This window comes from Oncorhynchus nerka, linkage group LG7 (assembly GCF_034236695.1).
Source record: "Oncorhynchus nerka isolate Pitt River linkage group LG7, Oner_Uvic_2.0, whole genome shotgun sequence".
Lineage (NCBI taxonomy): Eukaryota > Metazoa > Chordata > Actinopteri > Salmoniformes > Salmonidae > Oncorhynchus > Oncorhynchus nerka.
The window spans coordinates 82,976,684-83,048,772 of NC_088402.1; the positions used below are offsets into that span (position 1 = coordinate 82,976,684).

Consider the following 72,089-nt stretch of genomic DNA (forward strand, 5'->3'; position numbering starts at 1 on the left):
ACACAGCGGCTGGATTAACAAGAAGTTAAGCTTTATTTTGATGTATTACACATGTATGTTTTGTTTATTTTTATTATGAGTATTTCTGTTTTTGAATTTGGCGCTGCAATTTCACTGGATGTTGTCAAATCAAACCCGTTACCGGGATTCGAGCGGGAAGGAATCACTAAGTTAACAGTGGAACACTAGTCACTTTAATAATCTTTACATACTGCTTTACTCATCTCATATGTACAGTTGAAGTCGGAAGTTTACATACACTTAGGTTGGAGTAATTAAAACTTGTTTTTGAACCACTCCCCAAATTTCTTGTTAACATACTATAGTTTTGATAAGTCGAATAGGACATCTACTTTGTGCATGACACAAGTCATTTTTCCAACAATTATTAACAGACAGATTATTTCACTATAACTTATATAACTCACTGTATCACAATTCCAGTGGGTCAGAAGTTTACATACACACACACACAAGTTGACTGTGCTTTTAAACAGTTTGGAAAATTCCAGAAAAGGATTTAGAAGCTTCTGATACGCCAATTGACATCATTTGAGTCAATTTTAGGTGTACCTGTGGATGTATTTCAAGGCCTACCTTCAAACTCATTGCCTCTTTGCTTGGCATCATGGGAAAATCAAAAGAAATCGGCCAATATCTCAGAAAAAAAATGTAGAACACCACAAGTCTGGTTCATCCTTGGGAGCAATTTACAAACACTTGAAGGTACCACGTTCATATGAACAAACAATAGTATGCAAGTATAAACACCATGAGACCACGCAGGCGTCATACCGCTCAGGAAGGAGACGCGATCTGTCTCCTAGAGATGAACGTTTGATGCGAAAAGTCCAAATCAATCCCAGAACAACAGCAAAAGACCTTGTGAAGATGCTGGAGGAAACAGGTACAAAGGTATCTATATCCACAGTAAAACAAGTCCTATATCGACATAACCTGAAAGGCCACTCAGCAAGGAAGAAGCCACTGCTCTAAAATCACCATTAAAAAGCCAGACACGGTTTGCAACTGCACATGGGGACAAAGATGGTACTTTTTGGAGAAATGTCCTCTGGTCTGATGAAGCAAACACAGAACTGTTTGGCCATAATGACCATCGTTATGTTTGGAGGAAAAAGGGGAGGCTTGCAAGCCGAAGAACACCATCCCAACCGTGAAGCCCGGGGGTGGCAGCATCATGTTGTGGGGGTGCTTTACTGCAGGAGGGACTGGTGCACTTCACAAAATAGATGGCATCATGAGGCAGGAGAATTATGTGGATATATTGAAGCAACATCTCAAGACATCAGTCAGGAACTTAAAGCTTGGTCACAAATGGGTCTTCCAAATGGACAATGACCCCACGCATACTTCCAAAGTTGTGGCAAAATGGCTTAAGGACAACAAAGTCAAAGTATTGGAGTGGCCATCACAAAGCCCTGACCTCAATCCTATAGAAAATGTGTGGGCAGAACTTAAAAAGAGTGTGCGAGCAAGGAGGCCTACAAACCTGACTCAGTTACACCAGCTCTGTCAGGAGGAATGGGCCAAAATTCACCCAACTTATTGTGGGAAGCTTGTGGAAGGCTACCCAAAACGTTTGACCCAAGTTAAACAATTTAAAGGCAATGCTATCAAATACTAATTGAGTGTATGTAAACTTCTGACCCACTGGGAATGTGATGAAATAAATAAAAGCTGAAATAAATCATTTTCTCTACTATTATTCTGACATTTCACATTCTTAAAATAAGTGGTGATCCTAACTGACCTAAAACAGGGACTTTTAACTAGGATTAAATGTCAGGAATTGTGAAAAACTGAGTTAAATGTATTTGGCTAAGGTGTGTGTAAACCTCCGACTTCAACGGTATAAACTGTATTCTATTCTACTGTATTTAGTCAATTCCACTCCGACATTGCTCATCCTAATATTTGTATTTAATCTATTCTGATCCACTCTCTCTTCCCTCGCCAATCTAAATGGAGAAGGAAATGTTCAGCACTGACGCTCATTGAGTTGTCTGTCTGACAATGATGACCTCACTGCACGTTTAAACTGATGAGGTAAGACGCTGATTGGCCAGTCTACCGGAGTTAATGTGCCAGATCATCAATGAACAACTTTATATGGTGTGGCCTTTCTTTAATCTCTTGTTTATTAATAACTTTTCATGTTCAAAACTGTGCACTCTCCTCAAACAATAGGATTGTATTATTTCACTGTAATAGCTACTGTAAATTGGACAGTGCAGTTAGATTAACAAGAATGTTAGCTTTCTGCCCATATCAGATATGTCTATGTCCTGGGAAATGTTCTTGTTACTTACAACCTTATGCTAATCGCATTAGCCTACGTTAGCTCAACCGTCCCGCAGGGGACCCACCAAACCTGAAGAAGCGTAAAGGAAGTCAATGAGACGCACACACAGACATCTCACACACACACACACACACACACACACACACACACACACACACACACACACACACACACACACACACACACACACACACACACACACACACACACACACACACACACAGACATCAAAAACACACACAGACTAAGAGGACTGATAGGGTCTAGCTGTCAAGTCACTGACATTGTCACGGTCAATGATGTGTGATTGAGCATTGGGTGCAATCATTGTCTTTTGTGATGGTGTCAATAGCCTCTCAGACAGATACAATCACCCTGTGGCTTCCATCAGGCAGCACACAGACACACAGATGCACACACAGACACACACACACACACACAGACACACAGACACACAGACACACACACAGACACCACACAGACACACATACACACACACACAGACACATACACACACACACACACACACACACACACACACACACACACACACACACACACACACACACACACCACACACACACACACACACGCACAGACACACACACAGACACACAGACACACACACACACACACACACACACACACACACACACAGACACACACACACACACAGACACACAGACACACACACACACAGACACCACACAGACACACACACACACACACACACACACACACACACACACACACACACACACACACACACAGTGGTTAAGATAAGAGCCTGAGGTCTATAGTAAACATGACGCAAGCAACTGACAATGTCAGTAGTTCACTTGAATCCTAACGGTCACTCTGTAAATACTGTAAATATATCTTAATTGTAACTTAGCAATTACAGTAATTATATCCTGTCTCTATAAATAACTCCTAACTCTACAAATACTGTAATTCTACATAAAATACCTGTATACAATGTGGCATTACAGTTCAGGCTCCCGAGTGGCAAGAGACATCACTACAGTCCCTGGTTTGAATCCAGGCTGTATCACAACCGGCTGTGATTGGGAGTCCCATAAGGTGGCGTACAATTGGCCCAGCGTCGCCCGGGTTTGACTGGTGTAGTCCGTCATTGTAAATAATAATTTGTTCTTTAACTGACTTGCCTAGTTAAATAAAGGTGAAATAAAAAATAAATAAACAGCTTGAAGATATGTGTTATCAGTTCAATCATAAAAGCAACTAAAATGTATAACTTTGTAGTTAGGAAATAAGTACTGCAGCAACGCCTGGTACCAGTCACAAGCTTTATTAACAGAGCAAAATAAAGGACAGAAAGTCCAATGTCCAAAATAGAATTTAAACAAATATACATCTCAACCAAAAAAACTACAAAAATAGTAATAGCTATAATAACTATCAAATAAATATTCACATCAATAACAACATATTTGTCTTTCATCGTTTGAATCAAACATTTCCCTGCGACATTCTTTAATGTTTTTACACTTATTCTAAAATAAGATTTGTACAATCAAACTATAACAGCACATGCTAGGAGTAGGACTGCACCAATGTACCACACACTCGCTGCACTACACAATGACTGCCTGCATGTTAAAACTGATATGATCCATGAATTGTTTCTATATCCAAGACCTGAGCCCCTCTATGAGTTTGGAACTTGCAATTATAAGGAAACTCAAGAAAAAATATTCTGAATCCAAATTCCGATCAACCCTTGAGGTAGAAGCAGAATCTGCACTTCCATTGACTGTGGAAATGTCTCCTTGTACGTTACGCCCTCCTTTACTCCCTATCTGTGCAACGAACCAACCGATGAGCCATTCTGAGTCTGGATTGGTTTCCTGTGTTGAACTGTTGCTAGGCAATGCTGAGGATTTCCAGTGTGTGACCAAGGAACTAGAGCCTTTGTGCAAATCAAATCACAGACTGACTGACCACCATGGGGGTCGTCCACAGCTCACCACATAGGTTAACAAACACTGTCTCAGTCACACACACAAAATGATTCAATTCAAGCTTTAATACCAAAATAAAAACACACAAACCCCAAAATGAATCATGGAAAAAACACCTTCTTTCTTTGGCCAGCCTGCATGTTTTTATTTTATTACTAGTTCCTCTACCTCCCTAAATATTTCCAGATATTATATTTCCAGATATTATATTTCCAGATATTATATTTCCATATATCCTAGCCCCTTTTCACACATTGATTGTTAAAAGTGTTCAAAGTTAGGAGGCTTCCACATAACGTACCCCAATGGGAAAAGCTTCAATCGTGCCAACAGTGACTAGAGCCGAATGTTTAAAACCAGATTCTCTCAGTCTCGTTTCTTTAACTCACTCGTCTCCCAACGATACTTCACAACTGATAGCATAGACTCACTGACATCTTCAAATAGCATTATTCCTCTTCATACTCAAATTCCTAACTCTTTAGTGGCACAGTGAGAGATGTCATTGGTTACCTTACATACCAGTGGCTACTGACGAGACAGAAGAAGGGAAAGTGGAACCAGATCGGACGCCATCTTGATTCTACAGCAGAAAGGATGGTTCAGTTTGTTCTGCCATACTGTATGTATATCCATGGAGTAGCAGCAGGATATGTTGGCCACTCGATCAGCTGACTTTGCATCACAATCACTTAAATCATTATTGCTTGATAGTTAACGCCGAGATAGATCAATGCTGTACTGCACACACACAATTATAACCAAGAAGCAAACTATTAAAGCTGAAAAAGGCTCCTAGTTTAGTGACACATTGGACTGGACTGCCCTCCATGATGCTGGGACTTGAGGTGTGACAGAACAACGAGAGAAAGGGACGGAAGAGTAGAAACATTTAGGAAGAGAGGAGACTAAAGGAAGTGGACTGCTACATTGTTGAACATTAAATAAATCAACAGCCATATTTCCAGAAATCAGGATGAAACTTAGGGGTTATTATTTGAATGGTATAATGGAAACCGTATACTGTTTGATCATCGTTGATTATCAAAATACCAATACTGTGATGCTACACGCTCTTCTGTAGTAGGATTTTTGTGAACTGGACATCACATTTCCCCAGTGGATTCAGCCAAGTTTTTAAGCAGCATCTTCTAGTTTCAAACAGACAGTCCTATAAATAATCACCTCAAGGAATTGCAACACTGACCTGCCAACCATTACCAGATGTAACTTCACAGATCTCTTGACAGAGCTGCATTAAACTGTGTTGTGCCTATGGCCCCGATTAAAACAATACCCCACTCCCTGGAAGTGTTTTTTTCTTCATCAAAGCACTCCTCATCAGACAATTCTCAGCTACAATCACATTGTTTTCTATCTCTGGAAGCTCCAGTACATTCACATTGTTTTCTATCTCTGGAAGCACCAGTACATTCACGTTGTTTTCTATCTCTGGAAGCTCCAGTACATTCACATTGTTTTCTATATCTGGAAGCACCAGTACATTCACATTGTTTTCTATCTCTGGAAGCTCCAGTACATCCACATTGTTTTCTATCTCTGGAAGCACCAGTACATTCACATTGTTTTCTATCTCTGGAAGCACCAGTACATCCACATTGTTTTCTATCTCTGGAAGCACCAGTACATTCACATTGTTTTCTATCTCTGGAAGCTCCAGTACATTCACATTGTTTTCTATCTCTGGAAGCTCCAGTACATTCACATTGTTTTCTATCTCTGGAAGCACCAGTACATCCACATTGTTTTCTATCTCTGGAAGCACCAGTACATCCACATTGTTTTCTATCTCTGGAAGCACCAGTACATTCACATTGTTTTCTATCTCTGGAAGCACCAGTACATCCACATTGTTTTCTATCTCTGGAAGCTCCAGTACATTCACATTGTTTTCTATCTCTGGAAGCTCCAGTACATTCACGTTGTTTTCTATCTCTGGAAGCTCCAGTACATTCACGTTGTTTTCTATCTCTGGAAGCTCCAGTACATTCACATTGTTTTCTATCTCTGAAAGCACCAGTACATTCACATTGTTTTGTCACTTTCCTCTTTTCTTCTCCCAAAGCTCCAATATCCATCTGTTCTGTACTTTTCCTCTGTAACCTGGTACTCCACTGACTGAGAGCAGATGGCTCACACTGGTGTCTGTCTGTCTGTGTGTATATCTGTCTGTCTGTCTGCCTGCATGTTGGTCTGCCTGCTTGCCTGCCTGTCTGCTTGTCCGTTCGTCCGCCTGCCTGCTTGTCTGTCTGCCTGACACCTTCCTGTTCACGCAATCAGCCCTTATCCTTCAAGACCTCCTCTCCTCACGGCCGAGACAATGAGAAATGTAATGGCCCTCTGTTCACGCAATCAGCCCTTATCCTTCAAGACCTCCTCTCCTCATGGCCGAGACAATGAGAAATGTAATGGCCCTCTGTTCACGCAATCAGCCCTTATCCGTCAAGACCTCCTCTCCTCACGGCCGAGACAATGAGAAATGTAATGGCCCTCTGTTCACACAATCAGCCCTTATCCTTCAAGACCTCCTCTCCTCACGGCCGAGACAATGAGAAATGTAATGGCCCTCTGTTCACGCAATCAGCCCTTATCCTTCAAGACCTCCTCTCCTCACGGCCGAGACAATGAGAAATGTAATGGCCCTCTGTTCACGCAATCAGCCCTTATCCTTCAAGACCTCCTCTCCTCACGGCCGAGACAATGAGAAATGTAATGGCCCTCTGTTCACGCAATCAGCCCTTATCCGTCAAGACCTCCTCTCCTCACGGCCGAGACAATGAGAAATGTAATGGCCCTCTGTTCACGCAATCAGCCCTTATCCTTCAAGACCTCCTCTCCTCACGGCCGAGACAATGAGAAATGTAATGGCCCTCTGTTCACGCAATCAGCCCTTATCCGTCAAGACCTCCTCTCCTCACGGCCGAGACAATGAGAAATGTAATGGCCCTCTGTTCACGCAATCAGCCCTTATCCTTCAAGACCTCCTCTCCTCACGGCCGAGACAATGAGAAATGTAATGGCCCTCTGTTCATGCTATGATCCCATCAAACACTCCTCTCTCCACATCTCTCTCAATCAGTCAGCCCCCGTTGGGCCTTAATCAAAAAGATAACAAACACTGTTTGACCACAGATTTGCTCATGTTGCTACACCTTATAGTTGACACTCTGTAATACAGAGGGGATACAATTTTCAGTAATGTCTGAGATATTATCATGCTCAATTTTGTTTTTTAAAATAGGTATTTAATTGTCTTGAGAGGCATTTTTACATCCCAATATTAAAGCTTTGTCACACGTTGCACATTTCTCCAATTTGGACAAATCAACATGTTCCTAAATAGTAGTGATGTCACACCATCATGGTTGCATACCGTTACTGTAACAGGTGAGAAAAATGGTTCGCTGATGATCAAAAAGCCAAGTTACAGTAGTGAAAAAGATTAGATATGCACTGAAGAGTAGTTCAGGACAAGGTGTCCACCTGTTCTGAGTTTATTTGACTTTGGGGGCGGGGGGGTCAGCATGGAGGAAGAGCCTTCTCATGTTAAAGCTATCGTGATGAAACCAACCACACCTTCCCCGAACCAAACAGTCAAGGGGTTCTGGGGAATCGGAGCAGCGTGTTGGAAGGGAGCGAAAGCCCCCCCGCCCCGGGTCTCCACTCACATGATGGAGCAGCTCTTGGTCTTCTCCTTCTTGAAGGTGGAGGAGAGCAGCTCGGAGCGGCTGGGGAGATGGAGGAGCCTCTTGGATAAGCGTTGAGTGGGGCTGGTCTTGGGGAGGGGCTTGTTGATGCAAGCCAGTGAGGCCGTACGGAACACACTGTGGATACTCTTCTCTGAGGTGAACGCTGAACACTCCAGGTAGGCCTCAGTACCAAGCTGCTTGGCCATGGAGGAACCCTGGGGAGGAAGGGGCAGAGGAGAGAGGCTGAGAGCTTATTCTGTTCCACACAATAGATTTCACCATACATCTCTATCTGAACAGGCCTGTGTGTGTGTGTGTGTGTGTGTGTGTGTGTGTGTGTGTGTGTGTGTGTGTGTGTGTGTGTGTGTGTGTGTGTGTGTGTGTGTGTGTGTGTTTTTGTGTTTTTGTGTGTGTGTTTTTGTGTGTGTGTGTTTTTTGTGTGTGTGTGTTTTTTGTGTGTGTGTTTTTTGTGTGTGTGTGTGTGTGTGTGTGTGTGTGTGTGTGTGTGTGTGTGTGTGTGTGTGACCGCCAACATTTTAATTTACCAGACATAAGAAATGTACCGGACCCATGTGCATTGGGTGTGTAATCTGATTAGTGCGTCCACCCACGCTGCTCATTGGGTGTGTAATCTGATTAGTGCGTCCACCCACGCTGCTCATTGGGTGTGTAATCTGATTAGTGCGTCCACCCACGCTGCTCATTGGGTGTGTAATCTGATTAGTGCGTCCACCCACGGTGCTCATTGGGTGTGTAATCTGATTAGTGCGTCCACCCACGCTGCTCATTGGGTGTGTAACCTGATTAGTGCGTCCACCCACGCTGCTCATTGGGTGTGTAATCTGATTAGTGCGTCCACCCACGCTGCTCATTGGGTGTGTAATCTGATTAGTGCGTCCACCCACGCTGCTCATTGGGTGTGTAATCTGATTAGTGCGTCCACCCACGCTGCTCATTGGGTGTGTAACCTGATTAGGGCATCCACCCACGCTGCTCATTGGGTGTGTAATCTGATTAGTGCGTCCACCCACGCTGCTCATTGGGTGTGTAATCTGATTAGTGCGTCCACCCACGCTGCTCATTGGGTGTGTAACCTGATTAGTGCGTCCACCCACGCTGCTCATTGGGTGTGTAACCTGATTAGTGCATCCACCCACGCTGCTCATTGGGTGTGTAATCTGATTAGTGCGTCCACCCACGCTGCTCATTGGGTGTGTAACCTGATTAGTGCGTCCACCCACGCTGCTCATTGGGTGTGTAATCTGATTAGTGCGTCCACCCACGCTGCTCATTGGGTGTGTAACCTGATTAGTGCGTCCACCCACGCTGCTCATTGGGTGTGTAACCTGATTAGTGCGTCCACCCACGCTGCTCATTGGGTGTGTAATCTGATTAGTGCGTCCACCCACGCTGCTCATTGGGTGTGTAACCTGATTAGGGCGTCCACCCACGCTGCTCATTGGGTGTGTAATCTGATTAGTGCGTCCACCCACGCTGCTCATTGGGTGTGTAATCTGATTAGTGCGTCCACCCACGCTGCTCATTGGGTGTGTAATCTGATTAGTGCGTCCACCCACGCTGCTCATTGGGTGTGTAATCTGATTAGTGCGTCCACCCACGCTGCTCATTGGGTGTGTAATCTGATTAGTGCGTCCACCCACGCTGCTCATTGGGTGTGTAATCTGATTAGTGCGTCCACCCACGCTGCTCATTGGGTGTGTAATCTGATTAGTGCGTCCACCCACGCTGCTCATTGGGTGTGTAATCTGATTAGTGCGTCCACCCACGCTGCTCATTGGGTGTGTAATCTGATTAGTGCGTCCACCCACGCTGCTCATTGGGTGTGTAATCTGATTAGTGCGTCCACCCACGCTGCTCATTGGGTGTGTAACCTGATTAGTGCGTCCACCCACGCTGCTCATTGGGTGTGTAATCTGATTAGTGCGTCCACCCACGCTGCTCATTGGGTGTGTAATCTGATTAGTGCGTCCACCCACGCTGCTCATTGGGTGTGTAATCTGATTAGTGCGTCCACCCACGCTGCTCATTGGGTGTGTAATCTGATTAGTGCGTCCACCCACGCTGCTCATTGGGTGTGTAATCTGATTAGTGCGTCCACCCACGCTGCTCATTGGGTGTGTAACCTGATTAGGGCGTCCACCCACGCTGCTCATTGGGTGTGTAATCTGATTAGTGCGTCCACCCACGCTGCTCATTGGGTGTGTAACCTGATTAGGCGTCCACCACGCTGCTGATTGGGTGTGTAATCTGATTAGTGCGTCCACCCACGCTGCTCATTGGGTGTGTAATCTGATTAGTGCGTCCACCCACGCTGCTCATTGGGTGTGTAATCTGATTAGTGCGTCCACCCACGCTGCTCATTGGGTGTGTAATCTGATTAGTGCGTCCACCCACGCTGCTCATTGGGTGTGTAATCTGATTAGTGCGTCCACCCACGCTGCTCATTGGGTGTGTAATCTGATTAGTGCGTCCACCCACGCTGCTCATTGGGTGTGTAATCTGATTAGTGCGTCCACCCACGCTGCTCATTGGGTGTGTAATCTGATTAGTGCGTCCACCCACGCTGCTCATTGGGTGTGTAATCTGATTAGTGCGTCCACCCACGCTGCTCATTGGGTGTGTAATCTGATTAGTGCGTCCACCCACGCTGCTCATTGGGTGTGTAATCTGATTAGTGCGTCCACCCACGCTGCTCATTGGGTGTGTAACCTGATTAGTGCGTCCACCCACGCTGCTCATTGGGTGTGTAATCTGATTAGTGCGTCCACCCACGCTGCTCATTGGGTGTGTAATCTGATTAGTGCGTCCACCCACGCTGCTCATTGGGTGTGTAATCTGATTAGTGCGTCCACCCACGCTGCTCATTGGGTGTGTAATCTGATTAGTGCGTCCACCCACGCTGCTCATTGGGTGTGTAATCTGATTAGGCGTCCACCCACGCTGCTCATTGGGTGTGTAACCTGATTAGGGCGTCCACCCACGCTGCTCATTGGGTGTGTAATCTGATTAGTGCGTCCACCCACGCTGCTCATTGGGTGTGTAACCTGATTAGGGCGTCCACCCACGCTGCTCATTGGGTGTGTAACCTGATTAGTGCGTCCACCCACGCTGCTCATTGGGTGTGTAATCTGATTAGTGCGTCCACCCACGCTGCTCATTGGGTGTGTAACCTGATTAGGGCGTCCACCCACGCTGCTCATTGGGTGTGTAATCTGATTAGGCGTCCACCCACGCTGCTCATTGGGTGTGTAACCTGATTAGGCGTCCACCCACGCTGCTCATTGGGTGTGTAATCTGATTAGTGCGTCCACCCACGCTGCTCATTGGGTGTGTAATCTGATTAGTGCGTCCACCCACGCTGCTCATTGGGTGTGTAATCTGATTAGTGCGTCCACCCACGCTGCTCATTGGGTGTGTAACCTGATTAGGGCGTCCATCCACGCTGCTCATTGGGTGTATAATCTGATTAGTGCGTCCACCCACGCTGCTCATTGGGTGTGTAATCTGATTAGTGCGTCCACCCACGCTGCTCATTGGGTGTGTAACCTGATTAGTGCGTCCACCCACGCTGCTCATTGGGTGTGTAATCTGATTAGTGCGTCCACCCACGCTGCTCATTGGGTGTGTAATCTGATTAGTGCGTCCACCCACGCTGCTCATTGGGTGTGTAATCTGATTAGTGCGTCCACCCACGCTGCTCATTGGGTGTGTAATCTGATTAGTGCGTCCACCCACGCTGCTCAGCATGACAGAAATCACATTTAGAATACAGTAATTCATTCTCACAAATTCTGATGTTTTGAAGATGTTAGAATACCTGTCCACATTTAGTTTTCCTCAGACAACAAGACAAATAACCAACAGCTAAATCACTAGCCTATGTCAATCTACTATAGTAGAAAAGTTTAGGCCACCTATTCCAAACAGACTCTGGGATAGTTGTGGGACGATAGACCCCAAAACCAGGCTACATACAAAAAAAATGTCTGATGCAACAGATTAGAAGGTTAAGCTTAAAATGTTGATAAACTACTATTTATTCACATTATAAAGCAGTAGGCTACGCTCAAATGTTACATACATACAAAAAAAATGTCTGATGCAACAGATTAGAAGGTTAAGCTTAAAATGTTGATAAACTACTATTTATTCACATTATAAAGCAGTAGGCTACGCTCAAATGTGCGTTCCATAATACAATTAGCAGGAAAACACCGTTGTGCCTCATAATATCTATTAAAACATTCAGTATATGTTTTCAAAATGCATACTCCCTCAAGCAATACTGCAAAGTGGTGTGTGATGCGCTAATGAAGTATGCCTTCTGTTGCTGTTTGATGCCGCGTTCAAGACAACTGGGAACTTAGAAATCTAAGATTTCTGTCTTCAGTGCGTTCAAGACAACTGGGAACTTAGAAATCTAAGATTTCTGTCTTCAGTGCGTTCAAGACAACTGGGAAAGTAACTAGGTCTGACTGGGAAAAATCCAACTCGGAATTAAAACTCGGGACTTTCCGACCTGACGATCACTGATGCCATGATTTGACCTTTCAGAGTTCCCAGTTGTCTTGAAAGCACCACAAGATTCAGCAGCAGCAGCAGCAGCTCTCGCGCTGTCTGACAGATTTTCCACTCAAAGGCTCTGTATCTGCATGCTGTACACGTGTGCCAATTTAATTCCACAAAACTATGCACATGAACCTATAGACCGCATGACCAGTCAAATGTACAGTGGGGAGAACAAGTATTTGATACACTGCCGATTTTGCAGGTTTTCCTACTTACAAAGCATGTAGAGGTCTGTCATTTTTATCATAGGTACACTTCAACTGTGAGAGACGGAATCTAAAACAAAAATCCAGAAAATCACATTGTATGATTTTTAAGTAATTCGTTTGCATTTTATTGCATGACATAAGTATTTGATCACCTACCAACCAGTAAGAATTTCGGCTCTCACAGACCTGTTAGTTTTTCTTTAAGAATCCCTCCTGTTCTCCACTCATTACCTGTATTAACTGCACCTGTTTGAACTCGTTACCTGTATAAAAGACCACACACTCAACCAAACAGACTCCAACCTCTCCACAATGGCCAAGACCAGAGAGCTGTGTAAGGACATCAGGGATAAAATTGTAGACCTGCACAAGGCTGGGATGGGCTACAGGACAATAAGCAAGCAGCTTGGTGAGAAGGCAACAACTGTTGGTGCAATTATTAGAAAATGGAAGAAGTTCAAGATGACGGTCAATCACCCTCGGTCTGGGGTTCCATGCAAGATCTCACCTTGTGGGGCATCAATGATCATGAGGAAGGTGAGGGATCAGCCCAGAACTACACGGCAGGACCTGGTCAATGACCTGAAGAGAGCTGGGACCACAGTCTCAACGACAGTCTCATGGATTAAAATCCTGCAGTGCATGCAAGGTCCCCCTGCTCAAGCCAGCACATGTCCAGGCCCGTCTGAAGTTTGCCAATGAACATCTGCATGATCCAGAGGAGGAATGGGAGAAGGTCATGTGGTCTGATGAGACAAAAATAGAGCTTTTAGGTCTAAACTCCACTCGCCGTGTTTAGAGGAAGAAGAAGGATGAGTACAACCCCAAGAACACCATCCCAACTGTGAAGCATGGAGGTGGAAACATCATTCTTTGAGGATGCTTTTCTGCAAAGGTGACAGGATGACTGCACCGTATTGAGGGGAGGATGGATGGGGCTATGTATCGCGAGATCTTGGCCAACAACCTCCTTCCCTCAGTAAGGGGGCCTAAAACAACGACCCAAAACACACAGCCAGGGCAACTAAGTAGTGGCTCCGTAAGAAGCATCTCAAGGTCCTGGAGAGCCCTAGTCAGTCTCCAGACCTGAACCCAATAGAACATCTTTGGAGGGAGCTAAAAGTCCCTATTGCCCAGCGACAGTCCCGAAACCTGAAGGATCTGGAGAAGGTCTGTGTGGAGGAGTGGGCCAACATCCCTGCTGCAGTGTGTGCAAACCTGGTCAAGAACTACAGGAAACACATATGATCTCTGTAATTGCAAACAAAGATTTCTGTACCAAATATTAAGTTTGGCTTTTCTGATGTATCAAATACTTATGTCATGCAATAAAATGCAAATTAATTACTTTTAAATCATACAATGTGATTTTCTGGATTTTCGTTTTAGATTCCGTCTCTCACAGTTGAAGTGTACCTATGATAAAAAATGACAGACCTCTACATGCTTTGTAAGTAGGAAAACCTGCAAAATCGGCAGTGTATCAAATACTTGTTCTCCCCACTGTATTTCCATTGACTGGTTTATCCATCAATGAGCTTTAAAAGCAATGTTTTTTTTCTTCTTCTCCCGGACAATTTTTTTTATCTGCTTTTTTTTTTTTAAGTGAACAAAAAGCCAGCTATTACCGGCTAACAAAAACCCTGGCCTATGTGTGTCCTCTCAGTCTCACCTGCTCATGGGTGATGGGGACCTGTTTCTGATTGGACAGCTCCATCAGGGTGCAGACGTCTGTGCGCAGGTCGGTCTTACAGCCAATGAGAAGGATGCGTGTGCTGGGGCAGAAATCTAAGATCTCTGTCTTCCACTGGAGAGACAACAGAGCAGATATTTACCAACATGATAATGAACAAGTCATGATTTGGGGTAGTTAATTAACCAAATTACAAATGTAATTCCCCTCATGATTACCAAGATAAATAGTCTACGGACCTGGTGAATCACATAGCTATAAACTAAAACGCAGAAATATGTTGCCTGGTCTCTGTTTTGAATAGCAAGTTTTGAAAAGTCCAATAAAAGCCAGATGATTTGAGCCTGGTAGCTGGATTGAAAAAATCTCTGAGGACTTGCAGACAGTTAGGAATACTGTTTAGAGAGAAGAAAAGAGAGAGAAAAGAGAGAGACAGAAAGATAAAGTGAGAGATGGGAGCCATTACCTTCTTGAGCCCACAGTCGAAGGTGTCTGGGCGGCTGATGTCAAAACAGAGGAGCACCGCGTCAGAGGCACTGTAACAGAGAGGCCTCACATTGTCATAGTAGGGAGAACCTAGAGGAGAGGACAGAGGCTTGTTACAGACGCCCAGAACAACATTCAGATGTAGTAAAGGGAAGAACATGTAGAAAAACAAGCATAGTTTGGTCTAACACCCTCACCAAACACTGTCCAAGGTCAATGAGGGGTTTCATGCATGTTAACATTAGAAGCCTCCTCCCTAAGTTTGTTCTTTTCACTGCTTTAGCACACTCTGCCAACCCGGATGTTCTAGCTGTGTCTGAATCCTGGCTTAGGAAGACCACCAAAAATTCAGAAATTTTAATTCCAAACTACAACATTTTCAGACAAGATAGAACTGCTAAAGGGGGCGGTGTTGCAATCTACTGCAAAGATAGCCTGCAGAGTTCTGTCCTACTATCCAGGTCTGTACCCAAACAATTTGAACTTCTACTTTTAAAAATCCACCTCTCTAAAAACAAGTCTCTCACCGTTGCCGCCTGCTATAGACCACCCTCTGCTCCCAGCTGTGCTCTGGACACCATATGTGAACTGATTGCCCCCATCTATCTTCAGAGCTCGTGCTGCTAGGCGACCTAAACTGGAACATGCTTAACACCCCAGCCATCCTACAATCTAAACTTGATGCCCTCAATCTCACACAAATTATCAATGAACCTACCAGGTACCCCCAAAGCCTTAAACACGGGCACCCTCATAGATATCATCCTAACCAACTTCCCCTCTAAATACACCTCTGCTGTCTTCAACCAAGATCTCAGCGATCACTGCCTCATTGCCTGCATCCGTAATGGGTCAGCGGTCAAACGACCTCCACTCATCACTGTAAAACGCTCCCTGAAACACTTCAGCGAGCAGGCCTTTCTAATCGACCTGGCCGGGTGTCCTGGAAGGATATTGATCTCATCCCGTCAGTAGAGGATGCCTGGATATTTTTTAAAATGCCTTCCTAACAATGTTAAATAAACATGCCCCATTCAAGAAAATTAGAACCAGGAACAGATATAGCCCTTGGTTCTCCCCAGACCTGACTGCCCTTAACCAACACAAAAACATCCTATGGCGTTCTGCATTAGCATCGAACAGCCCCGTGATATGCAGCTGTTCAGGAAGCTAGAAACCGTTATACACAGGCAGTTAGAAAAGCCAAGGCTAGCTTTTTCAAGCAGAAATTTGCTTCCTGCAACACTAACTCTAAAAGTTCTGGGACACTGTAAAGTCCATGGAGAATAAGAACACCTCCTCCCAGCTGCCCACTGCACTGAAGATAGGAAACACTGTCACCACTGATAAATCCACCATAATTGAGAATTTCAATAAGCATTTTTCTACGGCTGGCCATGCTTTCCACCTGGCAACTCCTACCCCGGTCAACAGCACTGCACCCCCAACAGCAACTCGCCCAAGCCTTCCCCATTTCTCCTTCTCCCAAATCCATTCAGCTGAAGTTCTGAAAGAGCTGAAAAATCTGACCCCTACAAATCAGCCGGGCTAGACAATCTGGACCCTTTCTTTCTAAAATTATCTGCCGAAATTGTTGCCACCCCTATTACTAGCCTGTTCAACCTCTCTTTCGTGTCATCTGAGATTCCCAAAGATTGGAAAGCAGCTGCGGTCATCCCCTCTTCAAAGGGGGACACTCTTGACCCAAACTGCTACAGACCTATATCTATCCTACCATGCCTTTCTAAGGTCTTGAAAGCCAAGTCAACAAACAGATTACCGACCATTTCGAATCTCACCATACCTTCTCTGCTATGCAATCTGGTTTCAGAGCTGGTCATGGGTGCACCTCAGCCACGCTCAAGGTCCTAAACGATATCTTAACCGCCATCGATAAGAAACATTACTGTGCAGCCGTATTCATTGATCTGGCCAAGGCTTTCGACTCTGTCAACCACCACATCCTTATCGGCAGACTCGACAGCCTTGGTTTCTCAAATGATTGCCTCGCCTGGTTCACCAACTACTTCTCTGATAGAGTTCAGTGTGTCAAATCGGAGGGTCTGCTGTCCGGACCTCTGGCAGTCTCTATGGGGTGCCACAGGGTTCAATTCTTGGACCGACTCTCTTCTCTGTATACATCAATGAGGTCGCTCTTGCTGCTGGTGAGTCTCTGATCCACCTCTACGCAGACGACACCATTCTGTATACTTCCGGCCCTTCTTTGGACACTGTGTTAACAACCCTCCAGGCAAGCTTCAATGCCATACAACTCTCCTTCCGTGGCCTCCAATTGCTCTTAAATACAAGTAAAACTAAATGCATGCTCTTCAACCGATCGCTACCTGCACCTACCCGCCTGTCCAACATCACTACTCTGGACGGCTCTGACTTAGAATACGTGGACAACTACAAATACTTAGGTGTCTGGTTAGACTGTAAACTCTCCTTCCAGACCCATATCAAACATCTCCAATCCAAAGTTAAATCTAGAATTGGCTTCCTATTTCGCAACAAAGCATCCTTCACTCATGCTGCCAAACATACCCTTGTAAAATTGACCATCCTACCAATCCTCGACTTTGGCGATGTCATTTACAAAATAGCCTCCAATACCCTACTCAACAAATTGGATGCAGTCTATCACAGTGCTATCCGTTTTGTCACCAAAGCCCCATATACTACCCACCATTGCGACCTGTACGCTCTCGTTGGCTGGCCCTCGCTTCATACTCGTCGCCAAACCCACTGGCTCCATGTCATCTACAAGACCCTGCTAGGTAAAGTCCCCCTTATCTCAGCTCGCTGGTCACCATAGCATCTCCCACCTGTAGCACACGCTCCAGCAGGTATATCTCTCTAGTCACCCCCAAAACCAATTCTTTCTTTGGCCGCCTCTCCTTCCAGTTCTCTGCTGCCAATGACTGGAACGAACTACAAAAATCTCTTAAATTGGAAACACTTATCTCCCTCACTAGCTTTAAGCACCAACTGTCAGAGCATCTTACAGATTACTGCACCTGTACATAGCCCACCTATAATTTAGCCCAAACAACTACCTCTTTCCCAACTGTATTTAATTTATTTATTTATTTTGCTCCTTTGCACCCCATTATTTTTATTTCTACTTTGCACATTCTTCCATTGCAATACTACCATTCCAGTGTTTTACTTGCTATATTGTATTTACTTTGCCACCATGGCCTTTTTTGCCTTTACCTCCCTTCTCACCTAATTTGCTCACATTGTATATAGACTTGTTTTTTTTTTTTTTTTTTTTTTTTTTACTGTATTATTGACTGTATGTTTGTTTTACTCCATGTGTAACTCTGTGTCGTTGTATGTGTCGAACTGCTTTGCTTTATCTTGGCCAGGTCGCAATTGTAAATGAGAACTTGTTCTCAACTTGCTTACCTGGTTAAATAAAGGTGAAATAAAATAAAATAAAAATGATAGTAGACTCTTATTTTTTAACAAGATAATGCAGTAAGGAGACATCATATCCAAGAAGAAACAATATTTAGTTGAGCGCAGTAGAGACAGAGAGAGTGAGAGAATGGAACATAAAAATTTGACATACCAATTAGGATCTGGCTAAAAATACTTGAATCACTTATAGAACCCATTGCCCTTTAAGGTTGTGAGGTCTGGGGTCCGCTCACCAACCAAGAATTCACAAAATGGGACAAACGCCAAATTGAGACTCTACATGCAGAATTCTGCAAAAATATCCTCAGTGTACAACGTCAAACACAAAATAATGAATGCAGAGTAGAATTAGGCCGATACCCAGTAATGATCAAAATCCAGAAAAGAGACATTAAATTCTACAACCACCTAAAAGGAAGTGATTCCCAAACCTTCCATAACAAAGCCATCACCTACAGAGATGAACCTGGAGAAGAGTCCCCTAAGCAAGCTGGTCCTAGGGCTCTGTTCACAAATACAAACACACCCCACAGAGCCCCAGGACAGCAACACAATTAGACCCAACCAAATCATGAGAAAACAAAAAGATAATTACTTGACACATTTGAAAGAATTAACAAAAAAACAGAGCAAACTAGAATGCTACTTGGCCCTAAACAGAGAGTACACAGTGGCAGAATACCTGACCACTGTGACTGACCCAAACTTAAAGAAATCCTTGACTATGTAAAGACTCAGTGAGCATAGCCTTGCTGTTGATAAAGGCGCCATTGGCAGACCTGGCTCTCAAGAGAAGACAGGCTATGTGCACACTGTCCACAAAATGAGGTAGAAACTGAGCAGTTCTTCCTAACCTCCTGCCAAATGTATTAGAGGCACATATTTCCCTGAGGTCACGAATCTTGCTGCTGTGATGTCACACTGGTATGCCACGCAATAGATATGGGACTTTATCAAAATTTGATTTGTTTTCAAATTCTTTGTGGATCTGTATTACACAGATCCACAAAGAATTTGAAAACAAATCAAATTTTGGTAAAGTCCCATATCTATTGCGTGGCATACCAGTGTGACATCACAGCAGCAAGATTCGTGACCTGTTGCCACAAGAAAAGGGCAACCAGTGAAGAACAAACACCATTGTAAATACAACCCATTTTTATGTTTATTTAATTTCCCTTTTGTACTGTAACCATTTGTACATCGTTACAACAGCGTATATATAGATAATATGACATTTGTAATGTCTTTATTCTTTTGGAACTTCTGTGAGTGTAATGTTTAATGTTCATTTGTATTGTTTATTACACTTTAGTATATTATCTACTTCACTTGCTTTGGCAATGTTAACATATGTTTCCCATGCCAATAAAGCCCCTTGAATTGAATTGAATTGAGTGAGATAGAGAGAGAGAGACAGAGACAAGGAGACATATAGCGAGAGACAGAAAAAGAGGACAGAGACCAGGGGTAATCTCTGAAGGGTATCACTTCTCATGCTGAGCTGTACTTTGTTGTCCCTTTCCCCTCTCTCTTTTCTCTCCTCTCCTATCCTCCTCCTCTCCTCCCATCTCCTCTCCTCCCATCTCCTCTCCTCTCCTCTCCTTCTTTATCCTCCTCTCATCTCCTCTCCTCCTTTATCCTCCTCTCCTCTCCCCTATTGGTGTTTCAGAGTGGGAGAAGATGACAATCAAGACACTAAATCCACATTGATATTTTTATCACTGGATTAAACAAGTGGAACAGAACAGCGAGGCTGGCTGGCTGGCTGGCTGGCTGGCTGGCTGGCTGGCTGGCTGGCTGAGCAGCAGAGCAGGCAGACTCATGTACTCGGAATCCTTAAGCAACTACCCCCCTCTCTCTCCGCCTCCCCCTCTCGCCCCCTCTACACACCCCCTAGTCTTCCCTCCACTCAGCGCAGCGTAATACCTCCAGTCCCTCTGCCGTTACCACAGCAACAGCCTTGGAATCCTCCATCTGCATCAGGCGTTCCTCCCACCCCTCCTTAAAGGCTGGCCGCAACTGCCAATCATCTTACACATTGCTGTCCTGCTGCCCACCCACCTACCCAGCTACCGCTCTACACAATTCTCTGTTAAAACAATGTTGGGGCACACACACATGCATGGAAACGCATGTTACCATGTATGCAGGCACACACAGTCACACATGCACTCACACAGCCGCATGCACACAGTCACACAGCCACACACGCAAACAAACACGTCTTGGTTACTTGAGTGTCTCGCTCTTGTTTATTGATTATATTTGTTAAATTTGGCATCAGCGGAAGGTGACTCTTATCTCTTCATCTGGTTAGAAATGAGAGGCTTAGATGGATAATCATGTTAAGTCTGATTAAAAAGGACTTCCAATTGGTATCTAATGGATATAATATATATATATATATATATATATATATATATATATATATATATATATATCTTTCCACTTGCGGTTATGTACACCATATACACTGGAACACCTTCCTAATATTGAGTTGCATCCCCCCCTTTTGCCCTCAGAACAGCCTCAATTCATCGGGGCATGGACTCTACAAGGTGTTGAAAGCGTTCCACAGGGATGCTTACCCATGTTGACTCCAATGCTTCCCACAGTTGTGTCAAGTTCGGATGGGACGTTAAACGGGTGTCTTGACTCTTTGAGGTCATTAAAGATCCCATGGCACTTATCGTAAGAGTAGGGATGTTAACCCCGGTGTCCTGGCTAAATTCCTAATCTGACCCTCAAAACCATCACGGTCACCTAATAATCCCCAGTTTACAATTGTCTCATTCATCCCCCTCCTCTCCCCTGTAACTATTCCCCAAGTCGTTGCTGCAAATGAGAACGTGTTCTCAGTCAACTTACCTGGTAAAATAACGGATAATTACTTATTTTTTTAAGTTGTCTGGATGTCCTTTGGGTGATGGACCATTATTGATACACACGGGAAACTGTTGAGCATGAAAAACCCAACAGCATTGCAGTTCTTGACACAAACCGGTGCTCCTGGCACCAACTACAATACCTCATTCAAAGGCACATAAATATTTTGTCTTGCCAATTTACCCTCTGAATAACACACATACACAATCCATGTCTCAATTGTCTCAAGGCTTAAAAAACCTTCTTTAACCTGTCTCCCCACCTTCATCTACACCAGGTATTCCAAAACTGGTGTGCGCCATGCCGTCAGGGGTACGCTAAATAAATAAATTAAAAAATCACATTTCTAAACAGTCCATTTATATTTTCCAACGGGACTATATAAACTCAGCAAAAAAAGAAAAGTCCTCTCACTGTCAACTGCGTTTATTTTCTGCAAACTTAACATGTGTAAATATTTGTATGAACATAAGATTCAACAACTGAGACATAAACTGTACAAGTTCCACAGACATGTGACTAACAGACATGGGAAAATGTATCCCTGAACAAAGGGGGGGTCACAATCTAAAGTAACAGTCAGTATCTGGTGTGGCCACCAGCTGCATTAAGTACTGCAGTGCATCTCCTCCTCATGGACTGCACCAGATTTGCTGTGACATGTTACCCCACTCTTCCACCAAGGTCCCTGCAAGTTCCTGGACATTTCTGGGAAGAATGGCCCTAGCCCTCACCCTCCAATCCAATAGGTCCCAGACGTGCTCAATGGGATTGAGCTCCGGGCTCTTCCCTGGCCACGGCAGAACACTGACATTCCTGTCTTGCTGGAAATCACACACAGAACGAGCAGTATGGCTGGTGGCATTGTCATGTTGGAGGGTCATGTCAGGATGAGCCTGCAGGAAGGGTACCACATGAGGGAGGAGGATGTCTTCCCTGTAACGCACAGCGTTGAGATTGCCTGCAATGACAACAAGCTCAGTCCGATGATGCTGTGACACACCGCCCCAGACCATGACGACCCTCCACCTCCAAATCAATCCCTCTCCAGATTACAGGCCTCGGTAGAACGCTCATTACTACGACGATAAACGCGAATATCGACCATCACCCCTGATGAGACAAAACCGCGACTCGTCAATGAAGAGCACTTTTTGCCAATCCTGTCTAGTCTAGCGACGGTGGGTTTGTGCCCATAGGCGACGTTGTTGCTGGTGATGTCTGGTGAGGACCTGCCTTACAACAGGCCTACAAACCCTCAGTCCAGTCTCTCACAGCCTATTGCGGACAGTCTGAGCACTGATGGAGGGATGGTGCATTCCTGGTGTAACTCAGGCAGTTGTTGTTGCCATCCTGTACCTGTCCAGCAGGTGTGATGTTCGGATGTACCGATCCTGTGCAGGTGTAGTTACACGGGATCTGCCACTGCGAGGATGATCAGCTGTCTGTCCTGTCTCCCTGTAGCGCTGTCTTAGGCATCTCACAGTATGGACATTTATTTCCCTGGCCACATCTGCAGTCCTTATGCCTCCTTTCAGCATGCCTAAGAACAGGGCTCCGGGCAGCCGAGCGGAAATGGAGGAAAACTCGCCTCCCTGCGGACCTGGCATCCTTTCACTCCCTCCTCTCTACATTTTCCTCTTCTGTCTCTGCTGCTAAAGCCACTTTCTACCACTCTAAAGTCCAAGCATCTGCCTCTAACCCTAGGAAGCTCTTTGCCACCTTCTCCTCCCTCCTGAATCCTCCCCCCCCTCCTCCCTCTCTGCAGATGACTTCGTCAACCATTTTGAAAAGAAGGTCGACGACATCCGATCCTCGTTTGCTAAGTCAAACGACACCGCTGGTTCTGCTCACACTGCCCTACCCTGTGCTCTGACTTCTTTCTCCCCTCTCTCTCCAGATGAAATCTCGCGTCTTGTGACGGCCGGCCGCCCAACAACCTGCCCGCTTGACCCTATTCCCTCCTCTCTTCTCCAGACCATTTCCGGAGACCTTCTCCTTACCTCACCTCGCTCATCAACTCATCCCTGACCGCTGGCTACGTCCCTTCTGTCTTCAAGAGAGCGAGAGTTGCACCCCTTCTGAAAAAACCTACACTCGATCCCTCCGATGTCAACAACTACAGACCAGTATCCCTTCTTTCTTTTCTCTCCAAAACTCTTGAACGTGCCGTCCTTGGCCAGCTCTCCCGCTATCTCTCTCAGAATGACCTTCTTGATCCAAATCAGTCAGGTTTCAAGACTAGTCATTCAACTGAGACTGCTCTTCTCTGTATCACGGAGGCCCTCCGCACTGCTAAAGCTAACTCTCTCTCCTCTGCTCTCATCCTTCTAGACCTATCGGCTGCCTTCGATACTGTGAACCATCAGATCCTCCTCTCCACCCTCTCCGAGTTGGGCATCTCCGGCGCGGCCCACGCTTGATTGCGTCCTACCTGACAGGTCGCTCCTACCAGGTGGCGTGGCGAGAATCTGTCTCCTCACCACGCGCTCTCACCACTGGCGTCCCCAGGGCTCTGTTCTAGGCCCTCTCCTATTCTCGCTATACACCAAGTCACTTGGCTCTGTCATAACCTCACATGGTCTCTCCTATCATTGCTATGCAGACGACACACAATTAATCTTCTCCTTTCCCCCTTCTGATGACCAGGTGGCGAATCGCATCTCTGCATGTCTGGCAGACATATCAGTGTGGATGACGGATCACCACCTCAAGCTGAACCTCGGCAAGACGGAGCTGCTCTTCCTCCCGGGAAGGACTGCCCGTTCCATGATCTCGCCATCACGGTTGACAACTCCATTGTGTCCTCCTCCCAGAGCGCTAAGAACCTTGGCGTGATCCTGGACAACACCCTGTCGTTCTCAACTAACATCAAGGCGGTGGCCCGTTCTTGTAGGTTCATGCTCTACAACATCCGCAGAGTACGACCCTGCCTCACACAGGAAGCAGCGCAGGTCCTAATCCAGGCACTTGTCATCTCCCGTCTGGATTACTGCAACTCGCTGTTGGCTGGGCTCCCTGCCTGTGCCATTAAACCCCTACAACTCATCCAGAACGCCGCAGCCCGTCTGGTGTTCAACCTTCCCAAGTTCTCTCACGTCACCCCGCTCCTCCGCTCTCTCCACTGGCTTCCAGTTGAAGCTCGCATCCGCTACAAGACCATGGTGCTTGCCTACGGAGCTGTGAGGGGAACGGCACTTCAGTACCTCCAGGCTCTGATCAGGCCCTACACCCAAACAAGGGCACTGCGTTCATCCACCTCTGGCCTGCTCGCCTCCCTACCACTGAGGAAGTACAGTTCCCGCGCAGCCCAGTCAAAACTGTTCGCTGCTCTGGCCCCCCAATGGTGGAACAAACTCCCTCACGACGCCAGGACAGCGGAGTCAATCACCACCTTCCGGAGACACCTGAAACCCCACCTCTTTCAGGAATACCTAGGATAGGATAAAGTAATCCTTCTCACCCCCCCCCTTAAAAGATTTAGATGCACTATTGTAAAGTGCCTGTTCCACTGGATGTCTTAAGGTGAACGCACCAATTTGTAAGTCGCTCTGGATAAGAGCGTCTGCTAAATGACTTAAAAATGTAAATGTAAATGCCTAAGGCACGTTTACGCAGATGAGCAGGGACCCTGGACATCTTTCTTTTGGTGTTTTTCAGAGTCAGTAGAAAGGCCTCTTTAGTGTCCTAAGTTTTCATAACTGTGACCTTAATTGTCTACCGTCTGTAAGCTGTTAGTGTCTTAACGACCGTTCCACAGGTGCATTTTCATTAATTGTTTGTGGTTTATTGAACAAGCATGGGAAACGGTGTTTAAACCCTTTACAATGAAGATCTGTGAAGTTATTTGGATTTTTACGAATTATCTTTGAAAGACAGGGTCCTGAAAATAGTTTATTTGGGTGAGTTTTTTTCTCTCGCCTCGTTTCACTGCCAAAAATTAAATTAAACCATCTAGTGTTCAGCGAAATAACAACACAACGTCAAATACAGGTAGACTAGTCAAATAATTAACATCCAATCACATTAATCGTTACTCTCTCGCGGGAATTCCACTAACGGTCTGTATGTAGCCAAACGTACCTGCTGCTCATTCCGTTTGCTCGAAGATGGATAAATGGTTAAAAAAAAGTAAGGCCTGCGTCCATAGAGACACATACCTGCTCTACTGGTAATACTGCTACTACCAGCAGTACTACACCTGCACCTGTCAACGACACAAGTTGTTCTGCTTCCATAGAGACACATACCTGCTCTACTGGTAATACTGCTACTACCAGCAGTACTACACCTGCACCTGTCAACGACACAAGTTGTTCTGCTTCCATAGAGACACATACCTGCTCTACTGGTAATACTGCTACTACCAGCAGTATTAGACCTGCACCTGTCAACAACACAAGTTGTTCTGCTTCCATAGAGACACATACCTGCTCTACTGGTAATACTGCTACTACCAGCAGTACTACATCTGCACCTGTTGACAACACAAGTTGTTCTGCTTCCATAGAGACACATACCTGCTCTACTGGTAATACTGCTACTACCAGCAGTACTACATCTGCACCTGTTGACAACACAAGTTGTTCTGCTTCCACGAGCACATCCAATGCTAGCATGAGTAATTCTACATTTGTTGTTAGCCCAGCTAGCACGGACACTGACATTTGTGAATCTGATGCAGTGGAAGAGCTACTGCCTCCTTACCCGGGAAAGCACCAAGCTACTGCCTCCTTACCCGGGAAAGCACCAAGCTACTGCCTCCTTACCCGGGAAAGCACCAAGCTACTGCCCCCTTACCCGGGAAAGCACCAAGCTACTGCCTCCTTACCCGGGAAAGCACCAAGCTACTGCCCCCTTACCCGGGAAAGCACCAAGCTACTGCCTCCTTACCCGGGAAAGCACCAAGCTACTGCCTCCTTACCCGGAAAGCACTGCTACTGCCCCCTTACCCGGGAAAGCACCAAGCTACTGCCCCCTTACCGGGAAAGCACCAAGCTACTGCCCCCTTACCCGGAAAGCACCAAGCTACTGCCCCTTACCCGGAAAGCACCAAGCTACTGCCTCCTTACCCGGGAAAGCACCAAGCTACTGCCTCCTTACCGGGAAAGCACCAAGCTACTGCCCCCTTACCGGAAAGCACCAAGCTACTGCCCCCTTACCGGGAAAGCACCAAGCTACTGCCTCCTTACCGGAAAGCACCAAGCTACTGCCTCCTTACCCGGGAAAGCACCAAGCTACTGCCTCCTTACCCGGGAAAGCACCAAGCTACTGCCTCCTTACCCGGGAAAGCACAAAGCTACTGCCTCCTTACCCGGGAAAGCACCAAGCTACTGCCTCCTTACGCGGGAAAGCACCAAGCTACTGCCTCCTTACGCGGGAAAGCACCAAGCTACTGCCTCCTTACCCGGGAAAGCACCAAGCTAATGCCCCCTTACCCGGGAAAGCACCAAGCTACTGCCTCCTTACGCGGGAAAGCACCAAGCTACTGCCTCCTTACGCGGGAAAGCACCAAGCTACTGCCTCCTTACCCGGGAAAGCACCAAGCTAATGCCCCCTTACCCGGGAAAGCACCAAGCTACTGCCTCCTTACGCGGGAAAGCACCAAGCTACTGCCTCCTTACCCGGGAAAACACCAAGCTACTGTCTCCTTACCCGGGAAAGCACCAAGCTACTGCCTCCTTACCCGGGAAAGCACCAAGCTACTGCCTCCTTACCCGGGAAAGCACCAAGCTACTGCCCCCTTCATCAAACAACATTGTTTCACAACGCATCAGTGACATGGCAGGAGATGTTTTGAAACAATTACTGCTTTGCAGACAAGCCAGTGAATTCTATGCGTTACAGCTGGATGAGTCAACAGACGTGGCGGCCTGGCACAGCTCCTGGTATATGTCTGTTACAGCTGGATGAGTCAACAGACGTGGCGGGCCTGGCACAGCTCCTGGTATATGTCTGTTACAGCTGGATGAGTCAACAGACGTGGCGGGCCTGGCACAGCTCCTGGTATATGTCTGTTACAGCTGGATGAGTCAACAGACGTGGAGGGCCTGGCACAGCTCCTGGTATATGTCTGTTACAGCTGGATGAGTGAACAGACGTGGAGGGCCTGGCACAGCTCCTGGTATATGTCTGTTACAGCTGGATGAGTCAACAGACGTGGAGGGCCTGGCACAGCTCCTGGTATATGTCCGTTACAGCTGGATGAGTCAACAGACGTGGAGGGCCTGGCACAGCTCCTGGTATATGTCTGTTACAGCTGGATGAGTCAACAGACGTGGCGGGCCTGGCACAGCTCCTGGTATATGTCTGTTACAGCTGGATGAGTCAACAGACGTGGCGGGCCTGGCACAGCTCCTGGTATATGTCTGTTACAGCTGGATGAGTCAACAGACGTGGAGGGCCTGGCACAGCTCCTGGTATATGTCTGTTACAGCTGGATGAGTCAACAGACGTGGCGGACCTGGCACAGCTCCTGGTATATGTCTGTTACAGCTGGATGAGTCAACAGACGTGGCGGGCCTGGCACAGCTCCTTGTATATGTCTGTTACAGCTGGATGAGTCAACAGACGTGGTGGGCCTGGCACAGCTCCTGGTATATGTCTGTTACAGCTGGATGAGTCAACAGACGTGGCGGGCCTGGCACAGCTCCTGGTATATGTCTGTTACAGCTGGATGAGTCAACAGGCCTGGCACAGCTCCTGGTATATGTCTGTTACAGCTGGATGAGTTAACAGACGTGGAGGCCTGGCACAGCTCCTGGTATATGTCTGTTACAGCTGGATGAGTCAACAGACGTGGCGGGCCTGACACAGCTCCTGGTATATGTCTGTTACAGCTGGATGAGTCAACAGACGTGGAGGGCCTGGCACAGCTCCTGGTATATGTCTGTTACAGCTGGATGAGTCAACAGACGTGGCGGACCTGGCACAGCTCCTGTTATATGTCTGTTACAGCTGGATGAGTCAACAGACGTGGAGGCCTGGCACAGCTCCTGGTATATGTCCGTTACGTTTATGGGGGGGTCAATTAAGGAAGACATCCTCTTCTGCAAACCATTGGAAACCAGGACAACAGGAGAGGATATTTTTAAAGTACTGGACAGCTTTGTGACATCAAATGGACTTTGGTGGTCAAGAGGGTAGTAAGTTTTAAGTTCCTCGGCGTACACATCACAGACAAACTGAATTGGTCCACCCACACAGACAGAAGGCTGAAGAAATTCGGCTTGTCACCAAAAGCACTCACAAACTTCTACAGATGCACAATCGAGAGCCTCCTGTCGGGCTGTATCACCGCCCACAACCGTAAGGCTCTACAGAGGGTAGTGAGCTCTGCACAACGCATCACCGGGGGCAAACTACCTGCCCTCCAGGACACCTACACCACCCGATGTCACAGGAAGGCCATAAAGATCATCAAGGACAACAACCACCCGAGCCACTGCCTGTTCACCCGTTATCATCCAGAAGGCGAGGTCAGTACAGGTGCATCAAAGCAGGGACCGAGAGACTGAAAAACAGCTTCTATCTCAAGGCCATCAGACTGTTAAACAGCCACCGCTAACATTGAGTGGCTGCTGCCAAAATACTGACTCAACTCCAGCCACTTTAATAATGGGAATTGATGGAAATTGATGTAAAATATATCACTAGCCACTTTAAACAATGCTACTTAATATAATGTTTACATACCCTACATTACTCATCTCATATGTATATGTATATACTGTACTCTATATCATCTACTGCATCTTTATGTAATACATAGTGGAGTGGTAATGCGCGTGCAAGCAGTTGCTCCCTACGCCACTTGGGTACATTGCAGCATCCACCGAGAGGCTCTTGCTGCCAAGGGAATGCCTGACAGATTGAAAGATGTTTTGGACACTACACTGAAAATGGTTACCTTTGTTAAAGCAAGGCCCCTGAATTCTCGTGTATTTTCTGCACTAAGAAATTATATGGGCAGTGACCATGTAACACGTTTACAACATACAGAAGTGACCTGGTTATTAAGGGGCAAAGTATTGACTTTTTTTATTTATTGAGAGACGAGCAAAGTTTTCATTACTGACCATCATTTTCACTTGTCTGACTGCTTGCATGATGACGAGTTTCTCACACGACTGGCCAATCTGGGTGATGTTTTTTCTCGTCTGAATGATCTAAATCTAGGATTACAGGGACTCTCCGCAACTATATTCAATGTGCGGGACAAAATTGAGGCTATGATTAAGATATTGGAGCTCTTCTCTGTCTGCATTAACAAGGACAACACATAGGTCTTTCCATCATTGTATGAGTTTTTGTGTGCAAATGAACTCAAGCTTACAGACAATGTCAAATGTGATACAGAAAAGAACCTAAGTGAGTTTGGTGCGCAATTACATAGGTACTTTCCTGAAACGGATGACACAAACAACTGGATTCATTATCCCTTTCATGCCCTGCCTCCAGTCCACTTACTGATATCTGAACAAGAGAGCCTCATCAAAATTGCAACAAGCGGTTCTGTGAAAATGTTATTTAATCAGAAGCCACTGCCAGATTTCTGGATTGGGCTGCTTTCAGAGTATCCTGCCTTGGCCAATTGCACTGATGCAACCACATACCTACGTGAGAGGACATTCTCAGCACTCACTAGCATGAAAACTAAATACAGGCACAGACTGTGTGTGGAAATGATTTAAGACTGAGACGCTCTCCAATATAACCCAACATTGCAGAGTTACAGTATGTGCATCCTTTCAAGCACACTCTTCTCATTAACCTGTGGTGAGTTATTTACAATTTTCGATGAACAAATAAGGTTTTATATGTAAGATGGTTAAATAAAGAGCAAAATGATTGATTATTATTATATTATTATTTGTTCCCTGGTCCTATAAGAGCTCTTTGTCACTTCCCACGAGCCGGGTTGTAACAAAAACTCCCACTCATTCTTATGTTTATTAAATGTATTGTATAGTGTGTGTGGGAGGCAGGGTTACAAGGATGGCAAAAAACAATATTTGAGAGTGAGCTGACCCTGGTGCTAGAGGGGGTACAGCTGACCCTGGTGCTAGAGGGGGTACAGCTGACCCTGGTGCTAGAGGGGGTACAGCTGACCCTGGTGCTAGAGGGGGTACAGCTGACCCTGGTGCTAGAGGGGGTACAGCTGACCCTGGTGCTAGAGGGGTACAGCTGACCCTGGTGCTAGAGGGGTACAGCTGACCCTGGTGCTAGAGGGGTACAGCTGACCCTGGTGCTAGAGGGGTACAGCTGACCCTGGTGCTAGAGGGGTACAGCTGACCCTGGTGCTAGAGGGGGTACAGCTGACCCTGGTGCTAGAGGGGGTACAGCTGACCCTGGTGCTAGAGGGGGTACAGCTGACCCTGGTGCTAGAGGGGGTACAGCTGACCCTGGTGCTAGAGGGGGTACAGCTGACCCTGGTGCTAGAGGGGGTACACAGCTGGAGGTTGAATGTTTGAAGGAGTACAGGACTATAAAAAGTTTGGGAACCACTGGTCTACACTGACTGAAGTGGATTTAACAAGTGGCATCATTAAGGGATCATAGCTTTCACCTGGATTCACCTGGTCAGTCTATGTCATGGAAAGAGCAGATGTTCTTAATGTTTTGTACACTCAGTGTATACCACACTAGCCGACAATGTCACCAGACATAACCAAGCTAATTTATTTACAATGTAATGTACAGAACAACACAGGAAAAAGTAGCCACCCTTTGCCTTGATGACAGCTTTGCACACTCTTGGCATTCTCTCAACCAGCTTCATGAGGTAGTCACCTGGAACGCATTTCAATTAACAGGTGTGCCTTGTTAAAAGTTAAATTGTGAAAATGCGTTCCTTAATGCGTTTGAGCCATTCAGTTGTGTTGTGACAAGGTGGGGTTGGTATACAGAAGATTGCCCTATTTGGTAAAAGACCAAGTCCAAATTATGGCAAGAACAGCTAAAATAAGCAAAGAGAAAGGACAGTCCATCAATACTTTAACACATGAAAGTAGTGCTGGTGACAATGTCTGTGATTTATTTAGTTTTCAAGGCACACTTAACCAGCATGGCTAACACAGCATTCTGCAGCATTACGCCATCCCATCTGGTTTGGGCTTAGTGAGACTATTGTTTGTTTTTCAACAGGACAATGACCCAACACACCTCCAGGCTGTGTAAGGGCTATTTGACCAAGAAGGAGAGTAATGGAGTGCTGCATCAGATGACCTGGCCTCCACAATCCCCAGACCTCGACCCAGTTGAGATGGTTTGGGACGAGTTTGGGATGAGTTTGGGACGAGTCGGACCGCAGAGTGACGGAAAAGCAGCCAACAAGTTTGTTGTTACAGCCTGAATTCAAAATGGAATTTAATGAAAGTGAAAATGTTTTTAGAAATTTTAGCAAATATATATTGAAAATTAAATGCATAAATATCTAATTGACTTTACTTAAGCATATGTGGGAACTCCTTCAAGACTGTTGGAAAAGCATTCCAGGTGAAGCTGGTTGAGAGAATGCCAAGAGTGTGTAAACCTGCCATCAAGGCAAACTGGCTGTTTGGAGAATCTCAAATATTAATCATGTTTTGATTTGTTTAACACTTTTTTGGTTACTACATGATTCCATGTGTTCTTTCATAGTTTTGATGTCTTCACTATTATTCTACAAAGCAGAACATACTTAAAAAATAAAGAAAAACCTTTGAATGAGTAGATGTTCTAAAACTTTTGACCAGTACTGTATATTCTGTTCTCAAAAGGAGGGCCCCTCAACAAGGTCTAAAATGGTAAAATGTAGGCCACCGTAGCCAGTTCATATAGATCAGTGATTCTCAAAATGTTTCATGTACCACCAAGTTCGTTTTACCCTGCCTGGAGTACCCCTGCACTAGTGATAGCGGATATAGGTTGATGATATAGCAGGAGAGGATGTAGTTACCTGACGTGTCCCACAGACTGAGCTCCACACGCTGCTCCTCAAGTTCCAGACACGCTGTGTAGTTCTCAAACACTGTGGGAACATAAGTCTGAGGAGAGGAATGACATAGCAGTCTGTTAACATCCTCCCTGCTACAAGTGATGGACTTCATTTTCACAATTCAGATCTACATTAAAGTGAAATACAGTCTTCTAATACGACAATAGTAAACATTTGAGTGTAAACGAATTAGCAGGCTAGCCCAATAAAAATGAATGGACAAAAATGGTGCATGATCATATGTCTTTTTCAATGTGGTGATGAAACCCATTTCAACGTGGTGATGATCAGAAGCCTACAGTAGAACATGTAATATAATCCGATGTGAAAACGGTGAATTATTGGACATGCGCATCATGTCGTAGATACAGGCATCCTGGCCCGAAGCGGATGATGCTCTATCAGAAATTGATCCATCGTCAATTTATTCCCAACTTTTAAAAGAGCCGTTTATGAGGCTGATCAAATCCTCAGAAACACGTGCTCAATCAATATGGAATATTTGCAGAACACATATAATGTGTATCTTAAAATGATAGTATTGCAACAGGAGAACAAATATTCGCATACCTCTGGGTAACAATCCTTCGCGAGGACTTGCAACATCGCAGTTTTTCCGCATTGAACATCCCCAACAAGAACCAGTTTACATCTCACCACCAACGGCTGTGGATTTCTCCTTTCCTTCATATTTGTAACAGTCAAGAACACACGTCTTTATTAAAGAAAAATAGTAAAAACGCGAAATCCAAAAGAAAAACGTCCTTGTTAGCGGTAGAGTACCGTAGCCTATTCTGAAGTGTGGTCTAGTCCTAGAAGGATGCTTGCATTTGGTGTAATGAGAGTCGATACTGCGTCTCTTTATAGTGCGCTCCAACAGCCAATGGGCGCGCGGTTTTCCTGACTCTCTTGTATTTCTTTCACAGCCGCAGAGTTCTATTGTCCCTGACCGCTGAAATTAAATGGGTTATATTGCCTTATGCCAGGTAGTTATAGAAATACAATTTTAAACCTAAATAATCCACATAAAATTATTATGACTTTGTTTATGAGACAGTTTTTCTCTAGGGCTTCAAGTCAAGATGGCAATCATTTACATTTAAGTCATTTAGCAGACGCTCTTATCCAGAGCGACTTACAAATTGCAATATGTGCTGGAGAGATCCAAGTCCAACACAAATCTGAAAGAAAACACACAAACTTTGTAACCCTAAACCTCACTATTTCCAATGGCAGTTATTTTAGCCTACCTGTTCATTTGCATTTCATTACACTCAAATAATATATGCAGGCTACTGTATTAGTATGTTGGTCAGTCATTAAATCAAGTTGGCATATTATTCCTCAGGACATTCTGTATGGTCTGGTCTGTTGCTCTAGATCTAGGCTTTAAGTTCACCAATTCAATCATTAGATTGACTTAACTCTGCAAGATCCATAGATCAAAGAACTCTTAGAAAAAAAAGGTGCTATCTAGAACCTTAAAAGGGTTCTTTGGCTGTCCCAATAGGAGAACCCTTTGAATAACCCTTTTTGGTTCCAGGTAGAACTCTTTTGGGTTCCACGAAGAACCCTTTCCACAGAGGGTTCTAGTTGGAACCCAAACGGGTTCTACCTGAAACAAAAAAGGGTTCTCCTATGAGGACAGCCAAAGAACCCATTTGGAACCCTTTTTTCTAGGCATCAGGGCTGAGGACAATAGCCATCAGACAATTTCCACTGTTAGATAATTAGTCTGCTTTCATCAGAACCACAGGCTCAAATCCCTGGGCAGAGTTGTGGGATGGACTACATCTAGTTAGTCTGCTGTCATCAGAACCACAGGCTCAAATCACTGGGCAGAGTTGTGGGATGGACTACATCTAGTTAGTCTGCTGTCATCAGAACCACATGCTCAAATCCCTGGGCAGAGTTGTGGGATGGACTACATCTAGTTAGTCTGCTGTCATCAGAACCACAGGCTCAAATCACTGGGCAGAGTTGTGGGATGGACTACATCTAGTTAGTCTGCTGTCATCAGAACCACAGGCTCAAATCACTGGGCAGAGTTGTGGGATGGACTACATCTAGTTAGTCTGCTGTCATCAGAACCACAGGCGCAAATCCCTGGGCAGAGTTGTGGGATGGACTACATCTAGTTAGTCTGCTGTCATCAGAACCACAGGCTCAAATCACTGGGCAGAGTTGTGGGATGGACTAAATCTAATTAGTCTGCTGTCATCAGAACCACAGGCTCAAATCACTGGGCAGAGTTGTGGGATGGACTACATCTAGTTAGTCTGCTGTCATCAGAACCACAGGCTCAAATCACTGGGCAGAGTTGTGGGATGGACTACATCTAATTAGTCTGCTGTCATCAGAACCACAGGCTCAAATCACTGGGCAGAGTTGTGGGATGGACTAAATCTAATTAGTCTGCAGAAATAATGACAGTGATGAAGTTTTCAAAGTAATCTAAACCATCACTTCCCAACCCTCTTCTCGGGGACCACCAGACATTTCACATCATTTTGTTGTTGCCCGGAACTGGCACAACTGATTCCATTAGTCAAGGGCTTGGTGATAGTTGCCTAATGGAATCAGGTATGCCAGTTTAGGGCTGGTGTTCCCAGAGAAGACGTTTGGGAATTAATGAACCATCATCATATTTTTATAGATATTTTTTCAACGAGTAGTTTGAGCTCCAATCCTTGATTTGTCATCCATCTATTTAACTTTAATTGTCAACTTCACTAACCTAACATAAGAGCAACCAATGTTAGGTTAGTCATGAGGTTCTGTTGACTCTAACCAATAGATTCCATTTGCATTGACTCTTTGTGATATGCATCGAAGCCCTGTGATCCAGGGGTTTGTGTATCATGGGGTTGTGATCTTAGTATTGTTTATCTATCTGACAGCAAATGAAGTGGAATTTCACAAGTCTGATCTAATTGAGCTCAACACCTAAAACCCTCCTGGCTTCATCTCAATAACTCACACCCACTGGGAATAAAGTAGTAGTTGAGATAGTGAGCTCGTGAGAGAAGCTATAGGAGCAATAACTCACACCCACTGGGAATAAAGTAGTAGTTGAGATAGTGAGCTCGTGAGAGAAGCTATAGGAGCAATAACTCACACCCACTGGGAATATAGTAGTAGTTGAGATAGTGAGCTCGTGAGAGAAGCTATAGGAGCAATAACTCACACCCACTGGGAATAAAGTAGTAGTTGAGATAGTGAGCTCGTGAGAGAAGCTATAGGAGCAATAACTCACACCCACTGGGAATAAAGTAGTAGTTGAGATAGTGAGCTCGTGAGAGAAGCTATAGGAGCAATAACTCACACCCACTGGGAATAAAGTAGTAGTTGAGATAGTGAGCTCGTGAGAGAAGCTATAGGAGCAATAACTCACACCCACTGGGAATATAGTAGTAGTTGAGATAGTGAGCTCGTGAGAGAAGCTATAGGAGCAATAACTCACACCCACTGGGAACGGGCCCTTAGTTTGTCACAGTTGAATCTTCCAAATCCATTGATGAAAAAAATACTAATTTGTTTTTTTTGCACCTAGTAATTGACTATAATCTCTAACAAATGACATTTTGATCCATATCTGTATCCAGGATGATGGTTTATTGGTACACAGAGGTGTGTCCTGTGCTGTTTGACTAGCTAGATAGTTGAGATAGTTGAGATAGTGAGCTCGTGAGAGAAGCTATAGGAGCAATGACTCATTGTATTCATTGTATTCCATGCTGTTTGAGCCGATCAGCAGATGTTAATTATTTGAGATTCTATTCCATGCTGTTTGAGCCAATCAGCAGATGTTAATTCTTTGAGATTGTAGTCCATGCTATTTGAGCCAATCAGCAGATGTTCATTCTTTGAGATTGTAGTCCATGCTATTTGAGCCAATCAGCAGATGTTCATTCTTTGAGATTGTAGTCCATGCTATTTGAGCCAATCAGCAGATGTTAATTCTTTGAGATTGTAGTCCATGCTGTTTGAGCCAATCAGCAGATGTTAATTCTTTGAAATTGTAGTCCATGCTATTTGAGTGGATGAGCAAATAAAATACAACTCTAGAGATAGTGGGATAATGAATGGCTTATAGGAGGGGCCAAGACAGAGGTGTATTTTATGCTATTTGTTTGGTTGAGCAGAGAAAGTTCGGGGGAGCCAAGACCCCTTGTAGGGGACCAGATGCTGCCAGGGGTCGAGTCAGAACTCAGAAGTATCACCTGATCATTCCAGAGACAGACGTTACATTTAACATCATAAAGGTTATCCACTTAAGACAACTTGCTGTAAATCAAAATACAAAGGTCAATTAATATGATAACCCCCTAGTGACTAGGAAACTGGGTTCAAATCCATCTCCAGCCTGTCTCTGCTACAAGACTGTGTTAGCCCGTGGAGCTAAAACCTAGGTATTACATTAGCTTGGGGAGTTATCACAAGCCATTAGCCAGGTCTCAGGCAATGTTACTCATCGTATGAGTGTGGTTCACCGAACCCCCTCCGTCACAGCTAGCCAATTTACTTATCTGTCAACAATTCATTCCCCTCCTGGTTTTATGGCTCTGTTGGGCCAAGCCAATCTGCCTTTGTTCGTATGAGTCACACAGTATTCATTCTCCTATTGACATCAGACTTTTACAGCCCAATACATCTTGTTTCTATCACACTGCTCTGATTGTAGATTTACAGTTGGCATGTCTGTCTGGGGTGCTGCAACACAGTGATATCTGTCTGGGATGCTGCAACACAGTGATATCTGTCTGGGATGCTGCAACACAGTGATATCTGTCTGGGATGCTGCAACACAGTGATATCTGTCTGGGATGCTCTGAGGATGAGGAGGAGACAAAGCAGATAGAGGGAGGAGGGGAGTGAGAGAGGATATCAGGCAGGCTTGCAGACAGTGTGCCAGGGCTGTCCTCTCCCCACAGCCTGGTCTAATTAAAGAGCTCAGTGGTGAGAGCTGGAGAGAACCCTACTGTAACACACCCTTCTGTGCTGTGTCCCCCTGACGGCATCAAACCTGCCAGCTGGGTGGTACTGACGCAGGAACAGGCTCTGAACTGTCACACTGACCCCAGTCATCTCCGACCTGTCTGGTGACTGTGTGAATAGCTCAGCTCAGATAGATTATATAATTATTTATTTTACCTTTATTTAACTAGGCAAGTCAGTTAAGAACAAATTCTTATTTTCAATGATGGCCTAGGAACAGTGGGTTAACTGCCTGTTCAGGGGCAGAACGGCAGATTTGTACCTTGTCGGGGATTCGAACTTGCAACCTTCCGGTTACTAGTCCAACGCTCTAACCACTAGGCTACCCAGTTATCTTGGTAACTGACACATTTTCACTGAGACTGCCATGGGGCCGGTGTTTAGAGGTGTTGCTAAATGACTCAAATCACTTCTATTACAACAACACTTTCTCCCTGGTCTGAAATGAATTATTCCTCACACAGCCACAGTAATCTAATCAGTCTGCCTGTCAACAAACTGCTTGTCTGCTCATTGGAAGCTTGTCCACTGCATGGGACAATCTTTCACAAGGATCAGTCCATTGAGTTCACAGTAGCCTACTGTAGACTACTCTATTCTGGACAATGCACTCACAGAGGACAGAGGAGAGGACAGAGGACAGAGGAGAGGACAGAGGAGAGGACAGAGGACAGAGGGCAGGGGAGAGGACAGAGGGCAGGGGAGAGGAGAGGGGAGGACAGAGGACAGAGGAGAGGACAGAGGACAGAGGAGAGGGGATAGAACAGGGGAGAAGGGAGAGGACAGAGGACAGAGGAGAAGGGAGAGGACAGGGGAGAGGGGAGAAGAGAGGACAGAGGAGAGGACAGAGGACAGAGGGGAGAGGAGAGGACAGGGGAGAGGGGAGAAGAGAGGACAGAGGAGAGGACAGAGGACAGAGGGGAGAGGAGAGGACAGAGGAGAGGGGGAGTACAGAGGGGAGAGTAGAGGGGAAAGGACAGAGGAGAGGGGAGAGGGGAGAGGGAGAGGGGAGAGGACAGACCGAAGACAGAAGAGAGGGGAGAGAACAGAGGAGAGGGGAGAGGAGAGGACAGGGGAGAGGGGAGAGGAGAGGACAGGGGAGAGGGGAGAAGAGAGGACAGAGGGAGAGGACAGAGGACAGAGGACAGGGGGAGAGGACAGAGGACAGAGGACAGGGGAGAGGACAGGGGAGAGGAGAGGGGAGGACAGAGGACAGAGGACAGGGGAGAGGACAGAGGACAGAGGACAGAGGGGAGAGGAGAGGACAGGGGAGAGGGGAGAAGAGAACAGAGGAGAGGACAGAGGACAGGGGAGAGGACAGAGGACAGGGGAGAGGACAGGGGAGAGGAGAGGGGAGGACAGAGGACAGAGGAGAGGACAGAGGACAGAGGAGAGGGGATAGAACAGGGGAGAAGGGAGAGGACAGAGGAGAGGACAGAGGAGAAGGGAGAGGACAGAGGAGAGGACAGAGGACAGAGGGGAGAGGAGAGGACAGAGGACAGAGGGGAGAAGAGAGGACAGAGGAGAGGGGAGAGTACAGAGGGGAGAGTAGAGGGGAAAGGACAGAGGAGAGGGAGAGGGGAGAGGGGAGAGGACAGACCGAAGACAGAAGAGAGGGGAGAGAACAGAGGAGAGGGGAGAAGAGAGGACAGAGGAGAGGACATAGGAGACTGAAGACAGAGCAACACAAATCAAATCCCTACATACAGTGGGGCAAAAAAGTATTTAGTCAGACACCGTTCTCCCACTTAAAAAGATGAGAGAGGCCTGTAAACTTTTGTTATTGACCAAATACTTATTTTCCACCATAATTTGCAAATAAATTCATAAAAAATCCTACAATGTGATTTTCTGGATTTTTTTCTCATTTTGTCTGTCATAGTTGAAGTGTACCTATGATGAAAATTACAGGCCTCTCTCATCTTTTTAAGTGGGAGAACTTGCACAATTGGTGGCTGACTAAATACTTTTTTGCCCCACTGTATGTGTAACAGGTCATATGGACTCTGCAATGAAAGGTGTGCAAGCGCACAACAAATTACATTATCATCACACATTTTGTCTATACTTAAGCCAATTTATAGATGATACCAGTTTATAGATATTGGTGAGAAAGGTTGGGGGGATTTGGAGATGGGGGGAGAGAGGAAGGGAGGGAGAGATGCTATGAGGGGGAGAGAGGAATGGAGAGACAGATGCTATGAGTGAGTGAGAGAGATGAAATGAGGGAGGGAGAGATGCTATGAGGGAGGGAGAGAGATGAAATGAGGGAGGGAGAGAGGAAGGGAGAGACAGATGCTATGAGGGAGGGAGAGAGATGAAATGAGGGAGGGAGAGAGAGAGAAAGGGAGAGACAGATGCTATGAGGGAGGGAGAGAGGGAGAGAGGAAGAGAGAGAGATAAAATGAGGGAGGGCGAGAGGAAGGGAGAGGAAGGGAGAGAGAGAGATGAAATGAGGGAGGGAGAGAGGAAGGGAGAGAGATGAAATTAGGGAGGGAAAGAGAGAGATGAAATGAGGGAGGGAGAGAGATGAAATGAGGGAGGGAGAGAGATGAAATGAGGGAGGGAGAGAGATGAAATGAGGGAGGGAGAGAGGAAGGGAGGGAGAGATGCTATGAGGGAGGGAGAGATGAAATGAGGGAGGGAGAGAGGAAGGGAGGGAGAGATGCTATGAGGGAGGGAGAGATGAAATGAGGGAGGGAGAGAGGAAGGGAGGGAGAGATGCTATGAGGGAGGGAGAGATGAAATGAGGGAGGGAGAGAGGAAGGGAGGGAGAGATGCTATGAGGGAGGGAGAGATGAAATGAGGGAGGGAGGGAGGGAGAGAGGAAGGGAGGGAGAGAGGAAGGGAGGGAGAGATGCTATGAGGGAGGGAGAGATGAAATGAGGGAGGGAGAGATGCTATGAGGGAGGGAGAGAGAGAGATGAAATGAGGGAGGGAGAGAGAGATATGAAATGAGGGAGGGAGAGATGCTATGAGGGAGGGAGAGAGAGAGATGAAATGAGGGAGGGAGAGAGAGATGAAATGAGGGAGGGAGAGATGCTATGAGGGAGGGAGAGAGAGAGATGAAATGAGGGAGGGAGAGAGGAAGGGAGGGAGAGAGATGACATGAGGGAGGGAGAGAGAGATGAAATGAGGGAGGGAGAGAGAGAGATGAAATGAGGGAGGGAGAGAGAGATGAAATGAGGGAGGGAGAGAGGAAGGGAGAGAGAGAGATGAAATGAGGGAGGGAGAGAGAGAGATGAAATGAGGGAGGGAGAGAGAGAGATGAAATGAGGGAGGGAGAGAGGAAGGGAGAGAGAGAGATTAAATGAGGGAGGGAGAGAGGAAGGGAGAGAAGGATGGAGGAGATGAATGAAGAGAGGGGATAAGCGAATGATTGATGGATGAATAGATAAATTGAGGAGAAAGGAATGGGTTGACCAGAAGAGATGGGCATGGCCCAGTTCTGAGAGAACAGCAGATGCCACAGAAATGCCCCCAGCACCTCAGTGCCAGCCAGGCCACAGGCTCTACATCGCCCCTACTCTACCCCCACACACACAGGTCAGCGAGCCTTTGTGGTTGGGTTATATAGTGGATACACGGTCAATGAGCTCAGTGACCAATCATATTTCAGCATATTGCAGCAGGCGTGCCAGTTCCCCCAGAGTCTTTTGCTGAGGCTATAGACTGCTATACGGCATGCCAGGTCACATGTGAAGGGGCCTGAGTGGATGGACACAGGTGGTGATGTCACTTCATTATTTTTCTGACAAATCAATTTAGTCACTCATTGGATATGCTAGTGGTCTGCTGTGTTTCAATTGGTTTTGGTTGGACATTTTCATTTTTGTTAAATGTCCACTATTTGCCAGAATATCTCGTTAACTAATATTAGCAGTCATTACCAAGACTTTAAGTCACATTAACCTTACAGGCATAGACACCCTGTATAAATATGACGTTTTAATATCAAGAAATTGTATCAACTAGGGGGTGTCCATAGTGATACATAATATTATGACATTAGAAGGGGGTGCCCATAGTGATATACAATATTATGACATTAGAAGGGGGTGCCCATAGTGATATATAATATTATGACATTAGAAGGGCGTCTCCATAGTGATATATAATATTAGGACATTAGAAGGGGGTGTCCATAGTGATACATAATATTATGACATTAGAAGGGGGTGCCCATAGTGATATACAATATTATGACATTAGAAGGGGGTGCCCATAGTGATATACAATATTATGACATTAGAAGGGGGTGCCCATAGTGATACATAATGTTATGACATTAGAAGGGGGTGCCCATAGTGATACATAATATTATGACATTAGAAGGGGGTGCCCATAGTGATACATAATATTATGGCATTAGAAGGGGGTGCCCATAGTGATACATAATATTATGACATTAGAAGGGGGTGCCCATAGTGATATACAATATTATGACATTAGAAGGGGGTGCCCATAGTGATACATAATATTATGACATTAGAAGGGGGTGTCCATAGTGATACATAATATTATGACATTAGAAGGAGGTGTCCATAGTGATATACAATATTATGACATTAGAAGGGGGTGCCCATAGTGATACATAATATTATGACATTAGAAGGAGGTGTCCATAGTGATACATAATAGTAATGTTCTATTTACTTACAGTCAGGTCCATAAATATTTGACCAAGGTATTATTATTTTAGCTGTGGCCCGCTCCCCCTCTCTGGTGCTCATTGTCGCCAGTTTACTCATTATTACGCACACCTGCCACCATCGTCTATGGGATGTCTATGGGTTCCAGGGGGGGTATAAAAATGTTGTAATTCCTACACGGTTCAGACAATAATGTAGACACAACCCTTATATGAATGTAGACACAACCCTTATATTGAAGTAGACACAACCCTTATATTAATGTAGACACAACCCTTATATTAATGTAGACACAACCCTTATTAAAGTAGACACAACCCTTATATTAATGTAGACACAACCCTTATATTAAAGTAGACACAACCCTTATATTAATGTAGACACAACCCTTATATTAAAGTAGACACAACCCTTATTAAAGTAGACACAACCCTTATTAAAGTAGACACAACCCTTATATTAATGTAGACACAACCCTTATATTAATGTAGACACAACCCTTATATTAATGTAGACACAACCCTTATATTAATGTAGACACAACCCTTATATTAATGTAGACACAACCCTTATATTAATGTAGACACAACCCTTATATTAAAGTAGACACAACCCTTATATTAATGTAGACACAACCCTTATATTAATGTAGACACAACCCTTATATTAATGTAGACACAACCCTTATATTAAAGTAGACACAACCCTTATTAAAGTAGACACAACCCTTATATTAATGTAGACACAACCCTTATATTAATGTAGACACAACCCTTATATTAATGTAGACACAACCCTTATATTAATGTAGACACAACCCTTATATTAAAGTAGACACAACCCTTATATTAATGTAGACACAACCCTTATATGAATTTAGACACAACCCTTATATGAATGTAGACACAACCCTTATATGAATGTAGACACAACCCTTATATTAAAGTAGACACAACCCTTATTAAAGTAGACACAACCCTTATTAAAGTAGACACAACCCTTATATGAATGTAGACACAACCCTTATTAAAGTAGACACAACCCTTATATTAATGTAGACACAACCCTTATATTAATGTAGACACAACCCTTATATTAATGTAGACACAACCCTTATATTAAAGTAGACAACCCTTATATTAATGTAGACACAACCCTTATATTAATGTAGACACAACCCTTATATTAATGTAGACACAACCCTTATATTAAAGTAGACACAACCCTTATTAAAGTAGACACAACCCTTATTAAAGTAGACACAACCCTTATATTGAAGTAGACACAACCCTTATATTAATGTAGACACAACCCTTATTAAAGTAGACACAACCCTTATATTAATGTAGACACAACCCTTATATTAAAGTAGACACAACCCTTATTAAAGTAGACACAACCCTTATTAAAGTAGACGCAACCCTTATATTAATGTAGACACAACCCTTATATTAAAGTAGACACAACCCTTATATTAAAGTAGACACGACCCTTATTAAAGTAGACACAACCCTTATATTAATGTAGACACAACCCTTATATTAATGTAGACACAACCCTTATATTAAAGTAGACACAACCCTTATATTAAAGTAAACACAACCCTTATATTGAAGTAGACACAACCCTTATATTAATGTAGACACAACCCTTATTAAAGTAGACACAACCCTTATATTAAAGTAAACACAACCCTTATATTGAAGTAGACACAACCCTTATATTAATGTAGACACAACCCTTATTAAAGTAGACACAACCCTTATATTAATGTAGACACAACCCTTATATTGAAGTAGACACAACCCTTATATTAAAGTAGACACAACCCTTATATTAAAGTAGACACAACCCTTATATTAATGTAGACACAACCCTTATTAAAGTAGACACAACCCTTATATTAATGTAGACACAACCCTTATATTAAAGTAGACACAACCCTTATATTAAAGTAGACACAACCCTTATATTAAAGTAGACACAACCCTTATATTAAAGTAGACACAACCCTTATATTAAAGTAGACACAACCCTTATATTAAAGTAGACACAACCCTTATATTAAAGTAGACACAACCCTTATATTAATGTAGACACAACCCTTATATTAATGTAGACACAACCCTTATATTAATGTAGACACAACCCTTATATTAATGTTGACACAACCCTTATAAAGTAGACACAACCCTTATATTAATGTACACACAACCCTTATTAAAGTAGACACAACCCTTATATTAATGTAGACACAACCCTTATATTAATGTAGACACAACCCTTATATTAAAGTAGACACAACCCTTATATTGAAGTAGACACAACCCTTATATTAAAGTCTACACTTAAAGCACATCTTGATTGTATCCTTTCAAATCCATTGTGGCGTACAGAGACAAAATTATACAAATTGTGTCGCTGTCCAAATACTTATGGGCTTCACTGTATATGGGGCAGAGGTTACAGTAACTTTTCCAGAAATCCTGGATTCTATTCCCGGTTTTCCTGCTTATTCATTCCTGTTTCTGGGAACCGTCCAACCGGGATTTCTGGAAAACCAGGGAATTCTGGGAAAGTTATTGGAATTTTAACCCTGAATGTGTGTGTGTGGGGGGGGGTCTCTGTGCCTGTCTCATAATACAGATGCTAATGCCTACGCTGCCCTGAGCCCCATAGAAAAACATTACTCATACAATACTCTCCATGGCAGATGCTGTGCTCTTCTCTGTCACTTTAGACTATGGAGACTGGGGTGTGGGGAGGCAATGTTGTATAGTGTTGTAGAGGGTTTCGTGCTGCTGAAGCTGCTTACTAAGCACGCTGCTGTTATTTTGCAGAGTATCGCCCTCTGGTGGGGAGTTGGAGAATGGCATGGAGGTGTGCATTCTGTCATAAGCAGGACATTCTGTACATTGAAACGAGTCAAATAAAGTCACATACACGTGTTTAGCCAATGTTATTGTAGCGAAATGTAGAGAAATGCTTGTGAAATAATTAACAGATTTTATTGACTGCTCAATAGACAGTCATATAATTGAGATTAATTAGTATCTACAGCACCTGCCGAAAGTATTCAGACCTCTTGACTTTTTCCACGTTGTTACGTTACAGCCTTAAAATGGATTAAAAATAAATACATCCTCAGCAATCTACCCAAAAACAGCTTTATGTACATTTTTGCAAATGTATTAAAAATACAAAACAGAAATACCTTATTTACATAAGTGTTCAGACCCTTTGCTATGAGACTGTAAATTGAGTCCATCCGGTTTCCATTGATCATCCTTGAGATGTTTCTACAACTTGGAGTCCACCTGTGGTAAATTCAATTGATTGGACATGATTTAGAAAGGCACACACCTGTCTATAAAAGGTCCCACAGTTGACAGTGCATGTCAGAGCAACAACCAAGCCAAGAGATCAAAAGAAATCAATCAAAATAAATGTATTTATAAAGCCCTTCTTACATCAGCTGGTGTCACAAAGTGCTGTACAGAAACCCAGCCTGAAACCCCAAACAACAAGCAATGCAGGTGTAGAAGCATGATGGCTACAAAAAACACCCTTTGAAAGGCAGGAACCTAGGAGGAAACCTAGAGAGGAACCAGGCTATGATGGGTGGCCAGTCCTCTTCCGGCTGTGCCGGCTGGAGATCATAACAGAACATGGCCAAGATGTTCATAGATGACCAGCAGGGTCAAATAATAATAATCACAGTGGTTGTAGAGGGTGCAACAGGTCAGCACCTCAGGAGTAAATGTCAGTTGGCTCTTCATAGCCGATCATTCAGTGTATCTCTAGAGTTGAAAACAGCAGGTCTGGGACAAGGTAGCACGTCTGGTGAACAGGTCAGGGTTCCATAGCCGCAGGCAGAACAGTTGAAACTGGAGCAGCAGCATGACCAGGTGGACTGAGGACAGTAAGGAGTCATCAGGCCAGGTAGTCCTGAGGCATGGTCCTAAGGCTCAGGTCCTCCGAGAGAACGAGAGAGACAAAGAGAATTAGAGAGATCACACTTAAATTCACACAGGACACCGGACACCTAGCCCCCCCGACACATACATTACTGCAGCATAAACACTGGAGGCTGAGACAGGAGGGGTCGGGACACTGTGGCCCCGTCCGACGATACCCTCGGACAGGGCAAACAAGCAGGATATAACCTCACCCACTTGGCCAAAGCACAGCCCTCACACCACTAGAGGGATATCTTCAACCACCTAGTTACTATCCTGAGACAAGGCCGAGTATAGCCCACGAAGATCTCCCCCACAGCATGAATTGTCCATAGAGCTCCGGATTGTGCAGAGGCACAGATTTGCAGAGGCACAGATCTGCAGAGGAACAGATCTGGGGAAGGGTATCTAAAAACGTTGGCAGCAGTAAAAGGTCCCCAAGTACAGTGGCCTCCATCAGTCCTAAATGGAAGTAGTTAGGAACCACCGAGACTCTTCCTAGAGTGGCCCCCTGTTCAATCTGAACAAATGGGGGAGAAGGGCCTTGGTCAGGGAGGTGAACAAGAAACTGATGGTCATTCTGACAGAGCTCCAGACTTCCTCTGTGGAGAAGGGAGAACCTTCCAGAAGGACAACCATCTCTGCAGCACTCCACCAATCAGGCCTTTATGGTAGAGTGGCCAGATGGAAGCCACTCCTCAGTAAAAGGCACATGACAGCCCACTTGGAGTTTGCCAAAAGGCACCTAAAGACTTTCAGATGCTGAGAAACAAGATTCTCTGGTCTGATGAATCCAAGATTGAACTCTTTGGACTGAATGCCAAGTGTCACGTCTGGAGGAAACTTGGCTCCATAGCTATGGTGAAGCATGGTGCTGGCAGCATCATGCTGTGGGGATGTTTTGCAGCGCCAGGGACTGGGAGACTCCTCAGGATCGAGGGAAAGATGAACAGAGCAAAGTACAGAGATCCTTGATGAAAACCTGCTCCAGAGCGCTTCGGACCTCAAACTGGGGCGAAGGTTCACCTTCCAACAGGGCAACGACCCTAAGCACATAGCCAAGACAACACAGGAGTGGATGTCTCAATGTCATTGAGTGTCCCAGCCAAAGCCCAGACTTGAACCCAATGGAACATCTCTGGACAGACCTGAAAATAGATGTGCAGCGACGCTCCCCATCCAACCTGACAGAGCTTGAGAGGATCTGCAGAGAAGGGAGAAACTCCCCACATACAGGTGTGCCATACCCAAGACTCAAGACTGTAATCGCTGCCTCAACAAAGTACTGAGCAAAGGGTCTTGAATTTTTTTCTAAAAAACAGTTTTTGCTTTGTCATTATGGGGTATTGGGTGTAGATTCATGAGGGGAAAAAACGATTGAATCAATTTTAGAATAAGGCTGTAACGTAACAAAAATGTGGAAAAAGTCAAGGGGACTGAATACTTTCCTCATTCACCAGTTGCTCCTAGGCCTACTGTACAAGCATGCTACAATGAAACATAGTCTTTAGCTGTACAACAGGGTGAAAAACATTCTTAAATGTAGTATATTTACAATGTGATGCTATTGATATAGTAATAAATAACACAATGAATACCAAACAGAACTAAACATTGTTTTATTCAAGTATTAAAATGTAAAGCACATTATTTTTGAATATCAACACTCATAAAATACAAATCAACACAATTAGAAAAGCAAAACTTGAACTTTCATTTTAACAATCAATTTGCAATGTGCAACTCTTTTCAGTATTTATTCATTCCCCTGTACCCCAACACCCAGATCACTGCATAGAAATACTGTAGCTTGATTTAAACTACTATGTCTCCCAAAGATATTTCAGTTGGTCCCTAAACGAAAAATGGTATATACGTCCCAAATTGAACACTATTTCTTACATAGTGGACTTTTGAGCACACTATTCTCTATATAGTCCACTATATTTGACCACCCCTCTAGTTGACCAGAGCCCTGTAGTACAATCTATAGGAAATAGGATGCCATTTGATACAGTTGAAGTCAGAAGTTTACATACACCTTAGGCAAATACATTTCAACTCAGTTTTTTCACAATTCCTGACATTTAATCCTAGTAAAAGTTCCCCGTCTTAGGTCAGTTAGGATCACCACTTCATTTTAAGAATGTGAAATTTCAGAATAATAGTAGAGAGAATGATTTCTTTCAGCTTTTATTTCTTTCAGCTTTTATTTCTTTCATCACATTCCCATTGGGTCAGAAGTTTACATACACTCAATTAGTATTTGGTAGCATTGCCTTGAAATTGTTTAGCTTGGGTCAAACGTTTTGGGTAGCCTTCCACAAGCTTCCCACAATAGGTTGGGTGAATTTTGGCACATTCCTCCTGACAGGGCTGGTGTAACTGAATCAGGTTTGTAGGCCTCCTTGTTCGCACATGCTTTTTCAGTTATACCCACAAATGTTCTATGGGATCGAGGTCAGGGCGATGTGATGGCCACTCCAATACCTTGACATTGTTGTCCTTAAGCCATTTTGCCACAACGTTGGAAGTATGCTTGGGGTCATTGTCCATTTGGAAGCCCATTTGCGACCAAGCTTTAAGTTCCTGACTGATGCCTTGATCTTGCTTCAATATATCCACATAATTCTCCTGCCTCATGATGCCATCTATTTTGTGAAGTGCACCAGTCTCTCCTGCAGCAAAACACCCCCACAACATGATGCTGCCACCCCCATGCTTCATGGTTGGCATGGTGTTCTTCGCCTTCCAAGCATCCCCCTCTTTCCTCCAAACATAACGATGGTCATTATGGCCAAAAAGTTCCATTTTTGTTTCATCAGACGAGAATACATTTATCCAAAAAGTAGGATCTTTGTCCACATGTGTAGTTGCAAATCGTAGTCTGGCTTTTTTATGGCGGTTTTGGAGCAGTGGCTTCTTCCTTGCTGAGCAGCTTTTCAGGTTGTGTCGTTATAGGACTTTTTTTACTGTGGATATAGATACTTTTGTGCCGGTTTCTTCCAGCATCTTCACAAGGTCCTTTGCTGTTGTTCTGGGATTGATTTGCACTTTTCGCACCAAGGTACGTTCATCTCCAGGAGACAGAACGCGTCTACTTCCTGAGCAGTATGATGGCTGCGTAGTCCCATGGTGTTCATACTTGCATACTATTGTTTGTACAGATGAACGTGGTACCTTCAGGCATTTGGAAATTGCTCCCAAGGATGAACCATTTTTTTCTTAGGTCTTGGCTGATTTCTTTTGATTTTTCCATGATGTCAAGCAAAGAGGCACTGAGTTTGAAGGTAGGCCTTGAAATACATCCACAGGTACACCGCCAATTGACTCAAATGATGTCAATTAGCCCATCAGAAGCTTCTAAAGCCATGACATTATTTTCTGGAATTTTCCAAGCTGTTTAAAGGCACAGTCAACTTAGTGTAAACTTCTGACCCACTGGAATTGTGATACAGTGAATTATAAGTGAAATAATCTATCTGTAAACAATTTTTGGAAAAATGACTTGTCATGCAAAGTAGATGTCCTAACCGACTTGCCAAAACTATAGTTCGTTAACACATTTGTGGAGTGGTTGAAAAAAAATAGTTTTAGTGTAGGGGGCAGGATTTTCATTTTTGGCTAAAAAACATACCCATTTGAAACTGCCTATTTATCAGGCCCAGAAACTAGAATATGCATATAATTGTCAGGTTAGGATAGAAAACACTAACGTTTCCAAAACTGTCAAAATATTGTCTTTGAGTATAACAGAACTGATATTGCAGGTGAAAACCTGAGGAAAATCAAACCAGGAAGTGCTGTTTTTCCTGAAAGCTCTCTGTTCCATTGGATGCCTTGCCTCCATTTAAAGGGATATTAACCAGATTCCTTTTCCTATGGCTTCCTCGAGGTGTCAACAGTCTTTAGACATAGTTTCAGGCTTTTATTTAGAAAAATGAATGAGAAAGATCACATCGCGTCAGTGGATAGCTGGGTGTTCGCTTGTGCAACAGAGTGGGGCAGCCATTGTCGCTCCCTCTCCTATTGAAAAAGCGACAGACCCGGTTGATACATTATCGATTATATATTTTAAAAACAACCCGAGGATTGATTATAAAAAACATTTGACATGTTTCTGTGGACATTACGGATACTATTTGGAATTTTCGTCTGCGATGTCGTGACCGCTCGAGCCTGTGGATTTCTGAACATAACGCACCAATCAAATGGAGGTATTTGGGATATAAAATTCTCTTTATGGAACAAAAGGAACATTTATTGTGTAACTGGGAGTCTCGTGAATGCAAACATCTGAAGATCATCAACGGTAAGCGATGTAATCTATTGCTTTTCTGAATTTCGTGACCAATCTACTTGGCTGCTAGTGTTTGTAATATTTTGTCTACTGAGAGAGGTGTTCTTACATAAACGCTTGTTATGCTTTCGCCGAAAAGCTGTATTGAGATCTGACACGCCAGGTGGATTAACAACATGCTAAACTGTGTTTTACTATATTGCACTTGTGATTTCATGAAAATTAAATATTTTTAGTAATTTAATTTGGCGCACTGCAATTCAGCGGGTGTAATGAAAATTATCCCGCTAACGGGATGGGTGCGTCAAGAAGTTAATGGACTCCAACCTAGGTTTATGTAAACTTCCAACTTCAACTGTATATAGCAAAGGAAAGGGATATTTAATGAATGTATGGGCCTAGTAAACTCAGCAAAAAAAGAAATGCCCCTTTTTCAGGACCCTGTCTTTCAACGATAATACAAATAATGTCAGATCTTCATTGTAAAGGGTTTAAACACTGTTTCCCACGCTTAACATGCACCCGTGGAACGGTAGTTAAGACACTAAGCTTACAGACAATTAAGATCACAGTTATGAAAACTTAGGACACTAAAAAGAGGCCTTTCTACAGACTATGAAAAACACCAAAAGAAAGATGCCCAGGGTCCCTGCTCATGTGCGTGAACGTGCCTTAGGCATGCTGCAAGGAGGCTTGAGAACTGCAGATGTGGCCAGGGAAATAAACAGCTGATTGTCCTCGCAGTGGCAGACCACATGTAACACCTGAACAGGATCGATACATCCGAACATCACACCTGCGGGACAGGTACAGGATGGCAACAACAACTGCCCGAGTTACACCAGAAACGCACCATCCCTCCATCAGTGCTCAGACTGCCCGCAATAGGCTGAGAGAGACTGGACTGAGGGTTTGTAGGCCTGTTGTAAGGCAGGTCCTCACCAGACATCACCAGCAACAACGTCGCCTATGGGCACAAACCCACCGTCGCTGGACTAGACAGGACTGGCAAAAAGTGCTCTTCATTGACGAGTCGCGGTTTTGTCTCACCAGGGGTGATGGTTGGATTCGCGTTCATCGTCGAAGGAATGAGCGTTACACCGAGGCCTGTACTCTGGAGCGGGATTGATTTGGAGGTGGAGGGTCCGTCATGGTCTGGGGTGGTGTGTCACAGCATCATCGGACTGAGCTTGTTGTCATTGCAGGCAATCTCAATGCTGTGCGTTACAGGGAAGACATCCTCCTCCCTCATGTGGTACCCTTCCTGCAGGCTCATCCTAACATGAGCATCCAGCATGACAATGCCACCAGCCATACTGCTCGTCCTGTGCGTGATTTCTTGCAAGACAGGAATGTCAGTGTTCTGCCATGGCCAGGGAAGAGCCCGGATCTCAATCCCATTGAGCACGTCTGGGACCTGTTGGATGAGAGGGTGAGGGCTAGGGCCATTCCCCCCCAGAAATGTCTGGGAACTTGCAGGTGCCTTGGTGGAAGAGTGGGGTAACATCTCACAACAACAACTGGCAAATCTGGTGCAGGTCATGAGGAGATGGACTGCAGTACTTAATGCAGCTGGTAGCCACACCAGATACAAACGTGTCCCTGTGTTCTGGGACATGTTATTCAACTTCTGTTAGTCACATGTCTGTGGAACTTGTTCAGTTTATGTCTCAGTGGTTGAATCTTATGTTCATACAAATATTTACATGTTTAGTTTACTGAAAATAAACGCAGTTCACAGTGAGGACATTTCCTTTTTTGCTGAGTTTATATTCTTTTACATCATCTGACTGCAGACAAATGAATAGGAGAAGGTAACAGACTAGAGTCACAAGACCAGGACTCTCAAACCCTGTTTCTGGAGAGCTACTGTTCTTTAGGTCACCGTTCTAGCTACCGTTCTGTACGTTCACTCCAACCCTAATCTAGCACACCGGATTTGAAAAAAAATGCTAGTTGATGAGCTGAATCAGGTTACTTTCAACTGGGGTTGGAGTGAAAACCTACAGGAGGGTATCTCTCCAGGAACATGGTTGGAGTGAAAACCTACAGGAGGGTATCTCTCCGGGAACATGGTTGGAGTGAAAACCTACAGGAGGGTATCTCTCCGGGAACATGGTTGGAGTGAAAACCTACAGGAGGGTATCTCTCCGGGAACATGGTTGGAGTGAAAACCTACAGGAGGGTATCTCTCCGGGAACATGGTTGGAGTGAAAACCTACAGGAGGGTATCTCTCCGGGAACATGGTTGGAGTGAAAACCTACAGGAGGGTATCTCTCCGGGAACATGGTTGGAGTGAAAACCTGCAGGAGGGTATCTCTCCGGGAACATGGTTGGAGTGAAAACCTGCAGGAGGGTATCTCTCCGGGAACATGGTTGGAGTGAAAACCTGCAGGAGGGTATCTCTCCAGGAACATGGTTGGAGTGAAAACATACAGGAGGGTATCTCTCCAGGAACATGGTTGGAGTGAAAACATACAGGAGGGTATCTCTCCAGGAACATGGTTGGAGTGAAAACATACAGGAGGGTATCTCTCCGGGAACAGGGTTGGAGAGCACTGCACCATCTATAGGCATCCTTTTCTCATGCAAAATGACTCACACACAGAGCTTGATCATTTGTGAGTGAGGCTACGTCGTTGGACTGCTTTCATCTGACATATCACAGAAAAACTCATGCAGATACACATCAGTATATATATATATATATATATATATATATATATATATATATATATATATATATATATTCTCAAAAACGGTAGAAAGCCAGATAACGCTGCCGAGTCTCACCCTCCAAATAACAATTAAGACAGTCTACTAAAAGAACATGCTTATCATGAATTAATATCCACATGATCCACTGTCTTCAAACTTGACTAGAATATAGGCACGCTAACCGTTTGATAAATGTATCAAAACAAGGGAACTAAATACCTCACTGGCAATACCGCTGTAAGGGACTGCAGGATTTTCCTCAACACTTTCATATTACAGGTACCTATGTTGTTAATCCTAGATTATTCCTGTAGAAGACAGATGTGAATTACAGCAGATAGATACCTCATTATTTATGAGACAATCGTCAAACAAACGTCTCCTGGACAGATAGGGCTTGCATCCAAAAATGGCACACTATTCCCTACACTACTTTGGACCAGAGTCCTATATAGTGCCCTACATTTGACCAGAAGCCTATGGGCACTTTTACTCTGTATAGGGAATAGGGTGCCATTTCAGCCAGGGTCAGAGGTATTAAATATACAGCCTATTGTGCATTTGATTTGGTTTAAGTGGTTCGACATCACGCCCTCCTTATTTGACATCATCAAGTAAATCTGGTTATTACAAAATGAGGAGTGCTGACTGATTGGCTGGCTGACTGGAAATCAAACTGAACTCAGAACATGGTCTCCTATTCATTAAGCTTGTCAGAGTAGGAGTGCTGATCTAGGATCAGGCTCCCTATTCATTCATTATGATTGAAAAGGCCACACTGATCCTACATCAGCCCTACTACTCTGAGACACTTTGTGAATACAGGGCCTGGTCCTGGGAGGGATAACATCTTAGAGTAGAGAAACAACCGAGGGGAGAGAGGAGAGAGAGAGAGCAAGGGACGGTCAGGAATGACAATGAATCTCATACTTAGTAGTCAGTATATCTGGACATTCCTGGTTCATCCGCTAGAACAGAACGGTGCAGCAGAGAGAGACATCAAATAGAAAACATTCTTCCTATTTAAGTAAAAAGGAGAAGAAATCAAAGGAGAGGAAGATCAAAAGGGAAATGAAGGGCTCCAAGAAAATTGACATCAACTTCTAGCTACCAGGCTATTAGCTTCACGGCTGCTAACGACTAACGCCTGCCTGGCTTTGCTCAGAGCATTCTTCCATCTACCAGTTCCCTGAAGTGGAAGCAGAGAACCACAGAATTAGAATGATCATTCTAATTCAAAAGGATAATTCTTATTCCATGCAGAGAACAACTCCCCCTCCAACAGTGACTGAACTACTGACGGACTCCCTCCCTCCTTGACAAAGTGCCTTCGAGTGCAACTCCTTTCAGAGAAATTTCATTATTTCATTAGGAGCTTTCTATTGAAACAGACAGTACTACTCTGCCTGCCACCAACTATCTCTAGTACTGTCTTAATACAGTGTAAATAACAGGTTATTATTAACATAATTACATAAAGAAAAATATAATTATTCTAAGAGCGTACTGGACAGAGCACAAATCATGTGTTTTTAACAGGTAAATAAAGAATGTGCGTGGAAATAAACATAAATATAACAGGCAAAATAGGACTCTTCTTTGAACTTAGGTTTAAAAATAATATTTAAGTAGTATGTACCTTCACATTATGAATCCCTATATGATAAATACTTGGATGAGTGGAGCCAAAAACAGCTCACACAGAGATTGCACTGCACTCATTTGTATGTTTTCTTCAACACAAAGTGCTGCTGGGTTGAGCCGAACTCGGAAGATAGATAACGAGGATAGGAACATAGGGGTGAATCCTAAATTCCACTTTAGATAAATGTTCACTTCCACTTAAGTCAAATGGTCTCCAATTGACATCAATGCATGATTAGTGAAAATTCGACTGAAGTGGAAGGTAGGAGTCACCCCATCAAGTGGTCTTGTAGGGATATGTGGGCCTCCACTGGGCCGTACTCCTGTGGCTGCTGTGGGGCCCAGTCACATCTCGTATTCATCCGCTGCTCTGCTGGGTCTAGGTCCAGGAGACTGCAGCCTAGCAACCACCAGCAGCAGCAGGGCAGCCAGAGGTTCCTAAAATGTTCCTAGAATAATCATTCTAGAATCTGTACGGTCAGTCTGCAGCGATGCCTTTCTCTCGGAGTTCCTCGGTCACTCTCACCAGGTAAGTGGGGTCTGGGTATCCAAAGCTGTCAGGACAAATGAACAGAAAACCCTCAGCAGGTCAGAGAGTTGTTGTAATCACAGGAACAGCTAGAGTTCCTTCTAGGAGCAAATGCACGACAATAATCACAATTTAACCCCCAACCACATGCTCAAAACATGGATAGCTTTCTATTGACATAAACTGAAAAAAATATTTCTGTTACATCTCATGAGAACAAACTAAAGCCATGTGATTCTATTTGACTTCCATGCAAGCAGTCATCAATAGCTTTTTTCACAAAAATGTAAACATGACTTGTCACATCTCACAAACATACTTAAATGTCCAATAGCCTTCAGTAAAGACATCCGTTTCCATACCAGTGTGGTCCGCCCCATAAGGAGGTCTTGTGGTGGATGTCGTTCCAGGTGATGACATTATGCATTCCTGTAGTCATGGAGGTCCCTATGGTGAAGATGAGGCGCTGTTCGAAGGCCCGGCGGAGCAGGCCCAGGACCCGGTTCCCCTCTGGGCTGTCTGGGAGGTAAGCCACGCGGTCCGTCCCAGGGTACCTCACCCCCGGGTTAGGGTGCTCCGGCTGCAGGATCCAGGCATAATTCAGAGGAATGTTAGAAAAGAACATGAACAATTATATCCACAGAAATGAAGTAAAGTGGTATAGACATTCAATAACATTACTTCATGGACTGTATTTTATTTAACTAGGCAAGTCAGTGGAGAAAAATCCTTATTTACAATGACGGCCTACACCGGACAACGCTGGGCCAATTGTGCGCCTATGGGACTCCCAATCACAGCCAGTTGTGATACAGCCTGGATACGAACCATTAAAAGATCCAAGCGGGGATTTGTAAACATGGCTATGAACATGGCCACAAATAAAAATACTAAAAAGAGATGGTTAGCAATGTAAATGATGTATCAGATGTAGGAAAACCCCGAAAAAAGGTAACGGGCTAGACCAAAAACCCCGAAAGGTAACGGGCTAGACCAAAAACCCCGAAAAGGTAACGGGCTAGACCAAAAACCCCGAAAGGTAACGGGCTAGACCAAAAACCCCGAAAGGTAACGGGCTAGACCAAAAACCCCGAAAGGTAACGGGCTAGACCAAAAACCCCAAAAGGTAACGGGCTAGACCAAAAACCCCAAAAGGTAACGGGCTAGACCAAAAACCCCGAAAGGTAACGGGCTAGACCAAAAACCCCAAAAGGTAACGGGCTAGACCAAAAACCCCGAAAGGTAACGGGCTAGACCAAAAACCCCGAAAGGTAACGGGCTAGACCAAAAACCCCGAAAGGTAACGGGCTAGACCAAAAACCCCGAAAGGTAACGGGCTAGACCAAAAACCCCGAAAGGTAACGGGCTAGACCAAAAACCCCGAAAGGTAACGGGCTAGACCAAAAACCCCGAAAGGTAACGGGCTAGACCAAAAACCCCAAAAGGTAACGGGCTAGACCAAAAACCCCAAAAGGTAATGGGCTAGACCAACACTTCTTACTAGTTCCCATTTCTATACCCTTCCATGCGTCTTTAGTATACACACACACACACACACACACACACACACACACACACACACACACCGCCTGTAAACCAGGTGGGAAGCTGTAGATGATGCAGATACACCCATAACCCTCGTGTCCTGGCAACTCCAGATCTGGGTCCCTCTCCACCATCATACACCCGGTAGCCGGCTGGTTCCCTATGAGCTGGCCGTACACCTGACGACACACAGGACACGCTCTCTTCACCTTGAAGGCCTGGTCTAGACACAACCGGCAGAATGCGTGGCCGCACCTGGGGGGGTCAAAGAGGAAGAGAGAACACTTTTACTTATAATTTTGAAAACATTACATAGCATCAATAGCAGTGAAGGCTGACACATTTCATGGTTTGGAAAAACTTTGAGAATTACTGAACACAAAAGTTTAAAATGTAGCTATACCTCTCCAGCGTGGTCCTCTCCACCATGTCACCCATGCAGATGGAACATGAGGTGTAGTCGTCTGCCTCACTGTGGGATTGGTTATGAGAGGAGGCCATCATACTGCAGCTGACCTCCATGTTGTCCTTCTTCCTCTGTCCGGATTCGTTGTGGGACGTGGAGTTGGAGAGGACCACACAGGCCTCTTCCTCCGCAGGCTTCTTATATCTCTGTTGCTGCCTCTGAGAGCGTCTGGGCTGGGGAGGCTGAGGTGGTAGCAGGCTCCCCTCTCCATCTCCCTCCAGGACCACCACCCCAACGCAGGGCAGCAGGGACCTCTTCCGTTTAGGACCCCCATCCTGTTTGCTCATCTCTTTGCGGGCGCAGCGGCATAAGTCTATGAAGGCCTTGCGGGTCTCGTTGGAGATGGGTCCTTCCTCCATCATCCCGGGTCCTCCCCCAGAACGGGATCCCTCTATGGGGCGTAGCCGCACTGCACAGCAGCCTCCCCGCTCACCTCGGCGGATGATGCCGGCGCTCAAGCCCTGCTTGTCCTGAAAGTCTATGAGCCAGGGCTGGCCGGCGGCAGCCAGGTAGTCCCACACCGCCTGGGACACCAGCACCTCGTCACTACCCTGCCCCCCGCGCACACTCATCTCATCCGATGAAACTGCATAGGGAAATACGAGAGAAACCATTAGACACATATTCAAGCCTAACATAAAAGGAAAATGTCATGCTAAACTTACTGCACCGGAGGAAAATGTACAGGAAACACACAATAGAGAGACTAACATTTCAAATAATGCAGTGAATGTAATTGTTAACATTTGCATGATAAACAATGTTCGAGAATCCCCTGGCGAGTGTGCTGTGGGACTAAGTTCCAGCAAGCAGTGTTGCCATGTTCACTGCAAATTGTCCTACTTTGAAAACAATGTTGAGGGTGAAAATGGGCTAAATTGCACCTCGGGCACCACGGCATTTCTCTTAAAAATAAATAAATACATTTTATATTTGAGGTTCTTCATACTAAACATCCTTTGCCTTGACAGATTTTTGCACACTAGGCATTCTCTCAACCAGCTTCACCTGGAATACTTTTCCAACAGTGTTGAAGGACTTCCCACATATGCTGAGCAATTTTTTCGCTGCTTTTCCGTCACTCTGCGGTCCAACTCAACCCAAACCATCTCAATTGGGTTGAGGTCGGGTGACTGAAGGCCAGGTCATCGGACACAGCACTCTATCACTCTCCTGGAGGTATGTTGAGTAATTGTCCTGATGAAAAACAAATGACAGTCCCACTAAGCCCAAACCAGATGGGATGGCGTGTCGCTGCAGAATGCTGTGATAGTCATGCTGGTTAATTGTACCTTGAATTATCGGTGGGAACCACACATGCAGAGATCTGTTCACCTACTCTGCGTCTTACAAAGACAACAGTTGGAACCAAAAATCTCACATTTGGACTTAGACCAAAGGACAGATTTCCACCCGTCTAATGTTCATTGCACATGTTTCTTGGCCCAAGCAAGTCTCTTCTTATTGCAGTCCCTCTAGGATTCTGCGATACTGCAATCGCATAATTCAATGCAAAAATCAACCAATCAGTGCATATTATGCAAGAAGCTCACAATTTTGACCAATCCCCGCACTTTTAGAGCATAAAAGGGTCCGATCAAAAGCGGTTAGTAATTTTGACCAATTACTGCATGGTTACCGTGGAAAAAGTCCCAATTCAACCACAAGTTTTTTCCCCCTGGCCTGTCAGCGTGTGAAGATGGCTGATTGTTGATGGCTGACAGGCAGTACAATGACCAGAAATCAATCTCATTTGCCAACAAAAATAACAGTTAAAGACCAATTTCCAAATGTTTTACATGGAAGTGGGAGGAAATTGTTTTGCATTCCGTGCAACGTTGTGCTGGAACACAAGAGAAAGTCGACAATCAACAGTCACTTGGAATCAGCAAAGCTTATGGAAATGTCAGGACAGTTCCCACAGCAGCGGCAGATCACCATGACTGACGTGGTAGCAGGGAAGACTGCGGCAAGCACTGAAAGAATCAAGGTGAGTGGTGTTTTACTCAAACTTTTACTCCTCTGACCTTGGCTTTAGTAGGGTGGTGGGCACTCTGCTCTCCCCAGTCTAACTTTGGCTTTAGTAGGGTGGTGGGCACTCTGCTCTCCCCAGTCTAACCTTGGCTTTAGTAGGGTGGTGGGCACTCTGCTCTCCCCAGTCTAACCTTGGCTTTAGTAGGGTGGTGGGCACTCTGCTCTCCCCAGTCTAACCTTGGCTTTAGTAGGGTGGTGGGCACTCTGCTCTCCCCAGTCTAACCTTGGCTTTAGTAGGGTGGTGGGCACTCTGCTCTCCCCAGTCTAACCTTCGCTTTAGTAGGGTGGTGGGCACTCTGCTCTCCCCAGTCTAACCTTCGCTTTAGTAGGGTGGTGGGCACTCTGCTCTCCCCAGTCTAACCTTGGCTTTAGTAGGGTGGTCGGCACTCTGCTCTCCCCAGTCTAACCTTGGCTTTAGTAGGGTAGTCGGCACTCTGTTCTCCCCAGTCTAACCTTGGCTTTAGTAGGGTGGTCGGCACTCTGCTCTCCACAGTCTGACCTTGGCTTTAGTAGGGTGGTCGGCACTCTGCTCTCCCAGTCTGTCTACGGAGAGCACGGCTCAAAGCACTGAGTGCAATTTGTCAGCTTTTCCATTTAAAACTCTGTAAAAATGCATACGGATCACGAAAACACAATCTTTCTGTTTTTTTTTTATTTTTTAGAAATGGTAATATTGTTTAAAAAGTACCTGGTAGCCATCCCTGGATACCACCACCAACAGGAAAAGTACTTGGGAGAGGTCTACCTGAAGGTGAAGGAAGAACTCAAGCAACATTTTGCAGGGAAGCCAGTGACAGTCATCATTGATGAAACTCCAGATGTTAAGCATCGTCATCGCACCACTTGAAAAGGATACCTCGGGATAATTGTTGCCTACCTCGCAGAGACAGTGTTTCTGGAGCAGTGCAACCATTCAACAGTTTCCATGGCGGTGGGGAAATGTCTACAAGACTACAATATCTCCAACGAGGACGTCATTGTCTTTGACACAGACAATGCTGCGTACATGAAGATAACCTACAAAGCTGCACTGCAGTCATTGTTCCCCTAGTCTCTGCACATAACACGCTTGGCTCACAACATTAATCTGATAGGGAGTGCTTTCTGCAAAGCTTTTGATCAGCTGAACGCATTCATGCTAAGTTCACATATGTTTTACCAGTCAGGGGCATGTAAAACAAGTTCTCAGCAGTGCAGTTTGGCCTCTACAGTGGGTTCATAGAGATGGAAATACAGGTACGATTTAAATCTACATACCTTCTACATTTGCTTAAATCATTGTCATTTATACCATTGTAATTATGCAGAAAAAGGTGACCTACATTTTCTATAAGCCGCGATGTCATTTCACATGGAGTATAAGTCATATTTCTTAAGTTCCTCTTTTTTATTCCTTGTCATTCACAGGTGTGTGGCCGAGGTGTCCCAACAGTCTGTAGAGAAACTCCATGAGATGCTACAAAACCAAGAGCTGGTTCAGATCATGACAGACAAGTATAAAGTCATCCTGCAGCTTCTCAACATCTTTCAGAGCAGACATCCTGTGAAAACAAAGATCTTTCACTATTTAGAGGACTTGCAGATGAACATTGTGGCCAAAAAATAACTACAGTATGAGGCTTGTTCACACTACTTTGATGCAGTTGACGACTTGCCCTTTGCTGTTGAGGCATACAGCAATGCAGAGGACAAAATGACTAAGTACATGTCAGATGGTCAGCCTGCCATGGAGTTCCCCCAAGAAGTTAGGGTGTTTGATCCACGTCACATTGTGTTTATGTACCGAGAGATGAACTGGGTGCCTACTTGACCAATTAAGGACCAGCAGCACTGAGAGCCACAGTGAGTGGGGTGGTGGATTTGGATATCTTCTGGGATGCACTTCAAGAGAGACTTCCTGTGCTGAGCACCCTGGCCAAACGCTACTAGGATGCAGTCTCAAACTCAGCTGATGCTGAGCGAAGCAACAGTATCTACAAGCTTGAGTTGTCCAGCCGTAGGCAATCAACCTCTTAACAACGACCTACGAGCCTTGGGTCTTCATGTACCACAACTAACGACTCCGCAGTGGAGCAATTGATATGGAGGAGGACAGGGAGGATGAAATGAATGATTACGTTGAGCTATAGGCCTAGATGAGCTTGGCCCTTGGTCATCCCTCACCTCTCGTTATGTTAAAAAAAGAAACAGCCCAAAAGATCACTTTGTCTCTAATTATTTTTACAGAAGATGAACTTGAGATATGTCTTAATTTCAGATTGGACCCTAGGTGTTTCTTTTATCCTAGTTTATGATTTTTTTTAGTACCTCCAGATTATCGGGGCAATCCCCCATAAGACAAATTAAATCTCAAATTCATGTTAAATTCAAGTTTTATGTTGGAACTCTAAGCTAGCTTCCACCCCTTTTTTCCTTCAGAAAAATAGCTGTTTTTCAGTATTTTGGGGCGCAGAAATCACAAAACAATGTTGTGAAATCCTGGAGGGACTGTTAGTGTCCTTTAGTAGTGGTTTCTTTGCAGTAATTCAATATGTGGGAACTCCAACACTGGAAAAGCACTCCAGGTGAAGCTGGTTGAGAGAATGCCAATAGGGTGCAAAGCTGACATCAAGGGTGGCTACTTTGAAGAATCTAAAATATATTTTGATTTGTTTCACACTTTTTTGGTTACTACATGATTCCATGTGTTATTTCATAGTTTTGATATCTTCACTATTATTCTACAATTTTGGGGGGGAAAATAGTACAAATAAAGGAAAAACCTTGAATGAGTAGGTGTGTCCAAACTTTTGACTGGTACTGTATGTATGTGGATATATATTTATTTCACTGTGACCTGCTGCTGACTACAAGGCAGTGAGCAGACTGAGTGAGTGGTGGAGAGCCAAAAGGATGCGTGGAGAGTGTGCTGCAGCAGGGGCAGCTGAGTCAGAGTCAGAGACAGAGCAGCATGCACACACATAATGACAACTTTCGGTTATTATGGAGACACTCTTTTTCCATAAAACATATTAACGTGACATAACTGATATAATGGTGACAAAGCATTGGAAAAGGACTTCAGGCGCACTAGAGCTCTATAGATAAATTCGCTCAGAGGTGGTTTAATGTAAACTGTATTCTAATGTTGACTTTTCTTATGGATAACCGCATCAAGCGAAGGGTTTTACTCAAGCTCAGGTCTAGGGTCTGGAGTTTTACTCATGCTCAGGTCTAGGGTCTGGAGTTTTACTCATGCTCAGGTCTAGGGTCTGGAGTTTTACTCATGCTCAGGTCTAGGGTCTGGAGTTTTACTCATGCTCAGGTCTAGGGTCTGGAGTTTTACTCATGCTCAGTTCTAGGGTCTGGAGTTTTACTCATGCTCAGTTCTAGGGTCTGGAGTTTTACTCATGCTCAGTTCTAGGGTCTGGAGTTTTACTCATGCTCAGTTCTAGGGTCTGGAGCGCTGCGAGGTGGAAATTTGAAATGGAAGTTATGGAACTCCCTCGTGTGCTTGTGTTATGGGGGGGTACAATGTGTTAAAGGTCCACAATGAAAAATTACATTAAAATGTGGAGAATGATGGGCTACATCTGCATCTGTTGGCCATCAAGTAGGCTATTCATTTCTACATGTCATTGCAGGTTACTGTTGCCTACCATTTGATACAACAAATATGTTGAAATTACTATCACTGTAGTCATTGCAAATCCATTTGTGCCACTTGTGTAGCTGGCAAACAGATTTAATAAATAGCCTGTAACTCAGTTTGTTGTTGTAGCCTGGTGTTATTATGCATTTATTCATGGACATATATTGTTAATTGGTCACAGCAAATGTATCATTCTTCACATTGTGGATTTTTCCCTGAAATTAGATGTTGGCCTATCAGGGGCTATAGGCCACCTGCATCTAGCTCAGTAAACCATGGCAAAGTTGAATTGGAATTATTAACCCAGATTTTAGTCAGAAGCCTGTGTCTATTGAAATAAGTCAATCTCACAAACATGCCATTTATAATGGTTTCTGGTCTCAAAATCTGGCACAATTGCCAGAAAATAAACTAACATTCGCTTTTTGAAGTGCTTCTTGCACAGAGATTGAGATCCTCTGTCCAAGTTGCATCACTCAAACTCGCTTGTAGGATTTATCTATAGTTATGCACATGCGCAAACAGGATTTATTTACAATTATAAACTGGGTGGTTTGAGCCCTGAATGCTGATTGGTTGAAAGCCATGGTATATCAGATGTGTACCACGGAAAAGACAAAACGGTACTTTTTACTGTTCTAATTATGTTGGATAACAGTTTATAATAGCAATAAGGCACCTCAGGGGTTTGTGATATATGGCCAATATACCACAGCGGAGGGCCATGTTCCTTAGACGTGGTATATTGGTCCTACTGTATACCACACCTGTGGCGTTATGGCTTAATCATTGATGGAATGTTTTTATTTAAACTAGGCAAGTCAGTTAAGAACAAATTCTTATTTACAATGACGGCCTACCCTGGCCAAACCCGGACGACTTTGGGCCAATGGGACTCCCAATCACGGCCGGTTGTGTTACAGCCTGGAATCGAACCATGGTCTGTAGTGACACCTCTAGCACTGAGATTCAGTGCCTTAGATTGCTGCGCCACTCAGGAGAGTTTAATAAGGGTGATTTATCTTCACACTTGCAACATTCTTAAACTCGCAATAATTATTATTTATGGAAAACCTAATTTTGCTTCTTAGCCTACGTCATTAAAAATTACGTCGATATTCCTTCTTAATTCACTCGATAACATTATGGAAAAAAAGGTTTACTGAATAAATGTGGGTTTTCAGAAGGCATCGTCTAGGAATTTTAGCTAGACCTGGCAACCCTGCCAGCATGTTGTTTACACTGAGTGTACAAAACATTAGGAACATGCTCTTTCCATGACAGACTGACCAGGTTAAAACGATTGATGTCACCATGACAGACTGACCAGGTTAAAACGATTGATGTCACCTGTTAAATCCATTTCAATCAGTGTTGATGAAGGGGAGGAGACATGTTCTAAAAATATTGTTAAGCCTTTAGACAATTGAGACATGGATTGTGTATGTGTGTTATTCAGAGGGTGAATGGGCAACTCGGCTTTTCACGGTCAACAGTTCGTATCAAAAATGGTCCAGCACCTGTGGAACGCTTTCGAGACCTTGTAGAGTCCTTGCTCGGACAAATTGAGGCTGTTCTGAGGGCAAAAGTAGTTCCTAATGGAAGATGCTCATAGCTAACCCTGTACTGCTCAGACAGGACCGCTGCACGCTCCTGCAAGGGCATACATACATGGCTCTGAGCCTGACAGTGCATGGAATGTGTGTACAAACTTGTAGTTGTTGTTTAACTTGGCTTTGTTTGGTCTGATGAAACAAAAATACAACTGTTTGGCCATAATGAACATCGTCATGTTTGGAGGAAAAACGGGGAGGCTTGCAAGCTGAAGAACACCATCCCGACCGTGAAGTACAGGGGTGGCAGCATCGTGTTGTGGGGGTGCTTTGCTGCAGGAGGGACTGGTGCACTTCACAAAATAGATGGCTTCATGAGGGAGGAAAATTATGTGGATATGTTGAAGCAACATCTCAAGACATCAGTCAGGAAGTTAAAGCTTGGTGGCAAATGGGTCTTCCAAATGGACAATGGACCCAAGCATACTTCCAAAGTTGTGGCAAAATGGCTTAAGGACAACAATGTCAAGGTATTGGAGTGGCCATCACAAAGCCCTGACCTAAATCCTATAGAAAATTTGTTGGCAGAACTGAAAAAGCTTGTGCGAGCAAGGAGGCCTACAATCCTGACGCGGGTACACCAGCTCGGTCAGGAGGAATGGGCCAAAATGCACCTAACTTATTGTGGGAAGCTTGTGGAAGGCTACCCAAAAGCTTGACCCAAGTGAAACAATTTGAAGGCAATGCTACCAAATACTAATTGAGTGTATGTAAACTTCTAACCCACTGGGAATTTGATGAAATAAATAAAAGCTAAAATAATTCACTCTACTATTATTCAGACATTTCACATTCTTAAAATAAAGTGGCGATCCTAACTGACCTAAGACAGGGAATTTTTACTAGGATTAAATGTCAGGAATTGTGAAAAAATGAGTTTAACTGTATTTGGCTAAGATGTATGTAAACTTCGACTTCAACTCTATGCATAGTAGATACAGTCCTTGTTATGAAGTATTTCTGTGTAACAGCTTACGGTTTATTGCTGCAGTGTATTATCACATACAGTCTTTCATATTGTGCTATTGGGAGTTCTAGGCCATGACATGATTCAAACTCATTCATGTCTTTTCACTATTCTGCTCCATCCATTATAACCTGTATGTGAATATTCCTAATTCCTTTCAGAACCATCCCCATGTAAATCTTCTCCTATGTGTGAACACAAATTCCCTGGGTGTCAACTCTCAAACTGCTTTATTCTCCTCTAACTGGGGGCGGTGTCGGTGAGTCACAACCCAGTAAAATACGTAGAGCCGGGTTGCTCTCTTTCAAACAGTCTCATCTTCTCATTTCATCAAATCCCAATGTAATCTGTGACCTGTACTAGTGTGTTGGAAAAGTGCACAGGAGACAGAGAGACAGTTTCATACATCCCCCTCATAATCAACAGTGGCTTGTGTTCAAGGCAAGCCACTGTTGAATACAAAACATGTCAAGTGAAATACTGAACTTAATAGCCAACATCAGAAACATCATTAAATGGGATCAGTGAGTTTGGCGACTCTCATATTCTAAATGACTCCAACTTCAGATCATTAAACTTTAAAATGGAAATCATATAAATGACCCCCCCCCTACTGTTTACCCAAATCTCAGCCATAACAGTGCACCAATGCAATGCAGTGTGAGTTTACTACCCTACCACAACAATCGTGACATGATGAGCGCTAAGAACCTTGGCGTGATCCTGGACAACACCCTGTCGTTCTCAAATAACATCAAGGCGGTGGCCCGTTCCTGTAGGTTCATGCTCTACAACATCCGCAGAGTACGACCCTGCCTCACACAGGAAGCGGCGCAGGTCCTAATCCAGGCACTTGTCATCTCCCGTCTGGATTACTGCAACTCGCTGTTGGCTGGGCTCCCTGCCTGTGCCATTAAACCCCTACAACTCATCCAGAACGCCGCAGCCCGTCTGGTGTTCAACCTTCCCAAGTTCTCTCACGTCACCCCGCTCCTCCGCTCTCTCCACTGGCTTCCAGTTGAAGCTCGCATCCGCTACAAGACCATGGTGCTTGCCTACGGAGCTGTGAGGGGAACGGCACCTCAGTACCTCCAGGCTCTGATCAGGCCCTACACCCAAACAAGGGCACTGCGTTCATCCACCTCTGGCCTGCTCGCCTCCCTACCACTGAGGAAGTACAGTTCCCGCTCAGCCCAGTCAAAACTGTTCGCTGCTCTGGCCCCCCAATGGTGGAACAAACTCCCTCACGACGCCAGGACAGCGGAGTCAATCACCACCTTCCGGAGACACCTGAAACCCCACCTCTTTAAGGAATACCTAGGATAGGATAAAGTAATCCTTCTCACCCCCCTTAAAAGACCTAGATGCACTATTGTAAAGTGGCTGTTCCACTGGATGTCATAAGGTGAAAGCACCAATTTGTAAGTCGCTCTGGATAAGAGCGTCTGCTAAATGACTTAAATGTAAATGATGACAAAGTAAGGAGATATGAGAACCCCAGTCATAGCCTATATGCCGCTTCCAATCAGTGCTCGTATATGGACTGAGCAAGAATTTAACATGCAGCCAGGTCAAAACGTTGAATTGTCCTCGGAACTGTTAAGTGATGTAATCACTTATTTCTGCTGGTACACTGCTGCTATTTCGGCCCATGCTGCGTGGAGAAGGGTAGATTTGCAGCACGCAATTCGGGGAGTTCCTGCACGTGGGAATTCCTGCATCTGTAGGAAAACCCTCTTTAAACTTCTATTGGTCCATTTTTAAGCTAGGACAGAAAGGAGGTGGGGCGCTCCATTACAGTAGGTACCGTAAAGTTGAATCACGACCGCCGAAAAACCCCACAGAATAAGGGCCGAGGGCGACAACGGTAGACGGTGTCCTTCACCCCCGCTTGGCGGTCACTAACTAGCAAGTATGTTAGCTCACTGTGTAGCCACACCTCTTGCCTCGTGTGTACCGGTCGGAGTGGCTAGCAGGAGGCGGGGGTCTGTCCGGCACTGTTTTCCCGCAGTTCTGTTAATGAAGGTGAGTGCAGGTGTTCGGCAGGCGGGTGCGAAGGTCACTGTCTACCAGTGTCGCCCCGCCTCCCGTTGGCTAGTAAGAGGTCCGGTACATAGCAGCCTGAAGGTGGGTTGTGAAAAACTCAGATAATACCACAGACAGAAGGGGAAATCCAGACACATCACAGGGGGCAATAAAGCTGAAGCATCCGTTTAGAATGTGCTCACTACCAATACAGGGCACTAAGTTATAAAGACTTGTCGCTTAAGTTTTTTTAATTTTTAAATGGCATTGTTAGGAGTGCAAGGTCGAATTGAGTTTGGGAACATATGCACTTCAAAGGAGGCGTTCCCTAACGGAAATATGCAAATACATGCTACAATGCGCCAATAGGATCTCGCAAACTCCTGCTTAGCCTTGCCCACCTCCTTGCTTGATCTGCCCACTATGCTTCATTGCTCCCACTATAAAAACGACACACATTAACTATCTTGGATTAGTTATAAATATCTTTGATAATACTTTTATTTCCCTTTTGACACACTATTTGTTTTGCATGAGAAAATGAGAGCCAGCGGCAAATGATTCGCCAAAGCAAGGTTCATGCAGTGCTAGACAACAGACCTGTTAAAATACCGCTAATCGCAAACCGTTACAAAGTAACAACTGTGTAGCTAACGTGTTTGTTTCCATATGGAGCGCGTGTGTTTAGTGTCAGTGGTCGCAGCACACCTCAAAGCTACAACAGGCTGGCAGACAGTAGTTATCGCGACACTGCTGAAAGGAACGTATCCGCTCTTCTGAAATGCAGACTGAGTAAACAAAGGAAACTGCGCCTACCTCAATCCGATCCTCTGTCCATCAACACGTTTAGCTGTTAGCAATATTTTACCTCTGACAGTCGTATGAAACAAGTGTAAATAAATATGATTTATTAGATGGTTACCTTGCGATCCCATATATTCCCTTCAATCGAGAAAATATCCCCCTGTTGAACACAGAGAAAAACTGAAGTAGTAAACATTGACACACGTCAGATTACATTCGCTTACTTTAGAAATCAGCAGCGAGGAACCAAACGATTCTGTTCAAATTCCTAAGTGGCACGTCCATAATCATTTTACTAAAGAGAATGCGGCGTGGGGTAAATTGTCTCACCTTTTGCCGTAGCTGTCAGATGAGTTTTAGAGATTATGGAACTAGCTACACCATCTTCCATTGGACAAGGCCTGAAAATCGTGTACTGCGGTGGATATGTTGAGAAGTATTTTGTAGTCAAGACATACTTGATATCCACTCTAAGCTATCCGTAACGTTAGCTAACAATTCATCCGCGTCCCCTTCTCGCTCGCTACTGGAGTTTGTCTGGTTATTTCCACGTCCTTGAGACAGACTACTACAACATCAACCCCCACTTACACACTAGGCTACGATTCCACGTTAGCTGTTTCATTCGGCTTGTGACAGCTGCGTACTCAAGACAAATACTTACAGAAATTGTTTGCACTTTCAACCATGTCTTAGCCTTTAAAGTCCATGGCCGTGTTTGAGAGCATCACGTCCATGATGCATTGTGGGTAAATTGTGAACGATTGACTGATCTACAAATAATAATGAGTAGTTTTTTTATGAAGCAAGGTTATTTGTAGACCAGTCAGTCGGTAGTCTTCTGCAATGTCGGTCCAGCTCAATGTCTGACAGTTTAATGACGAGACAATCATAAGCAGGAAGTTCGTCATAAGAACCCTCTGTGACAGGTAAAAAACATTTAGGCAAGGATGTGATCGGACTGAATCATTTTCTTGAGCAATTCAGGGAAATCCACAAAGACACTTCTAAGCACACATAATGTATCTGTAGCACATGCATTACCTGAGTGAAACGCCCTATTTAACAATGTAGGATTGGGCAAGTCCATCGAGTGGAATTCTCTCCCTCTCTCACACACACACACACACACACACACACACACACACACACACACACACACACACACACACACACACACACACACACACACACACACACACACACACACACACACACACACACACACACACACAATGCCATTAGGTTCCAGACCCCCAAGGTAGAGGTTATGGCATGAACCAACTACTATTTCTATAGGCCTTCAGAAAGGTCTTCCTCGCAATTCAATATTGTAAGTCCCTCAAGCAACTCTGGGGCACAGGCACCTATCCCACTCTAGCCTCAACCAGGCTTTCACCTCAACTTCGGGATGAAACAACGTGAGCGAGGCCTGAAAGCCGAGGCTGATCCCACGAACAATAATGTAGAATATGAAGGAGGGCAGCTAGTCCCGAAGTGGCGATGCTTTACATTGTGTAAAGCATAGCCATTCACATATACACAGAAAAAATAACACAATGTCCCTTGTCTGTCATGAATGTTGAATAAAATTATATTTGAACTTACTCTGCAGATTGTCCGTGGGGTTGGTCCTTCACCTGGTCAAAATGTGAGACAAAATATCTACAGGAAAGTATTATTAAACCAACTTCAAAACCAGTGTTGTAATATACTTCAGTAAAAAATCATTTAAAGTACTTCTTAAGTCGTTTTTGGGGGTTACTGTATTTCACTATTTATATTTTCAACAACATTTCCTTTTACTCCACAACATTCTTAAAGAAAATAATGTGCTTTTTACTCCATACATTTTCCTTGACACCCAAAAGTACATTTACATTTACATTTAAGTCATTTAGCAGACGCTCTTATCCAGAGCGACTTACAAATTGGTGCGTTCACCTTAAGACATCCAGTGGAACAGCCACTTTACAATAGTGCATCTAAATCTTTTAAGGGGGGTGAGAAGGATTACTTTATCCTATCCTAGGTATTCCTGAAAGAGGTGGGGTTTCAGGTGTCTCCGGAAGGTGGTGATTAAGTACTCTTTATATTTTGAAAGCTTAGCAGGACAGGAAAATGGTCCAATTCACACATGTATCAAGAGAACATCCCTGGTCATCCCCACTGCCTCTGATCTGGCGGACTCAATAAACACAAATACTCTTTATATTTTGAAAGCAGGACAGGAAAATGGTCCAATTCACACATGTATCAAGAGAACATCCCTGGTCATCCCCACTGCCTCTGATCTGGCGGACTCAATAAACACAAATACTTCATTTGTAAATTATGTCTGAGTGTTGGAGTGTGCCCTTGGCTATCTGTACATTTAAAAAACAAGTAAATTGTGCCATTTGGTTTGCCTAATATAAGTAATTTTTTATTATTTATACTTTTACTTTTGATACTTAAGTATATTTTTGAAATTACATTTACTTTTGATACTTAAGTATATTTCAAACCAAATACTTTTAGACTTTTACTCAAGTAGTATTTTACTGGGGGACTTTCAATTTTACTTGAGTCATATTCTATTAAGGTATCTTTACTTCTTCTCATGTATAACAATTGGGTACTTTTCCCACCACTGTTCAAATCACAGGTATTTGTGTGTGTGGCAATCAAGATGTGTTTGCTCATTTTTTTGTTTTCTATTTTTTTTATTTCACTTTTATTTAACCAGGTAGGCTAGTTGAGAACAAGTTCTCATTTGCAACTGCGACCTGGCCAAGATAATGAAAGCAGTTCGACACATACAACAACACAGAGTTACACATGGAATAAACAAAGATACAGTCACTAATACAGTAGAAAAACCGTATATATACACAGTATGTACAAATGAGGTAGGATAAGGGAGGTAAGGCAATAAATAGGCCAATAGTGGCGAAGTAAATACAATATAGCAATTAAACACTGGAATGGTAGATGTGCAGAAGATGATTTTGCAAGTACAAATACTGGGGTGCAAAGGGGCAAGATATATAAATAAATACAGTATGGGGATGAGGTAGTTGGATGGGCTATTTACAGATGGGCTATGTACAGGTGCAGTGATCTGTGAGCTGCTCTGACAGCTAGTGAGGGAGATATGAGTCTCCAGCTTCAGTCATTTTTACAGTTTGTTCCAGTCATTGGCAGCAAAGAACAGGAAAGAAATGCGGCCAAAGGAAGAATTGGCTTTGGGGGTGACTAGTCAAATCAAATCAATTTATATAGCCCTTCTTACATCAGCTGATATCTCAAAGTGCTGTACAGAAACACAGCCTAAAACCCCAAACAGCAAGCAATGCAGGTGTAGAAGCACGGTGGCTAGGAAAACTCCCTAGAAAGGCCAAAACCTAGGAAGAAACCCAGAGAGGAACCAAGCTATGAGGGGTGGCCAGTCCTCTTCTGGCTGTGCAGGGTGGAGATCATAACAGAACATGGCCAAGATGTTCAAATGTTCATAAATGACCAGCATGGTCAAATAATAATAATCACAGTAGTTTTTGAGGGTGCAGCAAGTCAGCACCTCAGGAGTAAATGTCAGTTGGCTTTTCATAGCCGATCATTAAGAGTATCTCTACCGCCCCTGCTGTCTCCAGAGAGTTGAAAACAGCAGGTCTGGGACAGGTAGCACATCCGGTGAACAGGTCAGGGTTCCATAGCCGCAGGCAGAACAGTTGAAACTGGAGCAGCAGCACGGCCAGATGGACTGGGGACAGCAAGGAGTCATCATGCCAGGTAGTCCTGAGGCATTGTCCTAGGGCTCAGGTCCTCCGAGAGAAAGAAAGAAAGAGAGAATTAGAGAGAGCATACTTAAATTCACACAGGACACAGGATAATACAGGAGAAGTACTCCAGATATAACAAACTGACCCTAG

The 72,089-nt window shown here is 44.5% G+C and overlaps 2 protein-coding genes across 5 annotated transcripts; both read right to left on the reverse strand.

Moving 5' to 3' along the window:
• Window positions 1-3,625: 3,625 nt before the first annotated feature.
• Window positions 3,626-33,093, reverse strand: LOC115118600 (rho-related GTP-binding protein Rho6-like). Its single transcript, XM_029647272.2, has 5 exons — window positions 32,863-33,093; window positions 32,254-32,341; window positions 14,977-15,086; window positions 14,490-14,624; window positions 3,626-8,233 (listed from the first exon to the last, which is right to left on the reverse strand). Exons 1-5 carry the CDS (start codon window positions 32,980-32,982, stop codon window positions 7,994-7,996), a joined length of 693 nt encoding a protein of 230 aa, XP_029503132.1. The 5' UTR covers window positions 32,983-33,093; the 3' UTR covers window positions 3,626-7,993.
• A 14,410-nt stretch (window positions 33,094-47,503) lies between these two features.
• On the reverse strand, window positions 47,504-69,043 carry LOC115118601 (probable E3 ubiquitin-protein ligase DTX3). 4 transcript variants are annotated; one of them, XM_029647276.2, is made up of 6 exons: window positions 68,843-69,043; window positions 68,297-68,338; window positions 57,042-57,690; window positions 56,680-56,893; window positions 55,456-55,673; window positions 47,504-55,118 (listed from the first exon to the last, which is right to left on the reverse strand). In XM_029647276.2, the coding sequence occupies exons 2-6, from the start codon at window positions 68,307-68,309 to the stop codon at window positions 55,043-55,045; spliced, it is 1,170 nt and encodes a 389-aa protein (XP_029503136.1). In that variant the 5' UTR covers window positions 68,310-68,338; window positions 68,843-69,043; the 3' UTR covers window positions 47,504-55,042. The 4 variants fall into 4 exon arrangements, with proteins under 4 accessions (XP_029503136.1, XP_029503135.1, XP_029503133.1 ...); XM_029647275.2 differs by having other exon boundaries at window positions 68,509-69,043; XM_029647273.2 differs by lacking the exon at window positions 68,297-68,338.
• Between the last annotated feature and the right edge of the window lie 3,046 nt (window positions 69,044-72,089).

Bases quoted from the DNA above. Each gene is read 5' to 3' on its own strand.
- LOC115118600 (XM_029647272.2), bottom strand. From the start codon at position 32,982: ATGAAGGAAAGGAGAAATCCACAGCCGTTGGTGGTGAGATGTAAACTG. The intron at 32,342-32,862 runs GTATGCGAATAT...TCCTCTCCTCAG, and splicing joins CGAAGGATTGTTACCCAGAG to ACTTATGTTCCCACAGTGTT. The intron at 14,625-14,976 runs GTAATGGCTCCC...TTGTCTCTCCAG, and splicing joins TCGACTGTGGGCTCAAGAAG to TGGAAGACAGAGATCTTAGA.
- LOC115118601 (XM_029647273.2), bottom strand. From the start codon at position 68,867: ATGGTTGAAAGTGCAAACAATTTCT. The intron at 57,691-68,842 runs GTAAGTATTTGT...TTCCCTATGCAG, and splicing joins TGAAAGTGCAAACAATTTCT to TTTCATCGGATGAGATGAGT. The intron at 55,674-56,679 runs GTGTGTGTGTGT...TGGATCCTGCAG, and splicing joins TCCCACCTGGTTTACAGGCG to CCGGAGCACCCTAACCCGGG.